Consider the following 72,089-nt stretch of genomic DNA (forward strand, 5'->3'; position numbering starts at 1 on the left):
ATAATTCCTAACTAACTAATCTGGGGAAGGGGAAAGGGGAAAGGGGAAAGGGGAGCTCCCGCGTCAGCAAAGTAAGGATAGTATTTAAATCAAATAACACACAGACTGGTGCAATAGAGGATATATACTATAGTGACAACATAAACAGACAGACAAGTTCCTCCTTGAATGCACTCAGAAAGGTAAATCAGAGCGATATGGTTGATAACATTAAAAACCTTTTAATCACCAAATAGTAAAAACATCTTGTATAGAGGGAAATGGTAGAAATAGTACACGGCCAGTCCCTTAAAACAAACCAAGAAAAAATCTTCCCATGTGTGTATATGGAAGATAATAAATGATAATACACCACCTAGATGTGGGCTACAAAAAACTGCAAAGTCTCGCCAAAATGTAACGACAGACTTGAAAACCAGTCCTGTTGACAGGAATTCTATTGTCAAAAACCAACACACCTATAAAAAAGTATGCTGATACTGAATCTGAAGAGGCGGTTTATATACAGTTCGTGGGTCATGGAACCCCTACACACGTATAACTAGACCACAAAGAGTTGGGGTGTATGTCAACTCCAGAACAAAAATGAAGTCAACAAAAGCTGTGATAAATAATACATATAACATAAAATAAAACCACATACATAGCTACTGTATTAACTACGTGGCTAGTGAGTAGTGACCTCTGCGTAGGGCAAGCACAAAGCGTGCTCTGCTAGTGCCCTGAGGCACGGTTCAGTGACCGTATCCAGTTATAGCCTCAGAATAGTATAACACAATTAATGCAGAGGTCACTGAGTGGAGTCTCTGCTGGGTGGAAACACAGAGGCTCACTGAGTGGAGTCTCCCAGATAGCAGGCAACAAAAACACTGTAATTGATCAGAGTACTCATACCAGTATTAAGTCAGTGCATAAGATGTTATCCACAGTAAGTGTTGCACAGAGTAATGTTGCCCTAAGTGTGTATGGGTTACCCCTAATAAGGCCGACGGTATGGGCCCCCCAGATAATGCAGTGTTTAGGGAGTATGCCTGTCAGAGAAGCGGCTATAGTGTATGCCGCTATCAGGTGCAGTGACCTCAAGAAATAACTTCTGACTGGCCATCCATAGTATAACTTAGCTTATGGGGACTGGGGGTGTCCGTTGCAACATCTCACGATCCTACAGTGTAGGCAGAGGGGGCGGGGTGCCGAGATGGAGGGTTGTAGCCTGCTAAGTCAGCAGCTGCAGCCGCAACAGTTTCATCCCACTGCTAGGAGGCGTCCGCTCAGTATGATGACGTCATCACGTTCTGGTCACCTCTGGTCACCCCAACTCTTTGTGGTCTAGTTATACGTGTGTAGGGGTTCCATGACCCACGAACTGTATATAAACCGCCTCTTCAGATTCAGTATCAGCATACTTTTTTATAGGTGTGTTGGTTTTTGACAATAGAATTCCTGTCAACAGGACTGGTTTTCAAGTTTGTAGTTACATTTTGGCGAGACTTTGCAGTTTTTTGTAGCCCACATCTAGGTGGTGTATTATCATTTATTATCTTCCATATACACACATGGGAAGATTTTTTCTTGGTTTGTTTTAAGGGACTGGCCGTGGACTATTTCTACCATTTCCCTCTATACAAGATGTTTTTACTATTTGGTGATTAAAAGGTTTTTAATGTTATCAACCATATCACTCTGATTTACCTTTCTGAGTGCATTCAAGGAGGAACTTGTCTGTCTGTTTATGTTGTCACTATAATTCCTAACTAGTCATGGAATTGAAATAATTGCATTTGTAAGAGTTTTTCCAGAAAAGTCATTCTTGCTGAGCTCCACTTCTCTTATGTTGCAGCTACACCCAAAGGGCTGAGCGTTTACTCCCTAAGGCTGAGTCCCCGCTGGCGCTGAGCTCGCTGCGGTTACATGCATATATATATATATATATATATATGCATGTTCCCGCTCACGCGATGCGCGGGCACACACGCTCGGCTCTTTAGTAAACACATTTTTTTAAACTTTCCCGCTCGCTCAGCGCCAGCGGGGACTCAGCCTAAGTCAGGAGGTTAAGAGGCCCACATTACGGTGAAATATATAGGATAAAGTATAGCATGCGAAGCATATTTATGCATGAATAAGGATTTTTATATAAGTCATCATATTGTTATTTATCTCTAAGCCAGCCCCCTTAAGGGGCGTATTACTCATTTTGAAATGTATAAAAATGTGATCCAAGCAATATGTTTTGAGAGAAATTAGTTCATTTTTGAATTCTTTCTCTCACTTGTACCTGGGTGCAGATAAACTCACGTTGATACTTTGAACCCTTGACTCATTGATATTATTTCTACGCTGTCACACCCCCCATCCCTAATTCTCACCTTCCTTATCGCAGTTTTAACACCCTTCCAGTGCCTGTCTGTTCTTTATTCTTCCTTTGTTTTTCCCCAATCCCTGTCTAAGTCACAGAAACCTGTGTATATCAGTATCGCTGACCTGTGTATATCAGTATCGCTGACCTGTGTATATCAGTATCGCTGACCTGTGTATATCAGTATTGCCGACCTGAGGAAGAGAGGAAAACTCGCGAAAGCTTGTCCTATGACATAAATTGTTAGTCCAAATAAAAAAGGTTTCACCTAATACTGAGGAACTCATTTATTCGATACTGATATATATGATGTGGTAATGTTTGGGTTTTCTCAGAGCTTGTTGGGTATCTGTGTCTTCGGTAGTTTCGCCATATTACAGTTACATTTTCTTACATCTTTGCACAGATCTGCATATTAAATTGTTTTTGCATCTTGGGATTGTTTAAATTCTTGTATGACGCGGTGGAATCAAAACAATGTCCGCTTCTCCCACAGGTGCAGTGTGTGTGTGTGTGTGTGTGTGTGTGTGTGTGTGTGTGTGTGTGTGTGTGTGTGTGTGTGTGTGTGTGTGTGTGTGTGTGTGTGTGTGTGTGTGTGTGTACACTTTTTATACTGTACCTTTTATACATTCTTTAAAATATCCCGTTTTTGTGTTACTGTCTCGGTTTTGATCATCAGAGCAGGGGGGGGGTGCAGAGAAAGCAGGGAGGAGAGAGGGGGGGGGCGCAGAGAGCAGAAAATGCAGGTGGGGGCAGCAGAGAGCAGAGAATGCAGGGCGGAGAGGGGCAGCAGAGAATGCAGGGAGGGGAGAGGGGGCAGCAGAGAGCAGAAAATGCAGGGAGGGGAGAGGGGGCAGCAGAGAGCAGAAAATGCAGGGGGACAGCAGAGAATGAAGGTAGGAGAGCAGGGGGGCAGCAGAGAGCAGAGAATGCAGGGGGCAGCAGAGCAGAGAATGCAGGGAGGAGAGCAGGGGGGCAGCAGTGAGCAGAGAATGCAGGGAGGGGCAGCAGAGAATGCAGGGAGGAGAGCGGGGGGCAGCAGTGACCCTATCTGTCTTTCTAACTATCGACCTGTCTCCCACCTGCCTTTTGCCTCTAAACTCCTTGAACGTCTTGTATTCTCTCGCTTGCTCCATTTTCTCAACACCTATTCTCTCCTAGACCCTCTACAATCTGGCTTCCGCACTGCTCACTCAACTGAAACAGCCCTGACTAAAATAACTGACGACCTCCATGCTGCCAAATACAGAGGTCATTACACTCTGCTCATATTACTCGACCTCTCTGCAGCATTTGACACCGTGGACCACCCTCTTCTCCTTCATATTCTCCATACTCTTGGTATTCTGAACAAAGCTCTATCCTGGATCTCATCCTACCTCTCCCATCGTACTTTCAGTTTCTCTTCTGCTAACACCTCCTCCTCCTCTATTAATATCTCTGTGGGGGTACTCTGTCCTGGGACCTCTTCTCTTTTCTCTGTACACTCTCTAGGTGACCTAATAACATCTTTTGGGTTTAAAATGTGGTCCACATTTCTAAAACTTGTCGCTTTTTCCTCCGCAATATAACAAAGTTACGCCCTTTCCTCTGTTGTTCGACTGCTAAAACTCTGACTCAGGCCCTCATTCTCTCCCGTCTTGATTACTGTAACCTCCTGCTGTCCGGCCTTCCTGCCTCTCACCTGTCTCCCCTACAATCTATCCTAAATGCTGCTGCCAGAATCACTCTACTCTTTCCTAGATCTGTCTCAGCATCTCCCCTCATGAAATCCCTCTCCTGGCTTCCAATCAAATCCCGCATCTCACACTCCATTCTTCTCCTCACTTTTAAAGCTTTACATTCTTCTGCCCCTCCTTACATCTCAGCCCTAATTTCTCGGTATGCACCATCCAGACTCTTGCGTTCTTCTCAAGGATGTCTTCTTTCTACCCCCTTTGTATCTAAAGCCCTCTCCCGCCTTAAACCTTTCTCACTTTCTGCCCCACACCTCTGGAATGCCCTTCCCCTCAGTACCCGACTAGCACCCTCTCTAGCCACCTTTAAGACCCACCTTAAGACACACTTGCTTAAAGAAGCATATGAATAGCACTGTGGATATTCTGAACACATGATACATAAAGCTTGGCCCCCTGCAGACGCACTTACCAGAACTCCCTCCTACTGTCTCTGTACGTTCTCCCTACCTACCAATTAGACTGTAAGCTCCTCGGGGCAGGGACTCTTTCCGAAATGTTACTTTTATGTCTAAAGCGCTTATTCCCATGATCTGTTATTTATATTATCTGTTATTTATTTGTTTACCACATTTATTACTACTGTGAAGCGCTATGTACACTAATGGCGCTATATAAATAAAGACATACAAATATCACCTCTATGCTGACACATAAATGTACTTTTCAACACCTGTCCTTACACCAGCTGTACACACCAAAGTTTCTGAATGTCTCTCTGCGATATCATCCTGGATGCCCTCCGCCGCCTTAAACTCAACATGGCTACAACAGAGCTCCTCATACTTCCTCCCAAACCTGGCCCTACTACCTCCTTCCACATTACTGTTGGAACTACGATCATTCACCCAGTAGCCCAAGCACGCTGCCTAGGGGTCACACTCGACTCCTCTCTCACATTCGCCCCTCACATTCAAAACATATCTAAAACCTGTCGCTTTTTCCTCCGCAATATAACAAAGATACGCCCTTTCCTCTGTTGCTCGACTGCTAAAACTCTGACTCAGGCCCTCATTCTCTCCCGTCTTGATTACTGTAACCTCCTGCTGTCCGGCCTTCCTGCCTCTCACCTGTCTCCCCTACAATCTATCCTAAACGCTGCTGCCAGAATCACTCTACTCTTTCCTAGATCTGTCTCAGCGTCTCCCCTGCTGAAATCCCTCTCCTGGCTTCCGATCAAATCCCGCATCTCACACTCCATTCTTCTCCTCACTTTTAAAGCTTTACACTCTTCTGCCCCTCCTTACATCTCCCCCTAATATCTCACGATACCCCCCTCTGCCCCTCCTTACATCTCAGCCCTAACTTCTCGTTATGCACCATCCAGACTCTTGCGTTCTTCTCAAGGATGTCTTCTTTCTACCCCCTTTGTATCTAAAGCCCTCTCCCGCCTTAAACCTTTCTCACTGACTGCCCCACACCTCTGGAATGCCCTTCCCCTCAGTACCCGACTAGCACCCTCTCTATGCACCATTAAGACCCACCTTAAGACACACGTGCTTAAAGAAGCATATGAATAGCACTGTGGATATTCTGAACACATGATACATAAAGCTTGTCCCCCTGCAGACGCACTTACCAGAACTCCCTCCTACTGTCTCTGTATAAATAAAAAATACCCTCCTACTGTCTCTGTACGTTCTACCTACCTACCAATTAGACTGTAAGCTCCTCGGGGCAGGGACTCCTCTTCCGAAATGTTACTTTTATGTCTGAAGCACTTATTCCCATGATCTCTTATTTATATTATCTGTTATTTATTTGATTACCACGTGTATTACTACTGTGAAGCGCTATGTACATTAATGGCGCTATATCAATAAAGACATACAATACAATACAGCAATGAGCAGAGAATGCAGGTAGGAGAGCATGGGGGGCAGCAAAGAATGCAGGGAGGAGAGCAGGGGGGCAGCAGAGAGCAGAGAATGCAGGGAGGAGAGCGGGGGGGCAGCAGTGAGCAGAGAATGCAGGGAGGAGAGCAGGGGGGGCAGCAGAGAGCAGAGAATGCAGGGAGGAGAGCAGGGGGGGCAGTAGAGAGAAGAGAATGCAGGGAGGAGAGAGGGGGGCAGCAAAGAGCAGAGAATGCAGGGGGGGCAGCAGAGAATGCAGGGAGGAGAGAAGGGGGCAGCAGAGAATGCAGGGAGGAGAGCAGGGGGGCAGCAGAGAGCAGAGAATGCAGGGAGGAGAGCAGGGGGGCAGCAGAGAGCAGAGAATGCAGGGGGGAGAGGGGGGCAGTAGTGAGCAGAGAATGCAGGGAGGAGAGGGGGGCAGCAGTGAGCAGAGAATGCAGGGAGGAGAGGGGGGCAGCAGAGAGCAGAGAATACAGGGAGGAGAGGGGGGCAGCAGTGAGCAGAGAATGCAGGGAGGAGAGCGGGGGGCAGCAGTGAGCAGAGAATGCAGGGAGGAGAGCAGGGGGGGCAGCAGAGAGCAGAGAATGCAGGGAGGAGAGCAGGGGGGGCAGTAGAGAGAAGAGAATGCAGGGAGGAGAGAGGGGGGGCAGCAAAGAGCAGAGAATGCAGAGAGGAGAGCAGGGGGGGCAGCAGAGAATGCAGGGAGGAGAGGGGGCAGCAGAGACTGCAGGGAGGAGAGCAGGGGGGCAGCAGAGAGCAGAGAATGCAGGGAGGAGAGCAGGGGGGCAGCAGTGAGCAGAGAATGCAGGGAGGAGAGGGGGGCAGCAGAGAGCAGAGAATGCAGGGGGGAGAGGGGGCAGCAGTGAGCAGAGAATGCAGGGAGGAGAGGGGGGCAGCAGAGAGCAGAGAATACAGGGAGGAGAGGGGGCAGCAGTGAGCAGAGAATGCAGGGAGGAGAGGGGGGCAGCAGAGAGCAGAGAATGCAGGGAGGAGGGGGGCAGCAGTGAGCAGAGAATGCAGGGAGGAGAGGGGGGGCAGCAGAGAGCAGAGAATGCAGGGAGGAGGGGGGCAGCAGTGAGCAGAGAATGCAGGGAGGAGGGGGGCAGCAGTGAGCAGAGAATGCAGGGAGGAGGGGGGCAGCAGTGAGCAGAGAATGCAGGGAGGAGAGGGGGGCAGCAGAGAGCAGAGAATGCAGGGAGGAGGGGGGCAGCAGTGAGCAGAGAATGCAGGGAGGAGAGGGGGGCAGCAGAGAGCAGAGAATGCCGGGAGGAGAGGGGGGCAGCAGTGAGCAGAGAATGCAGGGAGGAGAGGGGGGGCAGCAGAGAGCAGAGAATGCAGGGAGGAGAGGGGGCAGCAGTGAGGAGAGAATGCAGGGAGGAGGTGGGCAGCAGAGAATGCAGGGAGGAGAGGGGGGAAGCAGTGAGCAGAGAATGCAGGGAGGAGAGGGGGCAGCCGAGAGCAGAGAATGCAGGGAGGGGAGGGGGGGCAGCAGAGAATGCAGGGAGGAGAGGGGGGGCAGCAGAGAGCAGAGAATGCAGGGGGAGAGGGGGGCAGGAGAGAGCAGAGAATGCAGGGAGGAGAGGGGGGCAGCAGTGAGCAGAGAATGCAGGGAGAAGAGAGGGGCAGCAGTGAGCAGAGAATGCAGGGAGGAGAGGGGGGCAGCAGTGAGCAGAGAATGCAGGGAGGAGACAGGGGCAGCAGTGAGCAGAGAATGCAGGGAGGAGAGGGGCAGCAGAGAGCAGAGAATGCAGGGAGGAGAGGGGGCAGCAGTGAGCAGAGAATGCAGGGAGGAGAGTGGGGCAGCAGAGAATGCAGGGATGAGAGGGGGGCAGCAGTGAGCAGAGAATGCAGGGAGGAGAGGGGGGCAGCAGAGAGCAGAGAATGCAGGGAGGAGAGGGGGGCAGCAGTGAGCAGAGAATGCAGGGAGGAGAGGGGGGCAGCAGAGAGCAGAGAATGCAGGGAGGAGAAGGGGGCAGCAGTGAGCAGAGAATGCAGGGAGGAGAGAGGGGGGCAGCAGAGAATGCAGGGAGGAGAGGGGGGCAGCAGAGAGCAGAGAATGCAGGGAGGAGAGGGGGACAGCAGAGAACAGAGAATGCAGGGAGGAGAGGGGGGCAGCAGTGAGCAGAGAATGCAGGGAGGAGAGGGGGGCAGCAGAGAGCAGAGAATGCAGGGAGGAGAGGGGGCAGCAGTGAGCAGAGAATGCAGGGAGGAGAGGGGGGCAGCAGTGAGCAGAGAATGCAGGGAGGAGAGGGGGCAGCAGAGAGCAGAGAATGCAGGGAGGAGAGGGGGGCAGCAGAGAGCAGAGAATGCAGGGAGGAGAGGGGGGCAGCAGAGAGCAGAGAATGCAGAGAGGAGAGGGGGGCAGCAGTGAGCAGAGAATGCAGGGGGGAGAGGGGGCAGCAGAGAGCAGAGAATGCAGGGAGGAGAGGGGGGCAGCAGTGAGCAGAGAATGCAGGGAGGAGAGGGGGGCAGCAGAGAGCAGAGAATGCAGGGAGGAGAGAGGGGGGCAGCAGTGAGCAGAGAATGCAGGGAGGAGAGAGGGGGCAGCAGAGAGCAGAGAATGCAGGGAGGAGAGGGGGGCAGCAGTGAGCAGAGAATGCAGGGAGGAGAGGGGGGCAGCAGTGAGCAGAGAATGCAGGGAGGAGAGGGGGGCAGCAGAGAGCAGAGAATGCAGGGAGGAGAGGGGGGCAGCAGTGAGCAGAGAATGCAGGGAGGAGAAGGGGGCAGCAGTGAGCAGAGAATGCAGGGAGGAGAGGGGGGCAGCAGTGAGCAGAGAATGCAGGGAGGAGAAGGGGGCAGCAGAGAGCAGAGAATGCAGGTAGGAGAGAGGGGCAGCAGTGAGCAGAGAATGCAGGGAGGAGAAGGGGGCAGCAGAGAGCAGAGAATGCAGGTAGGAGAGAGGGGGGCAGCAGTGAGCAGAGAATGCATGGAGGAGAGAGGGGGGCAGCAGTGAGCAGAGAATGCAGGGAGGAGAGGGGGGCAGCAGTGAGCAGAGAATGCAGGGAGGAGAGCACGGAGCCCCAGGCGTGAGACCTGGAAGTGAGTCAGTGTCTGCTGCCAGGGCTCAAGATGGCTTCCCCCACTCATGTTCCTCCACTCGCCCGCATCCTGTCCCACTCGCCCGCATCCTGTTCCACTCGCCCACAGCCTGTCCTGCTCGCCCGCAGCCTGTCTCACTCGCCTGCAGCCTGTCTCACTCGCCTGCAGCCTGTCACGCTCGCCCACAGTCTGTTCAACTCACCCGCAGCAGGGAAAGCAAAGTGACAGCAGCCTGACCCACTCGCCTGCAGCCTGTCCCGCTCGCCCGCAGCCTGTCCTGCTCGACAGCATCCTGTCCCACTTACCCCCAGCCTGTCCCACTCACCCCCAGCCTGTCCCACTTACCCCCAGCCTGTCCCACTCGGCCGCAGCCTGTCTCACTCGCCCGCAGCCTGTCCTGCTCGGCCGCAGCCTGTCTCACTCGCCCGCAGCCTGTCCCGCTCGCCCGCAGCCTGTCCTGCTCGCCCGCAACCTGTCCTGCTCGCCCGCAGCCTGTCCCGCTCGCCCGCAGCCTGTCCCGCTCGCCCGCAGCCTGTCCTGCTCGACAGCATCCTGTCCCACTTACCCCCAGCCTGTCCCACTCACCCCCAGCCTGTCCCACTTACCCCCAGCCTGTCCCACTCGGCCGCAGCCTGTCTCACTCGCCCGCAGCCTGTCCTGCTCGGCCGCAGCCTGTCTCACTCGCCCGCAGCCTGTCCCGCTCGCCCGCAGCCTGTCCTGCTCGCCCGCAACCTGTCCTGCTCGCCCGCAGCCTGTCCCGCTCGCCCGCAACCTGTCTTGCTCGCCCGCAGCACGGAAAGCAAAGTGACCGCAGCACACAGCCAAGAGACTTAAGGTGAAAACAGTAATAGAAATCAGCTTATTTGTTGGACATAACCAGAGAGGAGGCGCGGTGTGATAGGATCCGGTCCTGGGTTTGTATTCCTTATACCAGAGAGGAGGCGCGGTGTGATAGGATCCGGTCCTGGGTTTGTATTCCTTATACCAGAGAGGAGGCGCGGTGTGATAGGATCCGGTCCTGGGTTTGTATTCCTTATACCAGAGAGGAGGCGCTGTGTGATAGGATCCGGTCCTGGGTTTGTATTCCTTATACCAGAGAGGAGGCGCTGTGTGATAGGATCCGGTCCTGGGTTTGTATTCCTTATACCAGAGAGGAGGCGCTGTGTGATAGGATCCGGTCCTGGGTTTGTATTCCTTATACCAGAGAGGAGGCGCGGTGTGATAGGATCCGGTCCTGGGTTTGTATTCCTTATACCAGAGAGGAGGCGCTGTGTGATAGGCTCCGGTCCTGGGTTTGTATTCCTTATACCAGAGAGGAGGCGCTGTGTGATAGGATCCGGTCCTGGGTTTGTATTCCTTATACCAGAGAGGAGGCGCTGTGTGATAGGATCCGGTCCTGGGTTTGTATTCCTTATACCAGAGAGGAGGCGCTGTGTGATAGGATCCGGTCCTGGGTTTGTATTCCTTATACCAGAGAGGAGGCGCTGTGTGATAGGATCCGGTCCTGGGTTTGTATTCCTTATACCAGAGAGGAGGCGCTGTGTGATAGGATCCGGTCCTGGGTTTGTATTCCTTATACCAGAGAGGAGGCGCGGTATGATAGGATCCGGTCCTGGGTTTGTATTCCTTATACCAGAGAGGAGGCGCTGTGTGATAGGATCCAGTCCTGGGTTTGTATTCCTTATACCAGAGAGGAGGCGCGGTGTGATAGGATCCGGTCCTGGGTTTGTATTCCTTATACCAGAGAGGAGGCGCTGTGTGATAGGATCCGGTCCTGGGTTTGTATTCCTTATACCAGAGAGGAGGCGCGGTGTGATAGGATCCGGTCCTGGGTTTGTATTCCTTATACCAGAGAGGAGGCGCGGTGTGATAGGATCCGGTCCTGGGTTTGTATTCCTTATACCAGAGAGGAGGCGCTGTGTGATAGGATCCGGTCCTGGGTTTGTATTCCTTATACCAGAGAGGAGGCGCTGTGTGATAGGATCCGGTCCTGGGTTTGTATTCCTTATACCAGAGAGGAGGCGCGGTGTGATAGGATCCGGTCCTGGGTTTGTATTCCTTATACCAGAGAGGAGGCGCGGTGTGATAGGATCCGGTCCTGGGTTTGTATTCCTTATACCAGAGAGGAGGCGCTGTGTGATAGGATCCAGTCCTGGGTTTGTATTCCTTATACCAGAGAGGAGGCGCTGTGTGATAGGATCCGGTCCTGGGTTTGTATTCCTTATACCAGAGAGGAGGCGCTGTGTGATAGGATCCGGTCCTGGGTTTGTATTCCTTATACCAGAGAGGAGGCGCTGTGTGATAGGATCCGGTCCTGGGTTTGTATTCCTTATACCAGAGAGGAGGCGCTGTGTGATAGGATCCGGTCCTGGGTTTGTATTCCTTATACCAGAGAGGAGGCGCTGTGTGATAGGATCCGGTCCTGGGTTTGTATTCCTTATACCAGAGAGGAGGTGCGGTGTGATAGGATCCGGTCCTGGGTTTGTATTCCTTATACCAGAGAGGAGGCGCTGTGTGATAGGATCCGGTCCTGGGTTTGTATTCCTTATACCAGAGAGGAGGCGCTGTGTGATAGGCTCCGGTCCTGGGTTTGTATTCCTTATACCAGAGAGGAGGCGCTGTGTGATAGGATCCGGTCCTGGGTTTGTATTCCTTATACCAGAGAGGAGGCGCTGTGTGATAGGATCCGGTCCTGGGTTTGTATTCCTTATACCAGAGAGGAGGCGCTGTGTGATAGGATCCGGTCCTGGGTTTGTATTCCTTATACCAGAGAGGAGGCGCTGTGTGATAGGATCCGGTCCTGGGTTTGTATTCCTTATACCAGAGAGGAGGCGCTGTGTGATAGGATCCGGTCCTGGGTTTGTATTCCTTATACCAGAGAGGAGGCGCTGTGTGATAGGATCCGGTCCTGGGTTTGTATTCCTTATACCAGAGAGGAGGCGCTGTGTGATAGGATCCGGTCCTGGGTTTGTATTCCTTATACCAGAGAGGAGGCGCGGTGTGATAGGATCCGGTGCTGGGTTTGTATTCCTTATACCAGAGAGGAGGCGCTGTGTGATAGGATCCGGTCCTGGGTTTGTATTCCTTATACCAGAGAGGAGGCGCTGTGTGATAGGATCAGGTCCTGGGTTTGTATTCCTTATACCAGAGAGGAGGCGCTGTGTGATAGGATCCGGTCCTGGGTTTGTATTCCTTATACCAGAGGGGAGGCGCTGTGTGATAGGATCCAGTCCTGGGTTTGTATTCCTTATACCTGAGAGGAGGCACACAGACCCACACAAGATATACAAATAACAGGCAAAATATACACTTACTTAAGGAGTTTGGACTAGAAAGCCATCAGGATACAGGATTGACAATTTCTTCCATAACACATGTTCAGATGTATCACGAAAATACACAAATACACAGAGAATAGGCTGGGCACTGGTTTATATGCAAATCTCCAGTCTATACCTTACTATTGAGTGTAGGCCATTGGAGAACAATTACCTGCACCCAATCTCTGTCATAAATCAGTGGTGAGGTTGACAGTCTTACCCCAGAGTAAAACTCCTCCCACCCCAGGACGTTTAAAAACTGCTTTTCCTATCTAAATAACTTCATAACTTCAGTTCAGTAATACTTATTGGCACGCAAGACATATTAATACATTCTGGCACGCATGACGCTCCCAATGAGACTAATATTACCGTGTAATACTAAAATTAAGAGAGATATTAATATCTGTCTCTTAGTACCTGCTAGACATCATGTGTCTGTAATCATTATGTGTGAATCGGTCCCACGAATACACACATGTAGCTTTTAGCATGTTCAGCCGAGGACATCTCATAATATTCTTATATTTAATAAGGTCACTCATTCTGATGTCTCCTTCTGTAGCCGCACCCCTGGCCCCCATAACCCCTTGTCAAGAAATGCTTTGAAGCTGGGCCTCCTGTGTAGAGAACGTTTGTCACAGGTGCTATATTTCACACCCAATGCTCCAGACCTGGGTCCTAGCTGTCTCTACCAGCAATATACCCTTGGCCTGCAAATATGTGTTAACATACACCAAACCTCCTCTGTACTTTTCACACCCAACTTCAATCAAGCCTTTTGAAGCCCAGATATTTCTGAAAAGACACCACACATATTTGTATTTTCCTAAAACTGTAGCTCATTAACCCCTTAAGCCTCCCGCATCAATCCCAGTGTATGTGTTGGTGCAAACACTGGGATGAGACAATACATTTTTACAGGGGAATAAACAGTTGGATTCTGAAGCAAGGTAAAAACACCTTACTGAACCGCAGTCCAGTTAACCCCTTGCTTCCCACGTGAGAGCAGGGGGTGGCCAAATGGGGTGTAACTCCTTCAATACTGGGCCAAACCCCCTCTCCCATGACACACACTCACCCCTCAGCCTCACACTCGACCTGTCACACTCACCCCTCACCCTCACACACGCCCTGTCACACTCACCCCTCAACCTCACACTTGCCCTGTCACACGTCCTGTCACACCCACCCCTCACCCTCACACACGCCCTGTCACACCCACCCCTCAACCTCACACTCACCCTGTCACACTCACCCCTCAACCTCACACTTGCCCTGTCACACTAACCCCTCAGCCTCACACTTGCCCTGTCACACTCACCCCTCAGCCTCACACTCACCCCTCAACCTCACTCTCGCCCTGTCACACTCAACCTGCATGCTGTCACACTCGCCCTGTCACACTCACCCCTCAGCAACACACTCACCTTGTCACACACCCAGCAGCCTATCCCACTCACCCTGTCACAGTGACCCCTCAGTCTCACATGTGCCCTGTCACACTCACCCCTCAACCTCACACTCACCCTGTCACACTCACCCCTCAACCTCACCCTGTCACACTCACCCCTCAGTGTCACACTCACCCCTCACCCTCACACACGCCCTGTCACACTCACCCCTCAACCGCACACTTGCCCTGTCACATGCCCTGTCACACTCACCCCTCACCCTCACACACGCCCTGTCACACCCACCCCTCAACCTCACTCTCGCCCTGTCACACTCACCACTCAACCTCACACTCGCCCTGTCACACTAAGCCTCACACTTGCCCTGTCACACTCACCCCTCAGCCTCACACTCACCCTGTCACACTCAACCTGCATGCTGTCACACTCGCCCTGTCACACTCACCCCTCAGCAACACACTCACCTTGTCACACACCCAGCAGCCTATCCCACTCGCCCTGTCACACTCACCACTCAGCCTCACATTCGCCCTGTCACACTCACCCCTCAACCTCACACTCGCCCTGTCACACTCACCCCTCAACCTCACACTTGCCCTGTCACACTCACCCCTCAGCCTCACACTTGCCCTGTCACATTCACCACTCACACCTCACACTCGCCCTGTCACACTCAACCTGTGGGCTGTCACACTCGCCCTGTCACACTCACCCCTCAGCATCACACTCACCCTGTCACACACCCAGCAGCCTATCCCACTCACCCTGTCACAGTCACCCCTCAGTCTCACACACCTCTCAGCCTCACACTCGCTCTGTCACACTCACCCTTCAACCTCACACTCACCCTGTCACACTCACCCTGTCACACTCACCCTGTAACACACACCCAGCAGCCTATCACACTCACCCTGTCACACTCACCCCTCAGCCTCACACTCACCCTGTCACACTCACCCCTCAGCCTCACATTCGCCCTGTCACACACACCCCTCAACCTCACACTCGCCCTGTCACACTCACCCCACACTCACCCTGTCACACACACAGCAGCCTATTCCACTCGCCCTGTCACACACACCCCTCAACCTCACACTCACCCTGTCACACTCACCCCTCCGCTTCACACTCGCCCTGTCACACTCACCCCTCAACCTCACACTAGCCCTGTCACACTCACCCCTCAACCTGTCACACTCACCCCTCAACCTCACACTCGCCCTGTCACACTCACCCCACACTCACCCTGTCACACACACCCAGCAGCCAATCCCACTCGCCCTGTAACACTCACCCCTCAGCCTCACACTCGCCCTGTCACACTTACCCCTCAGCGTCACACTCACCCTGTCACACACACCCCACAGCCTCACACTCACCCTGTCACACTCACCCTGCAGGCTGTCACACTCGCCCTGTCACACTCACCCCTCAGGCTCACACTCGTCCTGTCACACTCGCCCCTCAGCGTCACACTCACCCTGTCACACACACCCCACAGCCTCACACTCGCACTGTCACACTCACCCCACAGCCTCACACTCACCCTGCAGGCTGTCACACTCGCCCTGTCACACTCACCACTCACCCCTCAGCCTCACACTCGTCCTGTCACACTCACCCTGCAGGCTGTCACACTCGCCCCACAACCTGTGTCCCACTCACCCCACAGCCTGCATCACACTCACCCTGCAGCCTGCATCACACTTGCCGTGTCACACACCCCGTATGTGATGTTACACCTCCCCGTGTTCCATGACTCTCCTAATTAACCACACACCTCGTTAAGTCAGGCTTTATCTTCACACCTCCACATCTTGGCTGAAATGACACCCGTGGACAAACACACCGCACCCAGCAGCCAGTGTCACACTCGCTGTGTGACTGCACGCCACAGCCTGTCACTGAACCCCATTCTGCAGTGTAACACTTATACCTGTGCCGTGTGTGCAGAGGGGGGGTCAGGGTGGGCTGCGAGCAGTGCTGGGGGGGGTTACCTTGCACAGTGCGTCTCTTCCTCTGTCTCTCTCATGCAAGGCCCCTGTCTAAAGAGCTGACGCTCTGCACGTAGCGGGGGGGGGGGGGGGGCGGGGGGTGCAGGAGTCCTTGAGGTTTGGATTACTTGGGGTTAATGTTTAATGTGCCGTTTGAGAGGAGGGGGGGGGCACAGACTCTCCTTCACCCCCCTCCATTAATCCCCCTCTGGGAACAAACAATAGCAGGAGGGGAGGGGGGATAAGACAGACCCTGACTGCTGGATTATATGGGACAGAATATAAACCAATACAGCACCTGAGTCTGTCCCCCCCCCCCACCCAATGAATGAGACTGCTCCCCACCAATGAATGAGACTGCTCCCCACCAATGAATGAGACTGCTCCCCAACAATGAATGAGACTGCTCCCCAACAATGAATGAGACTGCCCTTTTAATGAACGAGACTGCTCCCAAATGTATGAGCTTTCCCTCCAAATCAATGAGACTGCCCCCCTAATGTGTTAGACTGTCCTCCAATTTGCGAGTGCTACTTCACATGGGACAGTTGTAGGTGTCTGACCTGAGACTGCGTGCCCTGTTGCCCTCTGCTCCCTTTGTTATGTGAGAGTCTGTTATTGGGACACAAGGCAGCAATGGGGGATACAGGTGCAAGGTGTCTGTCGGTACATGTATCTGTGTGTCTGTACACGTATGTAACCCTCCCTGCCCGTCTCCTAGGGAGATTACTCAGCTTCGTTTACCTCACTTCAGGGTGCTGGGCGATGGCAGGGTGCTGGATTCAGGGTGCTGGGTGATGACAGAGTGCTGGATTCAGGGTGCTGGGCGATGGCAGGGTGCTGGATTCAGGGTGCTGGGCGATGGCAGGGTGCTGGATTCAGGGTGCTGGGTGATGACAGAGTGCTGGATTCAGGGTGCTGGATTCAGGGTGCTGGGCGATGGCAGGGTGCTGGATTCAGGGTGCTGGGTGATGACAGAGTGCTGGATTCAGGGTGCTGGGCGATGGCAGGGTGCTGGATTCAGGGTGCTGGGCGATGGCAGGGTGCTGGATTCAGGGTGCTGGGTGATGGCAGGGTGCTGGATTCAGGGTGCTGGGCGATGGCAGGGTGCTGGATTCAGGGTGCTGGGTGATGACAGAGTGCTGGATTCAGGGTGCTGGATTCAGGGTGCTGGGCGATGGCAGGGTGCTGGATTCAGGGTGCTGGGCGATGGCAGGGTGCTGGGCGATGACAGAGTGCAGGATTCAGGGTGCTGGGCGATGGCAGGGTGCTGGATTCAGGGTGCTGGGCGATGGCAGGGTGCAGGATTCAGGGTGTTGGCGATGACAGAGTGCAGGATTCAGGGTGCTGGATTCAGGGTGCTGGGTGATGACAGAGTGCAGGATTCAGGGTGCTGGGCGATGACAGAGTGCTGGATTCAGGGTGCTGGGCGATGGCAGGGTGCAGGATTCAGGGTGCTGGGTGATGACAGAGTGCAGGATTCAGGGTGCTGGGCGATGGCAGGGTGCAGGATTCAGGGTACTGGGCGATGGCAGGGTGCAGGATTCAGGGTGCTGGGTGATGACAGAGTGCAGGATTCAGGGTGCTGGGCGATGACAGAGTGCAGGATTCAGGGTGCTGGGCGATGACAGAGTGCAGGATTCAGGGTGCTGGGCGATGACAGAGTGCTGGATTCAGGGTGCTGGGCGATGACAGAGTGCAGGATTCAGGGTGCTGGGCGATGACAGAGTGCAGGATTCAGGGTGCTGGATTCAGGGTGCTGGGCGATGGCAGGGTGCAGGATTCAGGGTGCTGGGTGATGACAGAGTGCAGGATTCAGGGTGCTGGGCGATGACAGAGTGCTGGATTCAGGGTGCTGGGCGATGGCAGGGTGCAGGATTCAGGGTGCTGGGCGATGACAGAGTGCAGGATTCAGGGTGCTGGGCGATGACAGAGTGCAGGATTCAGGGTGCTGGGCGATGACAGAGTGCAGGATTCAGGGTGCTGGGCAATGACAGAGTGCAGGATTCAGGGTGCTGGGCGATGACAGAGTGCAGGATTCAGGGTGCTGGGCGATGACAGGGTGAAAATGATGGACGCCAGGAACTTTTGTAGTACAACTCGGTCTTTATTCAGGTCCCCATTCATGGGGACACATCACACACACACAGACTAGACAACATTGCACCGTATTTATATACGTGTAGTTATTCACCAACACGGTGATTCCCTAGGTGCCCTCTCTTAACACTCAAAGGGAAGTGTATTTACTTTGTTGTATTTTGGACCGGGATCCTCTCTTCATCTTCAGAGTAACATCAGTTGTACCCTGTTTACTGTAGGCCCTTACTGGGATCCTGGCCAGTAGAGCTGATCCGCTGACACCTGGGGACCCTCTACATTCGGGCTGTTGTGAAGTGTCTGTTTCTCCCTATGTGGTACCTGCTTGCTTCCACTGGCCATATCATTAGGATCCTCATTATAAGGGCACTGTCCCTATCTGTAACATAACAATCTCTTCTATTACTTCATGAACATCATCCCTATCTACATTCCATGAGGCTCCTCTCCTCTTGTCCTCCAGGAACCTGTCGTGCAGAACCTTCTTCCCATGCCATATACTCCCCTGTGATGTCAGTATCCCTGTGGCAGTACAGGGTGAGGCCTAGCATATGATATTCTGCTATTAACCCCTTGCAGCAAACCGGTAACCCGATTTACCAATTAGATTATAAGCTCTGCAGGGCAGGGATGCCTTTTCCTAAATGTTACTTTTATGTCTGAAGCGCTTATTCCCATTATGTGTTATTTGTATTATTTGTTATTTATATAATTATGTCATGTGTAATACTGCTGTGAAGCACTATGTACACTAATGGTGCTATATAAATAAAGATATACATACATAGCGGGGATTACATGTGTATCTGTGTGCATGTGTCTGTACGTGTGTGTGTATCTGTGTTTGTATGTGTCTGTACATGTGTGTCAACATGTGTATCTGTGCGTGTCTGTACATGTTTGTGTGTGTGTCTGTACACGTATCTGTACATTTGTATGTGTGTATTTGTACTGTACTTGTGTGTCTATACATGTTTGTGTGTGTATGTATCTGTGTGTGTCTGTACTTGTGTGTCTATACATGTTTGTGTGTATGTATCTGTGTGTGTCTGTACATGTGTGTACGTGTATGTATTTCTATGTGTTTGTACATTTGTGTGTTTCTATACATGAGTTTGTATATGTGTGTGTCTATACCTGTGTGTGTGGGGGGTGAAGTTTGCTGTTGTGTATGCCTCATGCTGATAGGCACAGGTGACACACACAAGTCACGCCCGTATTATCCTACAGAACTGTGTACACATAGGGGGACATGCAGTTATCTGACCCAACAAGCGGCTTAATTAACAGCCAAGGGTATAAAGGTCCCCGGCAGGAACGCAGCGTCATAAGAACAAGAGGCAGCAACCCATATCCATGCCACTGTGATCCCTATCCCTGCCTGCTGCCCGCCTGTCCCTGTGACAGCCCGGTGCCTGCCTGTGACTGTATAGTGCCCGTCTGTTCCTGCCAGTCTGTCCCTGTGACTGCCCTGCTGCCAGCCTGTCCTTGTACTTGCCTGTCCCTGTGACTGCCCGGTGCCCGCCTGTTCTTGTACCTGCCTGTGACTGCCCTGTGCCAGCCTGTCCTTATACCCGTCTGGCCCTGTGACTGCCCGATGCCCGCCTGTCTGTGTACCTGCATGTGACTGCCCTGTACCTGCCTGTGACTGCCCTGTACCTGCCTGTCCTTATACCCGTCTGGCCCTGTGACTGCCCGATGCCCGCCTGTCTGTGTACCTGCCTGTGACTGCCCTGTGCCAGCCTGTCCTTATACCCGTCTGGCCCTGTGACTGCCCGATGCCCGCCTGTCTGTGTACCTGCATGTGACTGCCCTGTACCTGCCTGTGACTGCCCTGTACCTGCCTGTGACTGCCCTGTACCTGCCTGTCCTTATACTCATCTGTCCCTGTGACTGCCCGGTGCCCACCTGTTCTTGTACCCACATGTGGGTGCCCGCCTGTTCTTGTACCTGCATGTGGTTGCCCGGTACCAAGCTGTCCTTGTAACTGCCTGTGACTGCCCGGTGCCAGCCTGTCCTTATACCCGCCTGTCTGTGTACCTGCCTGTGACTGCCTGGTGCCCACCTGTCCGTGTACCTGCCTGCCCAGTGCCCATCTGTCTCCAGCCCTTCTCTTCCCAGCTACAGGTGAGGTCAGTGAGGTTCTGCCCCTCGGGAGGTTCTCAGGGGGGTCGGGATTGTAATACTGACGCAGCATGGAACATATATACAGCATTGTCACACTGAGTCTGTTAGGCCAACCAGTGTCACGGGCGCCTGGCGTTAATGCCAACTCTGTTCCCTGAGACCTGCTCCGGGAACCTACGCCAAGCCACCCCGGCACAGCACATAGCAAGTAGCACGAGGAGCAGCGGAATGGGGGGCATCATGAGTCAGGGAAAGATTGGAGGGCGACACTGAGGAAGGTTGCCCCAGCAGGAGGAGGGGACACAGTGAGGGGGGAATGATTTCTTCCTGCCAGCGAACAAGGCACAATGTGACTCTCCAGTGGGCGGAAGCCGAGTGAATGGTGGCATGTTACCGAGAGCGAGAAAGGACTCATTGTGTCAGAGAGGGAGAGTGTGTATCAGAGAAGGGGGGGGGGGAGAAAGAGAGGGAAGAGAGAGATAGAGAAGAGAGAAGAGAGAGAAGAGAGTATCAGAGAGGGTGGGGGAGAGCGAGTGTGTGTCAGAGAGAGAGGGAGAGAGGAATGTGTATGACACAGAGAGCGAGAGAGACAGAGTGTGTCAGAGAGAGGGTAAAAGAGCAAGATAGTGACAGAGAAAGTGGGACTGAGAAGGAGAGAAGGAGTGTGTGAGAGCGTGTGATAGAGAAAAAGAGAGTGATACCGAGAGTGGGAGTTTGACCCGACAGACACAGGGAGAGTGTGTCAGAGAGAAAGAAGGAGGGAGTGTGACAGAGACGGAGAGTGTGTGTGACAGAAAGAGAGTGAAAGTGACCGGGAGAATGTGACAGAGGGAGAGAGTTTGGGACAGAGACAGTGTGACAGAGAGAGAGAAAGGGGGACACAAAGAGACGCCCAGGCTCGACGAGGGAGAGACAAGGTAAAAAAAAGAGAGCAACACGAGGAGATATAGAGAGGGATTATATGGCGTATCCCAGAGAGGGATTATATGGAGTATCCCAGAGAGGGATTATTTGGAGTATGCCAGAGAGGGATTATATGGAGTATGCCAGAGAGGGATTATATGGAGTATGCCAGAGAGGGATTATATGGAGTATGCCAGAGAGGGATTATATGGCGTATCCCAGAGAGGGATTATATGGAGTATGCCAGAGAGGGATTATATGGAGTAATAGGAGAGGGATTATATGGAGTATGCCAGAGAGGGATTATATGGAGTATGCCAGAGAGGGATTATATGGAGTAATAGGAGAGGGATTATATGGAGTAATAGGAGAGGGATTATATGGAGTATGCCAGAGAGGGATTATATAGAGTAATAGGAGAGGGATTATATGGAGTAATAGGAGAGGGATTATATGGAGTAATAGGAGAGGGATTATATGGAGTAATAGGAGAGGGATTATATGGAGTAATAGGAGAGGGATTATATGGCGTATCCCAGAGAGGGATTATATGGAGTATGCCAGAGAGGGATTATATGGAGTAATAGGAGAGGGATTATATGGAGTAATAGGAGAGGGATTATATGGAGTAATAGGAGAGGGATTATATGGAGTAATAGGAGAGGGATTATATGGAGTAATAGGAGAGGGATTATATGGAGTAATAGGAGAGGGGTTATATGGAGTAATAGGAGAGGGATTATATGGAGTAATAGGAGAGGGATTATATGGAGTAATAGGAGAGGGATTATATGGAGTAATAGGAGAGGGATTATATGGAGTAATAGGAGAGGGATTATATGGAGTAATAGGAGAAGTTATAGGGAGAAATATTATAGAGCGGACGACTTCATTCATTATTTATTGTATTTTAGTTTTTAAATGATTGTTCTTTGCTTAGGGTCAGGGTTAGGGTCAGGGTCAGGGTTAGGGTCAGGGTTATGGTCAGGGTTAGGGTTCTGGCACCTTTGTTCCCTGTATCCACAAGAATTAATAAAAACATGAGGTTCTTCATTGCAGGGGGGAGAGCGGATAGGGGGCAGGGGAGCAGTAACAAGTGAGGTGTATTTATTGGGTCAAATAGAAGCCATCTGCCCCAATGCATTTAACTGCTCCCCTTCATATCTGGGGTTAGGGTAGGAGAGCGTGCGCATTAGATATAAGGTGTGTGGGTTAGGGTTAGGGTAGGAGAGCGTGCGCATTAGATATAAGGTGTATGGGTTAGGGTTAGGGTAGGCGAGCGTGCGCATTAGATATAAGGTGTATGGGTTAGGGTTAGGGTAGGAGAGCGTGCGCATTAGATATAAGGTGTATGGGTTAGGGTAGGAGAGCGTGCGCATTAGATATAAGGTGTGTGGGTTAGGGTTAGGGTAGGAGAGCGTGCGCATTAGATATAAGGTGTATGGGTTAGGGTTAGGGTAGGAGAGCGTGCGTATTAGATATAAGGTGTATGGGTTAGGGTTAGGGTAGGAGAGCGTGCGCATTAGATATAAGGTGTATGGGTTAGGGTAGGAGAGCGTGCGCATTAGATATAAGGTGTGTGGGTTAGGGTTAGGGTAGGAGAGCGTGCGCATTAGATATAAGGTGTATGGGTTAGGGTTAGGGTAGGAGAGCGTGCGCATTAGATATAAGGTGTATGGGTTAGGGTAGGAGAGCGTGCGCATTAGATATAAGGTGTATGGGTTAGGGTTAGGGTAGGAGAGCGTGCGCATTAGATATAAGGTGTATGGGTTAGGGTTAGGGTAGGAGAGCGTGCGCATTAGATATAAGGTGTATGGGTTAGGGTTAGGGTAGGAGAGCGTGCGCATTAGATATAAGGTGTATGGGTTAGGGTAGGAGAGCGTGCGCATTAGATATAAGGTGTATGGGTTAGGGTTAGGGTAGGAGAGCGTGCGCATTAGATATAAGGTGTATGGGTTAGGGTTAGGGTAGGAGAGCGTGCGTATTAGATATAAGGTGTATGGGTTAGGGTTAGGGTAGGAGAGCGTGCGCATTAGATATAAGTTGTATGGGTTAGGGTAGGAGAGCGTGCGCATTAGATATAAGGTGTATGGGTTAGGGTTAGGGTAGGAGAGCGTGCGCATTAGATATAAGGTGTATGGGTTAGGGTTAGGGTAGGAGAGCGTGCGCATTAGATATAAGGTGTATGGGTTAGGGTTAGGGTAGGAGAGCGTGCGCATTAGATATAAGGTGTATGGGTTAGGGTAGGAGAGCGTGCGCATTAGATATAAGGTGTATGGGTTAGGGTTAGGGTAAGAGAGCGTGCGCATTAGATATAAGGTGTATTGGTTAGGGTTAGGGTAGGAGAGCGTGCGCATTAGATATAAGGTGTATGGGTTAGGGTAGGAGAGCGTGCGTATTAGATATAAGGTGTGTGGGTTAGGGTTAGGGTAGGAGAGCGTGCGTATTAGATATAAGGTGTATGGGTTAGGGTAGGAGAGCGTGCGCATTAGATATAAGGTGTGTGGGTTAGGGTTAGGGTAGGAGAGCGTGCGCATTAGATATAAGGTGTGTGGGTTAGGGTTAGGGTAGGAGAGCGTGCGCATTAGATATAAGGTGTATGGGTTAGGGTAGGAGAGCGTGCGCATTAGATATAAGGTGTGTGGGTTAGGGTTAGGGTAGGAGAGCGTGCGCATTAGATATAAGGTGTATGGGTTAGGGTTAGGGTAGGCGAGCGTGCGCATTAGATATAAGGTGTATGGGTTAGGGTTAGGGTAGGAGAGCGTGCGCATTAGATATAAGGTGTATGGGTTAGGGTTAGGGTAGGAGAGCGTGCGCATTAGATATAAGTTGTATGGGTTAGGGTAGGAGAGCGTGCGCATTAGATATAAGGTGTATGGGTTAGGGTTAGGGTAGGAGAGCGTGCGCATTAGATATAAGGTGTATGGGTTAGGGTAGGAGAGCGTGCGCATTAGATATAAGGTGTATGGGTTAGGGTTAGGGTAGGAGAGCGTGCGCATTAGATATAAGGTGTATGGGTTAGGGTTAGGGTAGGAGAGCGTGCGTATTAGATATAAGGTGTATGGGTTAGGGTTAGGGTAGGAGAGCGTGCGCATTAGATATAAGGTGTATGGGTTAGGGTAGGAGAGCGTGCGCATTAGATATAAGGTGTGTGGGTTAGGGTTAGGGTAGGAGAGCGTGCGCATTAGATATAAGGTGTATGGGTTAGGGCTAGGGTAGGAGAGCGTGCGCATTAGATATAAGGTGTATGGGTTAGGGTTAGGGTAGGAGAGCGTGCGCATTAGATATAAGGTGTATGGGTTAGGGTAGGAGAGCGTGCGCATTAGATATAAGGTGTATGGGTTAGGGTTAGGGTAGGAGAGCGTGCGCATTAGATATAAGGTGTATGGGTTAGGGTTAGGGTAGGAGAGCGTGCGCATTAGATATAAGGTGTATGGGTTATGGTTAGGGTAGGAGAGCGTGCGCATTAGATATAAGGTGTATGGGTTAGGGTAGGAGAGCGTGCGCATTAGATATAAGGTGTATGGGTTAGGGTTAGGGTAGGAGAGCGTGCGCATTAGATATAAGGTGTATGGGTTAGGGTTAGGGTAGGAGAGCGTGCGTATTAGATATAAGGTGTATGGGTTAGGGTTAGGGTAGGAGAGCGTGCGCATTAGATATAAGGTGTATGGGTTAGGGTAGGAGAGCGTGCGCATTAGATATAAGGTGTGTGGGTTAGGGTTAGGGTAGGAGAGCGTGCGCATTAGATATAAGGTGTATGGGTTAGGGTAGGAGAGCGTGCGCATTAGATATAAGGTGTATGGGTTAGGGTAGGAGAGCGTGCGCATTAGATATAAGGTGTATGGGTTAGGGTAGGAGAGCGTGCGCATTAGATATAAGGTGTATGGGTTAGGGTTAGGGTAGGAGAGCGTGCCCATTAGATATAAGGTGTATGGGTTAGGGTTAGGGTAGGAGAGCGTGCGCATTAGATATAAGGTGTATGGGTTATGGTTAGGGTAAGAGAGCGTGCGTATTAGATATAAGGTGTATGGGTTAGGGTTAGGGTAGGAGAGCGTGCGCATTAGATATAAGGTGTATGGGTTAGGGTTAGGGTAGGAGAGCGTGCGTATTAGATATAAGGTGTATGGGTTAGGGTAGGAGAGCGTGCGCATTAGATATAAGGTGTATGGGTTAGGGTTAGGGTAGGAGAGCGTGCGCATTAGATATAAGGTGTATGGGTTAGGGTTAGGGTAGGAGAGCGTGCGCATTAGATATAAGGTGTATGGGTTAAGGTTAGGGTAGGAGAGCGTGCGCATTAGATATAAGGTGTATGGGTTAGGGTTAGGGTAGGAGAGCGTGCGCATTAGATATAAGGTGTATGGGTTAGGGTTAGGGTAGGAGAGCGTGCGCATTAGATATAAGGTGTATGGGTTATGGTTAGGGTAAGAGAGCGTGCGTATTAGATATAAGGTGTATGGGTTAGGGTTAGGGTAGGAGAGCTTGCGCATTAGATATAAGGTGTATGGGTTAGGGTTAGGGTAAGAGAGCGTGCGCATTAGATATAAGGTGTATGGGTTAGGGTAGGAGAGCGTGCGCATTAGATATAAGGTGTATGGGTTAGGGTAGGAGAGCGTGCGCATTAGATATAAGGTGTATGGGTTAGGGTTAGGGTAGGAGAGCGTGCGCATTAGATATAAGGTGTATGGGTTAGGGTAGGAGAGCGTGCGCATTAGATATAAGGTGTATGGGTTAGGGTTAGGGTAGGAGAGCGTGCGCATTAGATATAAGGTGTATGGGTTATGGTTAGGGTAAGAGAGCGTGCGTATTAGATATAAGGTGTATGGGTTAGGGTTAGGGTAGGAGAGCGTGCGCATTAGATATAAGGTGTATGGGTTAGGGTTAGGGTAGGAGAGCGTGCGCATTAGATATCAGGTGTATAGGTAAAGGGTTAGGGTAGGAGAGCGTGCGCATTAGATATAAGGTGTATGGGTTATGGTTAGGGTAGGAGAGCGTGCGCATTAGATATAAGGTGTATGGGTTAGGGTAGGAGAGCGTGCGCATTAGATATAAGGTGTATGGGTTAGGGTTAGGGTAGGAGAGCGTGCGCATTAGATATAAGGTGTATGGATTAGGGTAGGAGAGCGTGCGCATTAGATATAAGGTGTATGGGTTAGGGTTAGGGTAGGAGAGCGTGCGCATTAGATATAAGGTGTATGGGTTAGGGTTAGGGTAGGAGAGCGTGCGCATTAGATATAAGGTGTATGGGTTAGGGTTAGGGTAGGAGAGCGTGCGCATTAGATATAAGGTGTATGGGTTAGGGTTAGGGTAGGAGAGCGTGCGCATTAGATATAAGGTGTATGGATTAGGGTAGGAGAGCGTGCGCATTAGATATAAGGTGTATGGGTTAGGGTTAGGGTAGGAGAGCGTGCGTATTAGATATTAGGGTTAGGGTAGGAGAGCGTGCGCATTAGATATAAGGTGTGTGGGTTAGGGTTAGGGTAGGAGAGCGTGCGTATTAGATATAAGGTGTATGGGTTAGGGTTAGGGTAGGAGAGCGTGCGCATTAGATATAAGGTGTATGGGTTAGGGTTAGGGTAGAAGAGCGTACGCATTAGATATAAGGTGTATGGGTTAGGGTTAGGGTAGGAGAGTGTGCGCATTAGATATAAGGTGTATGGGTTAGGGTTAGGGTAGGAGAGCGTGCGCATTAGATTTAAGGTGTATGGGTTAGGGTTAGGGTAAGAGAGCGTGCACATTAGATATAAGGTGTATGGGTTAGGGTTAGGGTAGGAGAGCGTGCGCATTAGATATAAGGTGTATGGGTTAGGGTAGGAGAGCGTGCGCATTAGATATAAGGTGTATGGGTTAGGGTTAGGGTAGGAGAGCGTGCGCATCAATATAAGGTGTATGGGTTAGGGTTAGGGTAGGAGAGCTTGCGCATTAGATATAAGGTGTATGGGTTAGGGTTAGGGTAGGAGAGCGTGCGCATTAGATATAAGGTGTGTGGGTTAGGGTTAGGGTAGGAGAGCGTGCGCATTAGATATAAGGTGTATGGGTTAGGGTTAGGGTAGGAGAGCGTGCGCATTAGATATAAGGTGTATGGGTTAGGGTTAGGGTAGGAGAGCGTGCGCATTAGATATAAGGTGTGTGGGTTAGGGTTAGGGTAGGAGAGCGTGCGCATTAGGTATAAGGTGTGTGGGTTAGGGTTAGGGTAGGAGAGCGTGCGCATTAGATATAAGGTGTATGGGTTAGGGTTAGGGTAGGAGAGCGTGCGCATTAGATATAAGGTGTATGGTTTAGGGTTAGGTTAGGAGAGCGTGCGCATTAGATATAAGGTGTATGGGTTAGGGTTAGGTTAGGAGAGCGTGCGCATTAGATATAAGGTGTATGGGTTAGGTTAGGAGAGCGTGCGCATTAGATATAAGGTCTATGGGTTAGGGTTAGGTTAGGAGAGCATGTGCATTATATATAAGGTGTATGGGTTAGGGTTAGGGTAGGAGAGCGTGCGCATTAGATATAAGGGGTATGGGTTAGGGTTACGGTAGGAGAGCATGCGCATTAGATATAAGGTGTATGGGTTAGGGTAGGAGAGTGTGTGCATTAGATATAAGGTGTATGGGTTAGGGTTAGGGTAGGAGAGCGTGCGCATTAGATTAAGTCTATAGATATAGGGTTAGGGTAGGAGAGCGTGCGCATTAGATATCAGGTGTATAGGTAAAGGGTTAGGGTAGGAGAGCGTGCGCATTAGATATCAGGTGTATAGGTAAAGGGTTAGGGTAGGAGAGCGTGCGCATTAGATATAAGGTGTATAGGTAAAGGGTTAGGGTAGGAGAGCGTGCGCATTAGATATAAGGTGTATGGGTTATGGTTAGGGTAGGAGAGTGTGCGCATTAGATATAAGGTGTATGGGTTAGGGTTAGGGTAGGAGAGTGTGCGCATTAGATATAAGGTGTATGGGTTAGGGTTAGGTTAGGAGAGCGTGAGCATTAGATATAAGGTGTATGGGTTAGGGTTAGGGTAGGAGAGCGTGCGCATTAGATATAAGGTGTATGGGTTAGGGTTAGGGTAGGAGAGCGTGCGCATTAGATATAAGGTGTATGGGATAGGGTTAGGGTAGGAGAGCGAGCGCATTAGATATAAGGTGTATGGGTTAGGGTTAGGGTAGGAGAGCGTGCGCATTAGATATAAGTTGTATGGGTTAGGGTAGGAGAGCGTGCGCATTAGATATACTGTAAGGTGTATAGGTAAAGGTTAGGGTAGGAGAGCGTGCGCATTAGATATAAGGTGTATGGGTTAGGGTTAGGGTAGGAGAGCGTGCGCATTAGATATAAGGTGTATGGGTTAGGGTTAGGGTAGGAGAGCGTGCGCATTAGATATAAGGTGTATGGGTTAGGGTTAGGGTAGGAGAGCGTGCGCATTAGATATAAGGTGTATGGGTTAGGATTAGGGTAGGAGAGCGTGCGCATTAGATATAAGGTGTGTGGGTTAGGGTAGGAGAGCGTGCGTATTAGATATAAGGTGTGTGGGTTAGGGTTAGGGTAGGAGAGCGTGCGCATTAGATATAAGGTGTGTGGGTTAGGGTTAGGGTAGGAGAGCGTGCGCATTAGATATAAGGTGTGTGGGTTAGGGTTAGGGTAGGAGAGCGTGCGCATTAGATATAAGGTGTGTGGGTTAGGGTTAGGGTAGGAGAGCGCGCGCATTAGATATAAGGTGTATGGGTTAGTTAGGGTTAGGGTAGGAGAGCGTGCGCATTAGATATAAGGTGTATGGGTTAGGATTAGGGTAGGAGAGCGTGCGCATTAGATATAAGGTGTGTGGGTTAGGGTTAGGGTAGGAGAGCGTGCGCATTAGATATAAGGTGTGTGGGTTAGGGTTAGGGTAGGAGAGCGTGCGCATTAGATATAAGGTGTATGGGATATATATGTATGAAGCAGACATAAATGGTAGGTTAATGGTATGTACAGGATACGAGTGTGGTGTATGGTTGTGTGTTTGGGATGTGTTTGTGTCTGGTGTGTATATGATGGGTCCTGCACATCTGGAGGTGGTGAGCATGGGCGGGAGAGAGGTGGTGAGCATGGGGGGGGAGAGGTGGTGAGCATGGGGGGGGGAGGTGGTGAGCATTGGGTGGGGGAGAGGTGATGAGCATGGGGTGGGGGAGAGGTGGTGAGCATGGGGTGGGGGAGAGGTGGTGAGCATGGGGTGGGGGAGAGGTGGTGAGCATGGGGGGAAAGGTGGTGGGCATGGGGGGAGAGTTGGTGAGCATGGGGAGGAGAGGTGGTGAGCATGGGGGGAGAGGTGGTGAGCATGGGGGGAGAGATGGTGGGCATGGGGGGGAGAGGTGGTGAGCATGGAGGTAGAGGTGGTGAGCATGGTGGGGGGAGAGGTGGTGAGCATGGGGGGAGAGGTGGTGAGCATAGGGGGAGAGGTGGTGAGCATGGGGGGAGAGGTGTTGAGAATGGGGGGAGAGATGGTGGGCATGGGGGGAGAGATGGTGAGCATGGGGGGGAGAGGTGGTGAGCATGGAGGTAGAGGTGGTGAGCATGGTGGGGGGAGAGGTGGTGAGCATGGGGGGAGAGGTGGTGAGCATGGGGGGGAGAGGTTACATAGTTACAAAGTTACATAGTAGATGAGGTTGAAAAAAGACGTACGTCCATCAAGTTCAACCTATGCTAAATTTAGACAAGAGATACTTTATCCTATATCTATACTTATTGATCCAGAGGAAGCAAACACAAACCCCAGTGTCATATCATCCAATGATCTCATAAGGGGAAAATAATTATTTCCTGACTCCAAGAATTGGCAATCGGATTAATCCCTGGATCAATATCCTTCCCATGCACACTTATTTGGTATATCCCTGTATACCTTTCCTTTCTAAAAAGATGTCCAACCTATTTCCCTCTTTTTCTGTTCGTGACTCTGTTGCATAGGGTTGGTAATCCTTCTGTGGGGCAGCAATTAAGAGCATACTATATTTCATCGTCTGGATTCTGCATCACAGCAATCAGCATTATACTGTGACATTGGATACAGCAGAACATCTTCATTCACGTTCACCATTTCTTACATATTATTTCTCATTACTGAGTCTCACTTGGCCACTATTATAAAGAAACAGCAGATAAAAAACAGATAGAGCTCCAAGTGCAACTCTTCAATATATTTAGTATCACATGGTTCATATCATACTGTTAGGCTCATAGAAGTCTGGGCGTTATATAAGAGTTTGTATTCATTATTGGTTATTAGTACCATTTAAACTGTTACACAGTCTTACACACCTGTCACTAACATTTACATCCATGAAGTGAGAATAGTCCATTTTTGCATCTAGTTCAAGGTTTTATAGCGCACATTATTTTCCAGTTTTCGTTGCAACCTTTTTTTGAACAAATGTATTGTATATTACTCCATGGGTAATGAATTCCACACTGTAACTGCCCTTACTGTAAAGAACCCTTTCCTTACACACATCTCCTGTATCTGCCATCACAGTCTCCATGGGTAATGAATGCCACACTGTAACTGCCCTTACTGTAAAGAACCCTTTCCTTTGTTGCTGGTGAAATCTCCTTTCCTCCAACCTTAAGGGATGGCCCCGAGTCCTTAGCACTGCCCGTGGGATGAATAGTTCTTTTGAAAGCTTCTTGCACTGTCCCTGGATATAATTAATAATAATAATTGTATTTTTGTATATAGTTGGGAGGAGTGGCTCAGCGAGTAAAGACACTGAGTGGCACTGAGTGTGAGGCAGGGGAACCTGGTTCAATTCCCGGTGTCGGCTCCTTGTGACCTTGGGCAAGTCCCTTTATCTCCCTGTGCCTCAGGCACCAAAAACATAGATTGTAAGCTCCACGGGGTCTGCAAAATGTCTCTGTAAAGCGCTGCGTAAAATTAGCAGCACTATACAAGAACATGCTATTATTATTATCATATCCCCTCTTAGACGCCTCTATTAATGTAAATAAATCTAATTTAGCTAGCCTCTCCTCATAAGTTAGATTGTCCATCCCCTTTATTAATTTGGTGGCTCTTCTCTGCACTCTCTCTAGTTCCATAATGTCTTTTTTTTTTTCAACTTTATGTTTTATTCAGTTTTCAGACATAGAGCAGTTATAAAACATAGTATAACATGGGTCAACTTATTTGCTGTATGTACTGCCACTTCAATTCACAAATAAACACACTACACAAAGACTCAGGGGGGGAAGACACATTAGGGGAGAGAGGGGGAAGGGATAGGGAGGGGGGGACCCCCGCTGCCACAGCTACTGGATCTGCCGTGAGCCGCCACTTTTCCAGACCTCTCGAACTCCTCGAGCGTCCTAGCTAACCACTTGATCCGAGGCCGCAGTTATCCCTATCTGTCATGTCCGTCCTGTGTTGCGATTACTGCCATGCGTTGAAGGAGAACTCACCTTGCGCTATCACAGCCAAATGGTGGCATTGCTCACCCCCGTGATGTCGGTTTGCGCCAGCCACGGAAACCAGACTTTTTGAAAATTTGAGCCAGTGTCATTGACCAAACTTGTCAATTTCTCCATCTGGCAGACGAACCAAATTCTGTTCCGAATCTTATCTATCGATGGAGTCGTGTTTTGTTTCCACGATGCCGCGGTCTCGCACCTCATAGCTGTCGCAAAATGGGCGACTAGTTTATTTCCTGCTCTCGACAGACCCTCCAGTGGTTTATTTAGTAGAAATAACCAGGGATCCAGAGGAATTTCGAGGCCCAAAACCTCTTTAGCCAATCCTGTATTTGTTCCCAGATCGGGCGCATCGAGGGCAAGACCACAGCATGTGCAACAAGTCCCCAGGCTCTCCACATTGTCTAGGGCACAAGGGGGAGTAACCTGGTACAAATTTAGATAGCCTAACTGGGGTGAGGTACCACCTCATTAGAACTTTATATGCGTTCTCCTTCAATGTCGTGCAGATCGATGTTCTTGCTGCCGCTTCAAAGATTTCTAACCAGTACTCGTCCTCTAATGTATCCCCCACATCCCTCTCCCATTGTGTCATGTAGTCAAGTCTCTGTCTGCTGCCCTCTCCAGGATCGATCACTTCCTTATACAATCTAGAGATAAGTCCCAGTGGTGCGTGCCCACGTGCACAGAGCGTTTCAAAATTAGTCACTTTAGGACGGTTCGTGTGTTTGGTATAAAATGCCCGGATCTGGAGGTATCTGAAGAATTCTGTGTTAGGAATGCCTTTATCTGACTGAATCTGTGTAAATGTCTGAATAGTGATTCTGCCCTCCAGATCCTTCATCCTCCCGTACCCACTCTGTTTCCAGAGTAAAAAGTGTCCCTCGTCCATCCCTGGAGCAAAGTCCGGGTTTCCAAATAATAGGGTCATCAGTGAGCTCCTTGTGGTCAGGGCGCATTTAAATTTGGTGGCTTCCCAGACTGCAAATGAGTTGATCATTGAGGACAGATTCCTCGAGATTCTGAATCTCTAGTGGGGCACAGATATCTCTCTCCAGCTCCACCCACCTACGTAGTTTCGGGTCTGTGTGCCAGTGAATAATTTGGTCAATAGTATAAGAACAAGCAAGGTACCGCCAGTCCGCCTGCGGTTTTGGGCCTCACTAATGTTTTTGCTGATATCCTAGCTTTTTTGTTTTTCCAGATAAACTTAAAGATCTGGGCCTGCATGTCCTTGAAGTCTGCCCTCTCTAAAAGGTATGGGGAGTGTCTGAAAAAGATATAATAGTCTGGGGATGAAGGTTCATCTTTACGCTATAAATTCTTCCAATCCAGGAGATACCATACGTCGCCCACTCCTTCAACTCCTTTCTCAAAGATTGCAAGAGTTTAGGGTAGTTTGCCTTATATAACAACTTAACCTCCTTTGCGAGATTAACTCCTAGGTATTTGATCGTTTTGGGTTGCCAATTCAGATTGAAGTTAATTTCTATTAGTTTTTCTGTGTCTTTTGGGAGGTTTAGGTTTAGCTCTTCCGATTTTGTTTGGTTGATTTTAAACCCTGAGATCGTATTAAACTTTTCCAGGAGGTCAAAGAGGTTGTGGTAGAGAGACCAGGGGCCTAGAGAGTGTCAATATAACATCATCCGCATATAATGCGGTCTTGTACTCCTGAGAGCGAATTTGAATTCCTGTGATATCTTTATTACTCCGGATGTGAGCTACAAGTGGTTCCATGCATACATAATGTCTTTTCTAAGGAGTGCTGCCCAAAATTGTACTCAAGGTGTGGTCTTACTAATGCTTTATAAAGGGGCATAATTATGTTTACTTCCCTTTCATCCATTGCCCGTTTAATGCAAGATAAGATCTTGTTTGCCTTTGCAGCTACTGCATGACTTTGGGCACTATTGCTAAGCCTGCTGTCTACAAGCACTCCTAAATCCTTCTCCATCAAAGATTCCCCTAATGTATCCCCATTTAATTTGTATGTCGCCTGTTAACAGCATTATTGCTTCCCAAATGCATAACCTTACATTTATCTGTATTAAACCTCATCTACCTTTACCTGTCCAAGGTAAGGTCTAATTGACTGCATACATATCTCCCATGGACGCTGACAAAATAATGTGTTATCCAAAGCAAGTGCTGCCCTGTGGCAGTACTGACACCTCTTTAATTGGGTGTAACAAATAGATAGTGCTGTTTAAGAGAGCTGTGCTCTATATGAGCTGCTGGAGGTAGCTAGTAGAGTTAGTTACTAGTCGGCAAAAGACCTGACATGCCGCATGTTTCGTCACGAAACATACATTATTTTGTCAGCGTCCATGGGAGATATGTATGCAGTCAATTAGACCTTACCTTGAACGATACACTATACTCTGAATAAACGCAGCATTTTGGAAATCTTGCCTAAACAATGTAAGACTCCGAATTAAACAGAGCAAATGTTCCAATAACACTAATATCTAAATCGCTATCTGATCTGAAAGGATAAACATAGGACTACAGGTAACAGCAGCCCATCGCGCAACGCATGCGCGGCTAACACCCAAGAATAAAAAATAGCTTGGGACATACCTTCGTTCAAAATATGTACAGTGAGAATTCTAAACATAACAAACGTAGCCAAGCAGCATTCAGTTACATTTGCTGAACCACGGGTGATAAGAACCAGATAGTAGAACACCAATACATAAACACCACCCATTATTCTGGTCCGAAAACATCATTAACACACAAAGCTCAATGGGGCAGTACAGCCCTCTATGGACATATGTGTGAAACCTATAGCAAGACCATATAATCCCATAACCTGTTTAACTCACAAAGGAGGTGTTATACAATAAACCCCCGCAAAGCCACTATATTCTTTACTATAGCCAACAAGGGCTCTGTTTTTTCCCTACATCAAACAGAGAGCAAGACACAGAACAGGGACACAGGGAACGGACTCCTACAGTGGAGCAATGGTCTTATGCACCAAAAGCCTAACCCACTCAGAAGAGGGATCAGGTGTGACTATCTGAACATAGAACTAATATACACACAGGATCGAATAGATTAGTACATAGGAGCGACAGGAGTTGCATGGTAGAGACCGAATAGACCTTAGATGTCTATTTTTATTTGAGTATATAGAATTACACTGTATACTGTTTTAATTACACGATGACATATTAAAAACGAAATAAAATTAACATTATTTACTACATTCACCCCTGACCGTATATAATATAAAGGTCTTCGGTGCGCCTGTAAAAGGGACTCTTTAGTGTATTTTCTCTGATACACATCTCTAGTTACTCCAATATATCCCTAGGCAGCACGCTTTCTCCAACTAGGGGTTTCAAGAGCGAGGTTTCTCTCTATAGTATAGCTTGGCATGATCTATCCTTCATAAATCCATGCTGACATGGAGGTGGGTGAGCATGGGGGGAGGTGGTGAACGCGGGGGGGAGGTGGTGAGCATGAGGAAGGGGGGAGGTGGTGAGCAAAGGGGGGGGGGGTGAGCACGGGGGGAGAGGTGGTGAGCACGAGGCAGTTGGTGAGCATGGGGAGAGGGATGAGCATGGGGATAGGGATGAGCTTGGGGAGAGGAATGAGCATGGGGAGAGGGATGAGCATGGGGAGGGGGTGGTGAGCATGGGGGGAGGGGTGGTGAGTATGGAGGGAGGGGTGGTGAACATTGGGGGGAGAGGGTGGTGAGCATGGGGGGGAGGGGGGAGTGTGGTAGGAGGAGGTGGTGAGCATGGGGAGGAGGGGTGTGAGCATGGGGGAAGGGGTGGTGAGCATGGGTGGGAGGTGGTGAGCATGAGGGGGAAAGGGTGAGCATGAGGGGGAGGTTGTGGGCATGGTGGAGGAGGTGGTGAGCATGGAGGGGAGGAGGTGGTGAGCATGAGGGGGAGGAGGTGGTGAGCATGGGGGGGAGGAGGTGGTGAGCATGGGGGGGAAGAGGTGGTGAGCATGGGGGGAGGAGGTGGTGAGCATGGGGGGAGGAGGTGGTGAGCATGGGGGGAGGAGGTGGTGAGCATGGGGGGAGGAGGTGGTGAGCATGGGGGGAGGAGGTGGTGAGCATAGAGGGAGGTGATGGTGAGCATAGAGGGAGGGGTGAGCATATAGGAGGGGTGAGCGTGGGGGGGGTGAGCATGGGCGGAGGGGGTGAGCATGGGGAGAGGGGGTGAGCATTGGGAGGTCGGGAGGGGGGAGCATTGGGAGGTCGGGAGGGTGGTGAGGGACTTGGGCGTGCCCTTTTCCGGTTTGCATCTCCACCATCCCCATATTACTCTGAAGACTTTCCTCCGGTTGCACTGAAATTTCCCAGATTTGCATGAATCCCTCTTAACACAAGCGACCTGTGCAGTATGGCCACCTTTAGTCACTGTTCCTTCACCATGGGACTCCTTTGTATCTGTCCCTCCTTACTGTATTTGTCAAGCCATCTGCTTGGTGGCTGATCCATGTATCTACTGAACGGACTCTTTGTCCCCCCCCCCCCCTCCCCATATTCCTCCTGTTGGGGATAAATATTTGTTTCTGTGAGCCATGTTGTACAGGGCATTTTCATTGGTTGCTGTCAGTGAATGCTTCATGATGTCACTGTATCACCATAGTATTCACACCTGTGTCCCCGTCTGTCCTCAGGGCCGACGCATCATGAACTGGGCGGGTTTCTATGCCATCCTGAGTGGTGTGAACCGCCACTCCACAGGCATCGGACGCATCTGGCTCTCCGTGGTCTTCATCTTCCGCATCATGGTGCTCGTAGTGGCTGCGGAGAGTGTGTGGGGGGACGAGAAATCTGCCTTCACTTGTAACACGCAACAACCGGGATGCAACAGCGTGTGCTATGATCACTTCTTCCCCATCTCGCACATCCGCTTGTGGGCCCTGCAGCTCATCATCGTGTCCACACCTGCCCTCCTCGTGGCCATGCATGTTGCTCACCAGCAGCACCACGAAAAGAAGATTCTGCGCATGTCCGGCCATGGAGACTCCAAGGAGCTGGCGGAGGTGAAGAAGCAGAAGATCCATATCTCGGGGACACTCTGGTGGACATACACGCTGAGCGTGGTCTTCAGGATTGTCTTTGAGGCAGCCTTCATGTACATCTTCTACCTCATCTACCCCGGCTATGCCATGATCCGGCTCGTCAAGTGCGAGGCCTACCCCTGCCCCAACACTGTGGATTGCTTCGTGTCCCGTCCCACCGAGAAGACCATCTTCACCGTCTTCATGCTGTCCGCCTCTGGGGTCTGCATCATTCTCAACGTGGCTGAAATGGTCTTCCTCATCGCCAAAGCCTGCTCCCGCAGGGGTCGGCCCCACGAGGATTCATACGGGGGCCATGAGCACCGACAGAATGAGATGAACCAGCTGCTGACAGGGGAGGGACTTATCAAACGGGCCCCGGGGAGCCAGGAGAAAGGAGAGCACTGCGCTACCTCCTAGGGAAGCGAGATACAGCCCTCTGTCACTGGGGCAAGATGGACAAGAGCAGGTGTGAGGCAGCACTGAGATTATAGAGCTGGCTGAAGAGGGGGTGATCAGACAGACATGGGGAGGTTACAAGGCCACACCAGGTGTGTGAGTACAAGAGGGCAAAATGGGGAAAGGGGGCAAGAAAGGGCAGGGAGGGGTAAGTTAATGACCCATTCATGACTGCGATATTTGCACAAGCTGCAGTGAATCTGTCCTAACAGCTCCATGTTACTGTAAGCGAGTTTGAATGTGCCAGTGAGTGTGAGTGTGTCTTGGCAGCTTGGCACCCAGTAGGTGACAATGCTCCATTCTGCTCAGTTGCCTCTAGCCGTATTGTGAAACATGAACAATATGGGTGGGTAGGGGAATATTGGGGAGGAAGAATATTGGGGAGGGGGGTTGGGTGTTTGTACCGAGATTGTTTTATATACACAAATCAGTATAAGGAATAAAATCTTAAATTAAATCTTTAAAACTGTCAGTGTTGAGAGAGTGAGCGTGAGTGAGTGTGAGAGAGAGAGAGAGTGTCTGGAGAGAGCTGTGTGGAGTGAGAAAGAGAAAGAAAGAGGTGTGTGGAGAGAAAGAGAGAGAGGTGTGTGGAGAGAGAGACAGAGGGGTATAGAGGGAGAGAGATGGAGGAGGGGGTGTGGAGAAAGGGAGGTGTGTGAAGAGAGAGAGAGATGTGTGTGGAGAGAGGTGTGACGAGAGAGGAGTTTGGAGAAAGAGAGCTATGTGGAGAGAGAGATGTGTGTGTGGAGAGAGGTGTGTGGAGAGAGCGAGAGAGAGGTGTGCGGAGAAAGAGAGCTATGTGGAGAGAGAGACGTGTGTGTGGAGAGAGGTGTGTGGAGAGCGAGAGAGAGGTGTGCGGAGAAAGAGCGAGCAAGAGAGGTGTGTGGAGAGAGAAAGGTGTGTGGAAAGACAGAGAGAAAGAGGGTGTGGAGTGAGAAAGAGAAAGAAAGAGGTGTGTGGAGAGAAAGAGAGGCGTGTGGAGAGAAAGAGGTGTGGAGAGAGACAGAGGGGTATGGAGAGAGAGAGAGAGAGAGAGAGAGGAGGGGTGTGGAGAAAGGGAGGTGTGTGAAGAGAGAGAGGTGTGTGGAGAGAGAGAGGTGTGTATGGAGAGAGGTGTGTGGAGAGAGCGAGAGAGAGGTGTGCGGAGAGAGAGAGAGCAAAAGAGGTGTGTGGTGAGAGAGAGGATTGGAGAGAGAGACGTGTGTGGAGAGAGAAAGGTGTGTGGAAAGAGCGAGAAAGAGAGAGAGAAAGGTGTGTGGAGAGAGAAAGGTGTGTGGAGAGAGAAAGGTGTGTGGAGAGAGAAAGGTGTGTGGAGAGAGAAAGGTGTGTGGAGAGAGCGAGAAAGAGAGAGAGAAAGGTGTGTGGAGAGAGAAAGGTGTGTGGAGAGAGCGAGAAAGAGAGAGAGAAAGAGAGGGAGAGATGTGTGGAGAGAGCAAGAGAGGTGTGTAGTGAGAGAGCAGTGGAGAGATAGAGATAGAGAGAGATGTGGGGAGAGACAGATAGGTGCGGAGAGAGAGAGAGGAACAAGCACCCAGCATCACACCAACAACCTCCAGAAACAGACTAACTGGCAGCAATTAATTAAATGAAATCCGGGCGCTGCTCCCTACCAGACATGTCAGTGTGCATAATCCTACCAAATCACTACCACAAACAAGCACACACCCCTACCATCTGCACCAGACATGTCAGTGTGCATAATCCTACCAAATCACTACCACAAACATGCACACACCCCTACCATCTGCACCAGACATGTCAGTGTGCATAATCCTACCAACGTCACTACCACAAACATGCACACACCCCTACCATCTGCACCAGACATGTCAGTGTGCATAATCCTACCCACGTCACTACCACAAACAAGCACACACCCCTACCATCTGCACCAGACATGTCAGTGTGCATAATCCTACCAAATCACTACCACAAACATGCACACACCCCTACCATCTGCACCAGACATGTCAGTATGCATAATCCTACCAAATCACTACCACAAACATGCACACACCCCTACCCTCTGCACCAGACATGTCAGTGTGCATAATCCTACCAAATCACTACCACAAACATGCACACACCCCTAGCATCTGCACCAGACATGTCATTGTGCATAATCCTACCAAATCACTACCACAAACAAGCACACACCCCTACCATCTGCACCAGACATGTCAGTATGCATAATCCTACCAAATCACTACCACAAACATGCACACACCCCTACCATCTGCACCAGACATGTCAGTATGCATAATCCTACCAAATCACTACCACAAACATGCACACACCCCTACCATCTGCACCAGACATGTCAGTGTGCATAATCCTACCCACGTCACTACCACAAACAAGCACACACCCCTACCATCTGCACCAGACATGTCAGTGTGCATAATCCTACCAAATCACTACCACAAACAAGCACACACCCCTACCATCTGCACCAGACATGTCAGTGTGCATAATCCTACCCACGTCACTACCACAAACATGCACACACCCCTACCATCTGCACCAGACATGTCAGTGTGCATAATCCTACCCAATCACTACCACAAACAAGCACACACCCCTACCGTCTGCACCAGACATGTCATTGTGCATAATCCTACCAAATCACTACCACAAACAAGCACACACCCCTACCATCTGCACCAGACATGTCAGTGTGCATAATCCTACCCAATCACTACCACAAACAAGCACACACCCCTACCATCTGCACCAGACATGTCAGTGTGCATAATCCTACCCACGTCACTACCACAAACATGCACACACCCCTACCATCTGCACCAGACATGTCAGTGTGCATAATCCTACCCAATCACTACCACAAACATGCACACACCCCTACCATCTGCACCAGACATGTCAGTGTGCATAATCCTACCCACGTCACTACCACAAACATGCACACACCCCTACCATCTGCACCAGACATGTCAGTGTGCATAATCCTACCCAATCACTACCACAAACATGCACACACCCCTACCATCTGCACCAGACATGTCAGTGTGCATAATCCTACCCACGTCACTACCACAAACATGCACACACCCCTACCATCTGCACCAGACATGTCAGTGTGCATAATCCTACCCAATCACTACCACAAACATGCACACACCCCTACCATCTGCACCAGACATGTCAGTGTGCATAATCCTACCCAGTCACTACCACAAACAAGCACACACCCCTACCATCTGCACCAGACATGTCAGTGTGCATAATCCTACCCAATCACTACCACAAACAAGCACACACCCCTACCATCTGCACCAGACATGTCAGTGTGCATAATCCTACCAAATCACTACAACAAACAAGCACACACCCCTACCATCTGCACCAGACATGTCAGTGTGCATAATCCTACCCAATCACTACCACAAACAAGCACACACCCCTACCATCTGCACCAGACATGTCAGTGTGCATAATCCTACCCACGTCACTACCACAAACATGCACACACCCCTACCATCTGCACCAGACATGTCAGTGTGCATAATCCTACCCAATCACTACCACAAACATGCACACACCCCTACCATCTGCACCAGACATGTCAGTGTGCATAATCCTACCAAATCACTACCACAAACAAGCACACACCCCTACCATCTGCACCAGACATGTCAGTGTGCATAATCCTACCCAATCAGTACCACAAACAAGCACACACCCCTACCATCTGCACCAGACATGTCAGTGTGCATAATCCTACCCAATCACTACCACAAACAAGCACACACCCCTACCCTCTGCACCAGACATGTCAGTATGCATAATCCTACCCAAATCACTACCACAAACAAGCACACACCCCTACCATCTGCACCAGACATGTCAGTATGCATAATCCTACCAAATCACTACCACAAACATGCACACACCCCTACCATCTGCACCAGACATGTCAGTATGCATAATCCTACCAAATCACTACCACAAACATGCACACACCCCTACCATCTGCACCAGACATGTCAGTGTGCATAATCCTACCAAATCACTACCACAAACAAGCACACACCCCTACCATCTGCACCAGACATGTCAGTGTGCATAATCCTACCCACGTCACTACCACAAACAAGCACACACCCCTACCATCTGCACCAGACATGTCAGTGTGCATAATCCTACCCACGTCACTACCACAAACATGCACACACCCCTACCATCTGCACCAGACATGTCAGTGTGCATAATCCTACCAAATCACTACCACAAACAAGCACACACCCCTACCATCTGCACCAGACATGTCAGTGTGCATAATCCTACCCACGTCACTACCACAAACAAGCACACACCCCTACCATCTGCACCAGACATGTCAGTGTGCATAATCCTACCCAATCACTACCACAAACATGCACACAGCCCTACCATCTGCACCAGACATGTCAGTGTGCATAATCCTACCCAATCACTACCACAAACAAGCACACACCCCTACCATCTGCACCAGACATGTCAGTGTGCATAATCCTACCCAATCACTACCACAAACATGCACACAGCCCTACCATCTGCACCAGACATGTCAGTGTGCATAATCCTACCCAATCACTACCACAAACAAGCACACACCCCTACCATCTGCACCAGACATGTCAGTGTGCATAATCCTACCCAATCACTACCACAAACATGCACACACCCCTACCATCTGCACCAGACATGTCAGTGTGCATAATCCTACCCAATCACTACCACAAACAAGCACACACCCCTACCATCTGCACCAGACATGTCAGTGTGCATAATCCTACCCACGTCACTACCACAAACAAGCACACACCCCTACCATCTGCACCAGACATGTCAGTGTGCATAATCCTACCCAATCACTACCACAAACATGCACACAGCCCTACCATCTGCACCAGACATGTCAGTGTGCATAATCCTACCCAATCACTACCACAAACAAGCACACACCCCTACCGTCTGCACCAGACATGTCATTGTGCATAATCCTACCAAATCACTACCACAAACAAGCACACACCCCTACCATCTGCACCAGACATGTCAGTGTGCATAATCCTACCCACGTCACTACCACAAACAAGCACACACCCCTACCATCTGCACCAGACATGTCAGTGTGCATAATCCTACCCAATCACTACCACAAACAAGCACACACCCCTACCATCTGCACCAGACATGTCAGTGTGCATAATCCTACCCAGTCACTACCACAAACAAGCACACACCCCTACCATCTGCACCAGACATGTCAGTGTGCATAATCCTACCCAATCACTACCACAAACAAGCACACACCCCTACCATCTGCACCAGACATGTCAGTGTGCATAATCCTACCCAATCACTACCACAAACAAGCACACACCCCTACCCTCTGCACCAGACATGTCAGTGTGCATAATCCTACCCAATCACTACCACAAACAAGCACACACCCCTACCATCTGCACCAGACATGTCAGTGTGCATAATCCTACCCAGTCACTACCACAAACAAGCACACACCCCTACCATCTGCACCAGACATGTCAGTGTGCATAATCCTACCCAATCACTACCACAAACAAGCACACACCCCTACCATCTGCACCAGACATGTCAGTGTGCATAATCCTACCCAATCACTACCACAAACAAGCACACACCCCTACCATCTGCACCAGACATGTCAGTGTGCATAATCCTACCCAGTCACTACCACAAACAAGCACACACCCCTACCATCTGCACCAGACATGTCAGTGTGCATAATCCTACCCACGTCACTACCACAAACATGCACACACCCCTACCATCTGCACCAGACATGTCAGTGTGCATAATCCTACCCAATCACTACCACAAACATGCACACACCCCTACCATCTGCACCAGACATGTCAGTGTGCATAATCCTACCAAATCACTACCACAAACAAGCACACACCCCTACCATCTGCACCAGACATGTCAGTGTGCATAATCCTACCCAATCAGTACCACAAACAAGCACACACCCCTACCATCTGCACCAGACATGTCAGTGTGCATAATCCTACCCAATCAGTACCACAAACAAGCACACACCCCTACCATCTGCACCAGACATGTCAGTGTGCATAATCCTACCCAATCACTACCACAAACAAGCACACACCCCTACCATCTGCACCAGACATGTCAGTGTGCATAATCCTACCCAATCACTACCACAAACATGCACACACCCCTACCCTCTGCACCAGACATGTCAGTGTGCATAATCCTACCCAATCACTACCACAAACAAGCACACACCCCTACCATCTGCACCAGACATGTCAGTGTGCATAATCCTACCCAATCACTACCACAAACATGCACACACCCCTACCATCTGCACCAGACATGTCAGTGTGCATAATCCTACCCAATCACTACCACAAACATGCACACACCCCTACCATCTGCACCAGACATGTCAGTGTGCATAATCCTACCAAATCACTACCACAAACATGCACACACCCCTACCATCTGCACCAGACATGTCAGTGTGCATAATCCTACCCACGTCACTACCACAAACATGCACACACCCCTACCATCTGCACCAGACATGTCAGTGTGCATAATCCTACCCAATCACTACCACAAACATGCACACACCCCTACCATCTGCACCAGACATGTCAGTGTGCATAATCCTACCCAATCACTACCACAAACATGCACACACCCCTACCATCTGCACCAGACATGTCAGTGTGCATAATCCTACCCAATCACTACCACAAACATGCACACACCCCTACCATCTGCACCAGACATGTGAGTATGCATAATCCTACCCAATCACTACCACAAACATGCACACACCCCTACCATCTGCACCAGACATGTCAGTGTGCATAATCCTACCCAATCACTACCACAAACAAGCACACACCCCTACCATCTGCACCAGACATATCAGTGTGCATAATCCTACCCAATCACTACCACAAACAAGCACACACCCCTACCATCTGCACCAGACATATCAGTGTGCATAATCCTACCCAATCACTACCACAAACAAGCACACACCCCTACCATCTGCACCAGACATGTCAGTGTGCATAATCCTACCAAATCACTACCACAAACAAGCACACACCCCTACCATCTGCACCAGACATGTCAGTGTGCATAATCCTACCAAATCACTACCACAAACAAGCACACACCCCTACCATCTGCACCAGACATGTCAGTGTGCATAATCCTACCCAATCACTACCACAAACAAGCACACACCCCTACCATCTGCACCAGACATGTCAGTGTGCATAATCCTACCCAATCACTACCACAAACATGCACACACCCCTACCCTCTGCACCAGACATGTCAGTGTGCATAATCCTACCCACGTCACTACCACAAACAAGCACACACCCCTACCATCTGCACCAGACATGTCAGTGTGCATAATCCTACCCACGTCACTACCACAAACATGCACACACCCCTACCATCTGCACCAGACATGTCAGTGTGCATAATCCTACCAAATCACTACCACAAACATGCACACACCCCTACCCTCTGCACCAGACATGTCAGTGTGCATAATCCTACCCACGTCACTACCACAAACATGCACACACCCCTACCATCTGCACCAGACATGTCAGTGTGCATAATCCTACCCAATCACTACCACAAACATGCACACACCCCTACCATCTGCACCAGACATGTCAGTGTGCATAATCCTACCAAATCACTACCACAAACATGCACACACCCCTACCATCTGCACCAGACATGTCAGTGTGCATAATCCTACCCAATCACTACCACAAACATGCACACACCCCTACCATCTGCACCAGACATGTCAGTATGCATAATCCTACCCAATCACTACCACAAACAAGCACACACCCCTACCATCTGCACCAGACATATCAGTGTGCATAATCCTACCCAATCACTACCACAAACAAGCACACACCCCTACCATCTGCACCAGACATATCAGTGTGCATAATCCTACCCAATCACTACCACAAACAAGCACACACCCCTACCATCTGCACCAGACATGTCAGTGTGCATAATCCTACCAAATCACTACCACAAACAAGCACACACCCCTACCATCTGCACCAGACATGTCAGTGTGCATAATCCTACCAAATCACTACCACAAACAAGCACACACCCCTACCATCTGCACCAGACATGTCAGTGTGCATAATCCTACCAAATCACTACCACAAACATGCACACACCCCTACCCTCTGCACCAGACATGTCAGTGTGCATAATCCTACCCAATCACTACCACAAACAAGCACACACCCCTACCATCTGCACCAGACATGTCAGTGTGCATAATCCTACCCAATCACTACCACAAACATGCACACACCCCTACCATCTGCACCAGACATGTCAGTGTGCATAATCCTACCCAATCACTACCACAAACAAGCACACACCCCTACCATCTGCACCAGACATGTCAGTGTGCATAATCCTACCCAATCACTACCACAAACATGCACACACCCCTACCCTCTGCACCAGACATGTCAGTGTGCATAATCCTACCCACGTCACTACCACAAACAAGCACACACCCCTACCATCTGCACCAGACATGTCAGTGTGCATAATCCTACCCACGTCACTACCACAAACATGCACACACCCCTACCATCTGCACCAGACATGTCAGTGTGCATAATCCTACCAAATCACTACCACAAACATGCACACACCCCTACCCTCTGCACCAGACATGTCAGTGTGCATAATCCTACCAAATCACTACCACAAACATGCACACACCCCTACCCTCTGCACCAGACATGTCAGTGTGCATAATCCTACCCACGTCACTACCACAAACAAGCACACACCCCTACCATCTGCACCAGACATGTCAGTGTGCATAATCAGCACACATGGGGAGACAGACATGGGGAGGTTACAAGGCCACACCAGGTGTGTGAGTACAAGAGGGCAAAATGGGGAAAGGGGGCAAGAAAGGGCAGGGAGGGGTAAGTTAATGACCCATTCATGACTGCGATATTTGCACAAGCTGCAGTGAATCTGTCCTAACAGCTCCATGTTACTGTAAGCGAGTTTGAATGTGCCAGTGAGTGTGAGTGTGTCTTGGCAGCTTGGCACCCAGTAGGTGACAATGCTCCATTCTGCTCAGTTGCCTCTAGCCGTATTGTGAAACATGAACAATATGGGTGGGTAGGGGAATATTGGGGAGGAAGAATATTGGGGAGGGGGGTTGGGTGTTTGTACCGAGATTGTTTTATATACACAAATCAGTATAAGGAATAAAATCTTAAATTAAATCTTTAAAACTGTCAGTGTTGAGAGAGTGAGCGTGAGTGAGTGTGAGAGAGAGAGAGAGAGTGTCTGGAGAGAGCTGTGTGGAGTGAGAAAGAGAAAGAAAGAGGTGTGTGGAGAGAAAGAGAGAGAGGTGTGTGGAGAGAGAGACAGAGGGGTATAGAGGGAGAGAGATGGAGGAGGGGGTGTGGAGAAAGGGAGGTGTGTGAAGAGAGAGAGAGATGTGTGTGGAGAGAGGTGTGACGAGAGAGGAGTTTGGAGAAAGAGAGCTATGTGGAGAGAGAGATGTGTGTGTGGAGAGAGGTGTGTGGAGAGAGCGAGAGAGAGGTGTGCGGAGAAAGAGAGCTATGTGGAGAGAGAGAGACGTGTGTGTGGAGAGAGGTGTGTGGAGAGAGCGAGAGAGAGGTGTGCGGAGAAAGAGAGCTATGTGGAGAGAGAGTGACGTGTGTGTGGAGAGAGGTGTGTGGAGAGCGAGAGAGAGGTGTGCGGAGAAAGAGCGAGCAAGAGAGGTGTGTGGTGAGAGAGAGGAATGGAGAGAGAGACGTGTGTGGAGAGAGAGAAAGGTGTGTGGAGAGAGAAAGGTGTGTGGAAAGACAGAGAGAAAGAGGGTGTGGAGTGAGAAAGAGAAAGAAAGAGGTGTGTGGAGAGAAAGAGAGGCGTGTGGAGAGAAAGAGGTGTGGAGAGAGACAGAGGGGTATGGAGAGAGAGAGAGAGAGAGAGAGAGAGGAGGGGTGTGGAGAAAGGGAGGTGTGTGGAGAGAGGTGTGTGGAGAGAGGTGTGACGAGAGAGGAGTTTGGAGAGAGAGAACTATGTGGAGAGAGAGACGTGTGTGTGGAGAGAGGTGTGTGGAGAGAGGTGTGTGGAGAGAGCGAGAGAGAGGTGTGCGGAGAGAGAGCGGGCAAGAGAGGTGTGTGGTGAGAGAGAGGATTGGAGAGAGAGACGTGTGTGGAGAGAGAGAAAGGTGTGTGGAGAGAGCGAGAAAGAGAGAGAAAGGTGTGTGGAGAGAGCGAGAAAGAGAGAGAGAAAGGTGTGTGGAGAGAGCGAGAAAGAGAGAGAGAGAGGTGTGTGGTGAGAGAGAGGATTGGAGAGAGAGACGTGTGTGGAGAGAGAGAAAGGTGTGTGGAGAGAGCGAGAGAGAGGTGTGTGGTGAGAGAGAGGATTGGAGAGAGAGACGTGTGTGGAGAGAGAGAAAGGTGTGTGGAGAGAGCGAGAAAGAGAGAGAGAAAGAGAGGGAGAGATGTGTGGAGAGAGCAAGAGAGGTGTGTAGTGAGAGAGCAGTGGAGAGATAGAGCAAGAGATAGAGAGAGATGTGTGGAGAGAGAGAGAGAGGTATGTGGGGAGAGACAGATAGGTGCGGAGAGAGAGAGAGGTGTTGAGAGAAGGAGAGAGAGAGAGGAACAAGCACCCAGCATCACACCAACAACCTCCAGAAACAGACTAACTGGCAGCAATTAATTAAATGAAATCCGGGCGCTGCTCCCTACCAGACATGTCAGTGTGCATAATCCTACCCAATCACTACCACAAACAAGCACACACCCCTACCATCTGCACCAGACATGTCAGTGTGCATAATCCTACCCAATCACTACCACAAACAAGCACACACCCCTACCCTCTGCACCAGACATGTCAGTATGCATAATCCTACCCACGTCACTACCACAAACAAGCACACACCCCTACCATCTGCACCAGACATGTCAGTGTGCATAATCCTACCAAATCACTACCACAAACATGCACACACCCCTACCATCTGCACCAGACATGTCAGTGTGCATAATCCTACCAAATCACTACCACAAACAAGCACACACCCCTACCATCTGCACCAGACATGTCAGTGTGCATAATCCTACCAAATCACTACCACAAACAAGCACACACCCCTACCATCTGCACCAGACATGTCAGTGTGCATAATCCTACCCAAATCACTACCACAAACATGCACACACCCCTATCATCTGCACCAGACATGTCAGTGTGCATAATCCTACCAAATCACTACCACAAACATGCACACACCCCTACCATCTGCACCAGACATGTCAGTGTGCATAATCCTACCAAATCACTACCACAAACAAGCACACACCCCTACCATCTGCACCAGACATGTCAGTATGCATAATCCTACCCAATCACTACCACAAACAAGCACACACCCCTACCATCTGCACCAGACATGTCAGTGTGCATAATCCTACCAAATCACTACCACAAACAAGCACACACCCCTACCATCTGCACCAGACATGTCAGTGTGCATAATCCTACCAAATCACTACCACAAACAAGCACACACCCCTACCATCTGCACCAGACATGTCAGTGTGCATAATCCTACCAAATCACTACCACAGACAAGCACACACCCCTACCATCTGCACCAGACATGTCAGTGTGCATAATCCTACCAAATCACTACCACAGACAAGCACACACCCCTACCATCTGCACCAGACATGTCAGTGTGCATAATCCTACCAAATCACTACCACAAACATGCACACACCCCTACCATCTGCACCAGACATGTCAGTGTGCATAATCCTACCCAATCACTACCACAAACAAGCACACACCCCTACCATCTGCACCAGACATGTCAGTGTGCATAATCCTACCCAATCAGTACCACAAACAAGCACAAACCCCTACCATCTGCACCAGACATGTCAGTGTGCATAATCCTACCCAATCACTACCACAAACAAGCACACACCCCTACCCTCTGCACCAGACATGTCAGTGTGCATAATCCTACCCAATCACTACCACAAACAAGCACACACCCCTACCCTCTGCACCAGACATGTCAGTATGCATAATCCTACCCACGTCACTACCACAAACAAGCACACACCCCTACCCTCTGCACCAGACATGTCAGTATGCATAATCCTACCCACGTCACTACCACAAACAAGCACACACCCCTACCCTCTGCACCAGACATGTCAGTATGCATAATCCTACCCACGTCACTACCACAAACAAGCACACACCCCTACCATCTGCACCAGACATGTCAGTGTGCATAATCCTACCAAATCACTACCACAAACAAGCACACACCCCTACCATCTGCACCAGACATGTCAGTGTGCATAATCCTACCAAATCACTACCACAAACAAGCACACACCCCTACCATCTGCACCAGACATGTCAGTGTGCATAATCCTACCCTAATCACTACCACAAACATGCACACACCCCTATCATCTGCACCAGACATGTCAGTGTGCATAATCCTACCCAATCACTACCACAAACATGCACACACCCCTACCCTCTGCACCAGACATGTCAGTGTGCATAATCCTACCCAATCACTACCACAAACAAGCACACACCCCTACCCTCTGCACCAGACATGTCAGTGTGCATAATCCTACCCACGTCACTACCACAAACATGCACACACCCCTACCATCTGCACCAGACATGTCAGTGTGCATAATCCTACCAAATCACTACCACAAACATGCACACACCCCTACCATCTGCACCAGACATGTCAGTGTGCATAATCCTACCCACGTCACTACCACAAACATGCACACACCCCTACCATCTGCACCAGACATGTCAGTGTGCATAATCCTACCAAATCACTACCACAAACAAGCACACACCCCTACCATCTGCACCAGACATGTCAGTGTGCATAATCCTACCCACGTCACTACCACAAACATGCACACACCCCTACCATCTGCACCAGACATGTCAGTGTGCATAATCCTACCAAATCACTACCACAAACATGCACACACCCCTACCATCTGCACCAGACATGTCAGTGTGCATAATCCTACCAAATCACTACCACAAACAAGCACACACCCCTACCATCTGCACCAGACATGTCAGTGTGCATAATCCTACCAAATCACTACCACAAACATGCACACACCCCTACCATCTGCACCAGACATGTCAGTATGCATAATCCTACCAAATCACTACCACAAACAAGCACACACCCCTACCATCTGCACCAGACATGTCAGTGTGCATAATCCTACCAAATCACTACCACAAACAAGCACACACCCCTACCATCTGCACCAGACATGTCAGTGTGCATAATCCTACCAAATCACTACCACAGACAAGCACACACCCCTACCATCTGCACCAGACATGTCAGTGTGCATAATCCTACCAAATCACTACCACAGACAAGCACACACCCCTACCATCTGCACCAGACATGTCAGTGTGCATAATCCTACCAAATCACTACCACAAACAAGCACACACCCCTACCATCTGCACCAGCCATGTCAGTGTGCATAATCCTACCAAATCACTACCACAAACATGCACACACCCCTACCATCTGCACCAGACATGTCAGTGTGCATAATCCTACCCAATCAGTACCACAAACAAGCACAAACCCCTACCATCTGCACCAGACATGTCAGTGTGCATAATCCCACCCAAATCACTACCACAAACAAGCACACACCCCTACCATCTGCACCAGACATATCAGTATGCATAATCCTACCAAATCAGTACCACAAACAAGCACACACCCCTACCATCTGCACCAGACATGTCAGTGTGCATAATCCTACCAAATCAGTACCACAAACAAGCACACACCCCTACCATCTGCACCAGACATGTCAGTGTGCATAATCCTACCAAATCACTACCACAAACAAGCAAACACCCCTACCATCTGCACCAGACATGTCAGTATGCATAATCCTACCAAATCAGTACCACAAACAAGCACACACCCCTACCATCTGCACCAGACATGTAAGTATGCATAATCCTACCCAAATCACTACCACAAACAAGCACACACCCCTACCATCTGCACCAGACATGTCAGTGTGCATAATCCTACCAAATCACTACCACAAACAAGCACACACCCCTACCATCTGCACCAGACATGTCAGTATGCATAATCCTACCAAATCAGTACCACAAACATGCACACACCCCTACCATCTGCACCAGACATGTCAGTATGCATAATCCTACCAAATCAGTACCACAAACAAGCACACACCCCTACCATCTGCACCAGCCATGTCAGTGTGCATAATCCTACCAAATCAGTACCACAAACAAGCACACACCCCTACATGCAGAGAAAGAAAAGTACATCAATGCTAAGAATTAATGTACCCACATTTATCAACAAAAACTAGCAACAAAAAAAAACTTGCAAATCAGCTCACTGGGAGGCATAAGATATATAATATATACTGAATCCAAGATGGGATCTCTTACAATTAGCATCTGGAACATTCAGGGCCTGAATGCATCAGCTTTTGGTTCTAAACCACAAGATCCAGACTTCATAAACAAGTTGACGAGCGTAGACATATTTATTCTCCACGAAACATGGATCCAATTGGAGGAGATGTCTCTCATATCTATGGGCTATAGGCACCTCCTAGTCCCAGCCCAAAAACACAAAGGTGTGAAACGAGGCCGCCATTCAGGAGGAATCATAATATGGTACAAAGAGGAGCTTAACAGCCAAATAAACCCAATGAAGAGAGGAGATACCCACATGTGGCTACAAATAAAAGGCTCCAAATTCCCCCATCAATATTACACATATCTTTTTGCAGCATACACCACTCCTCCCCCCCCCCCCCCCTTACTACAAACCAGACATCTTCGAGACCCTGCAGACAGAGGCAATCCACTTTCAGACCCTGGGTAAAGTGCTGATATGTGGAGACCTGAACGCCAGAACAGGCAGAGAACAGGACTACATATCTGCAGAGGGAAATAACTACAGCTTTGGAAATGACACTTGTCATAGCTCTGTGACACGTCAAAGAACCAGCTACGACAGCGCAACAAACAAAAATGGTAAAGAGCTGCTGAACCTGTGTCGTGGTCTGGGACTGTACATTATCAATGAACGGACAAGGGGAGTCTCTTTGGGTAGATACACATATAGCTCTGTGCTGGGCAGCAGCGTAGTGGATTACGTAATCACTGATATAGACCCACAAGCCATCAGTGCTTTCATAGTTACACCAGCATCACCCCTATCAGACCACAATCAAACCCTGCTTTTTATTAAGAGACCAGTCCAACCAAGCACAACACAAAAACCCCTCTCCAACCTTCATAGCCTGAAAGCCACCTACACATGGACATAACAGAGCCTTGCGACATACACAGAAACAATCAGCAGCCAAGAAGTCGGAAACCTACTCTGAATAAAATCAGCCCTTATAGACCAACAACAAACGCAAAAATCAAAGAAAAATAGTTTGATAAGGAATGCAACACCCTTATAAAAAGCCTACGAACAATATCAAACCAAAAACACAGAGACCCAAACAATACAGAACTACGAATGAGGTACCACCAACACCTGAAGCACTACAGACACATCCTAAGGAAGAAAAAACACAACCACATTGTCAAAAAATTATAAAGAATTGAAGAAGCATTGGATGAAAATATCTTCTGGCAAACCTGGAAACATCTGGATTCAAAACAGAATAACAGACACCTGGCCATTCAGAATGGCAACATCTGGAAAAACTACTTCGAGGACCTTTACCAAGAAATCCCAGAAGAAAACCTGACAAGAACAAAAACAAATCCTCACCAAACAAACATCACTGGAGAACACTATAAAAGATAACCAAAACCCCCCGGACATACCAATCACAATCCAGGAAATAAAAGAAAAAATAAAACTAATAAAAACCAAGAAAGCCAGCGGACCAGATGGCATTCTACAAGAGATGCTGAAGTATAGCAATCCATCTATACAAGAAGCAACACTGAAAATGTTCAACCTGGTCCTCACTACTGGCTACTTCCCTGAACGGTGGAACAAAGGAATGATAACCCCTATGCACAAGAACAGAGACAGGCTGGACCCCTCCAATTACAGAGGCATCTGTGTCAGCAGCACAGATCACATCTACACCTTACACAGCCTGATCAATAAACACGTCCACAACACCAACAAGGGCAAAATCTTTGCTTGCTTTGTGGACTTCAATAAAGCCTTCAACGCCATCTGGCATCCAGGCCTACTGCTGAAAATACGAGAGAGCGGAATAGGGGGGAGAACATACGACACGATCAAAAGTATGTACTCTGAAAACAAATGCTGCGTACAAGTTAATAACAAAAGGACAGACTTCTTCCATCAAGGCCGTGGAGTTAGACAGGGCTGCAGTCTGAGCCCCACACTGTTTAACATATATATTATGAGCTTGCTGCAGACCTGGTCACGGGAGACCAGGACTTTTAATACCTTTTAACCAGGATCATTCAATAGGCAAAACAGATAGTGGAATAAAATGAAGTTTATTCGGGTAAACCCGCGTACACACAATGAAATACAAAATACAGAAGAAATACACACTTAATGGGTGTCTGGGGGTAAAAACTAGGCTCATATAGGTGCAGGGTGCCTGCTTCGTTAGGCTTACCCTGACCGGGCAATCCCTCCCGGCTTCCTGGTTCTCTTTTCGGCTAGAAACCCTAGCCGAAACCGCTACATTCTAAAATGAGAACTTGGACCTGGCGTCTGACTTAGTCTCTGCGGGCGGCTTTCCTAGCTTCAGAAATGAAGCCAGCTGCCCTGCTATTCATAACAGAGTAACTTTGAAAAGCCGCCCGTGCGTCACCGACTCAAGCCCCAAGATGGTCTGGTTCTCTGCCTCGGTTGTCTCCTTACATACCCTTCGCTGTTCTAACTTTGACATGGAAGTAGGAGGAGCGGCCAATCAGAGCGTGGGAATTCCCTCCCACCAACCAATAGAAACAGAGGCTCGTATCTTGTCTGATGTCAGAGGAGGGGGCTCGAAAAGCCGGGTGGGCAGGAAATATGGATTAGCCAATTGACATGGCTGATATGCTCTTGCATGGATTTGGAAAAAATCATTATGTCGTCCAAGTAGAGAATAAGGAACTGGTTGAGAAGGTCCCGGAACATTTCGTTGACTAAGTCTTGGAAGACGGCAGGAGCATTGCAGAGGCCAAAGGGCATGACAAGATATTCATAATGACCATCTTGTGTGTTGAAGGCTGTTTTCCATGGGGATAAATTGGGGGAATCCTTGATGGAGAAGGATTTAGGAGTGCTTGTAGACAGCAGGCTTAGCAATAGTGCCCAATGTCATGCAGTAGCTGCAAAGGCAAACAAGAGCTTATCTTGCATGAAACGGGCAATGGATGGAAGGGAAGTAAACATAATTATGCCCCTTTACAAAGCATTAGTAAGACCACACCTTGAATATGGAGTACAATTTTGGGCACCAATCCTAAGAAAAGACATTATGGAACTAGAGAGAGTGCAGAGAAGGGCCACCAAATTAATAAAGGGGATGGACATTCTAACTTATGAGGAGAGACTAGCTAAATTAGATTTATTTACATTAGAAAAGAGGCGTCTAAGAGGGGGATATGATAACTATATACAAATATATTCAGGGACAATACAAGGAGCTTTCAAAAGAACTATTCATCCCACGTGCAGTACAAGGACTCGGGCCATCCCTTAAGGTTAGAGGAAAGGAGATTTCACCAGCAACAAAGGAAAGGGTTCTTTACAGTAAGGGCAGTTAAAATGTGGAATTCATTACCCATGGAGACTGTGATGGCAGATACAATAGATTTGTTCAAAAAAAGGTTGGACATCTTTTTAGATGGGAAAGGTATACAGGGATATACCAAATAAGTATACATGGGAAGGATGTTGATCCAGGGATTAATCCGATTGCCAATTCTTGGAGTCAGGAAGGAATTTATTTTCCCCTTATGAGATATCATTGGATGATATGACACTGGGGTTTGTGTTTGCCTTCCTCTGGATCAATAAGTAAGTATATAGGATACAGTATCTGTTGTCTAAATTTATCATAGGTTGAACTTGATGGACCTATGTCTTTTTTCAACCTCATCTACTATGTAACTATGTTTTTCACCTCATTTCATACCTCACTGATGTTTTTTTTACCTCACTGATGTTTTTCACTGCATCCAGAATGTTGAAAAGTTTCCAAAATTATTTTATGGTTGGACCTCCTTCTTGATGGCCAGGGCAAATGTTTACCTTTGACAGTAGGCTTGAAGGAAGCAATAACCCCCTAGTCCATATGCTGGATCAATGAGGTGGTGTTGGGGGGCATGAAAACTTCCATAATGCTAGGCTGCAAGTCATCTAGGAACACGGGATGGCCAGGAGCAGTGTTGGAATCAATCCACAAAAAGGCTCCGTTACCCATGCCACGCACTTGGACTTGTGTGGTCTTTGCATAATCCTTAAATGCCCCATGCGTTTTCTGCTTGGTAAACAAGCAAAGGTTTTAACTGGAGAGCCCAGACTAGTGTCCCGCGCCACCGACGGGGGAGAGCCCAGACTAGTGTCCCGCGTCACCGACGGGGGAGAGCCCAGACTAGTGTCCCGCGCCACCGACGGGGGAGAGCCCAGACTTGTGGTGAAATGGGGGTAATCAGCGCATTAATAAAGGCAGTGTGCTCGGCTGGTTACCCCTATTTCTTATTGGGGATGAAGGGGTTCATTTTTCATGCACTGTACATGTCTTATTTTTCCCTCTGTCCATTGTTGTCCCCATTTTGCAGGATTGCATGTGCTTGCAGTAGAGTACATCCCAAGCACACACATATGAAAAATATAATTGTGAGATAAGGGGAACATGTATTTTCAATAAAGTGTATTTTTGCTGCAGGTTTTAAAAAGGAACAAGCAGGATGAAGTTTTTTTCTCTCCTGTCATTAAAATGCACACAAGAACCTAATGTTTTGACACCTATGAACTGGGTCACTTTCCTATGCAAGCTTCAAAGATCACATGCTGGGCCAATGCCTGTGAGTCTCGGGAAGTGTTGCATATGAAAGCCCCAGAGTCAGAATGTGTGAATTGGCCAGGATGGATGCTAAAAAGGAAATCCTGTTGACTATATGGGCTAGCTCACACCCGCCACATCTGATGACATCACAGGAGTGTACGCAGTGTACGCATGAAACGTACGTCGGGTTACGTAAGACGTCACCCCTGTAACGTCATCAGAAGTGGCGACACCCTCCAAGCTCAGGCGAACTAACAGGCTTGTATCGGTGGCTGCCGTGGCTCCTCATTTTGATCTGCTGCGATCAGACCTCTACTACATATCAGATACACTGTGCTAGTGAAGAGAAAGTGCGCAACTATTAAATTCTAACACACACGTGATGTGATTAATTAGTGATAAAAAATAAGTAAAATACGTGACCTATTTTCATCAATTCTAAATGGAGCGTCTGCAGCTGTGGTACCAGGGATGGCTCAGAGCACCCCCTAGAACGTTAGACAAATAGACAAAAAAACACAGCGCACAACGCTCATTTTGCATTAAATATATTAATTCAAAAATTCAATAAGGTAAGTAATGTGCGTACATCAAGTTAAATACAAGTGAGCATGTTAGGGATATGTTACCCATACACCAACAGATGTCATCAGTGGAAACCGGTTTGGATTTCACCAGCAGGAACCCTCTGTGGTGCCAGGTTCTGTAGCATCAATTGGGGGGAGTCTTTATGAGATGACTAGTGTCCCGTGTTTTCAGTTCTCAAAGAAGCAGCCCTGTCTCTGGGACATGCACGGCAGCTTCAATCCTCCTCCAAACCTCCGTTGCGGCAGGCACTTCCGGGTTGTGACGTCATCCGTCTATAGCAGCGCTGCTCGCGTGACTGTCCTCCGGTAGCCAGATAGAGTGCCAACGGGGTGGGTAACGGGTCTCGGGATACTTTCTTATTCCAACGCGTTTCGAAACCGAAGAGGTTTCTTCATCAGGGCCTGATGAAGAAACCTCTTCGGTTTCGAAACGCGTTGGAATAAGAAAGTATCCCGAGACCCGTTACCCACCCCGTTGGCACTCTATCTGGCTACCGGAGGACAGTCACGCGAGCAGCGCTGCTATAGACGGATGACGTCACAACCCGGAAGTGCCTGCCGCAACGGAGGTTTGGAGGAGGATTGAAGCTGCCGTGCATGTCCCAGAGACAGGGCTGCTTCTTTGAGAACTGAAAACACGGGACACTAGTCATCTCATAAAGACTCCCCCCAATTGATGCTACAGAACCTGGCACCACAGAGGGTTCCTGCTGGTGAAATCCAAACCGGTTTCCACTGATGACATCTGTTGGTGTATGGGTAACATATCCCTAACATGCTCACTTGTATTTAACTTGATGTACGCACATTACTTACCTTATTGAATTTTTGAATTAATATATTTAATGCACTATGAGCGTTGTGCGCTGTGTTTTTTTGTCTATTTGTCACACTGTGCTAGTGATTGCAATTTGGCTTTCTTAGGTTTAGAGGTTTAACATACCTACTCCGATACTGACATTACATCTCTACCATTTATATGGTAACACCCTAATACACCAATGGGTTGCTAATTACAGTTTAAGAGTGTCAAATACAAATCATATAATATAATATGTTTGTTCACCTCACTGTGTATTAGACTTGAAATGGTTACTGCGGATATGTCTTATATGGTGTGCAGATTATAATTACTTTGAGGTATTGTCATGCAGCGGATATTGTGATTTGGATGGTATATTGTGACATGGATACATCTTGGTGATACACCACCCACAACTGTAGAATTACCTTTATTACTTATCCATGCCACATAGGGCACTGTTAGCCCTGAGCATCAATCATTATTCAGGTGTTTGTTGTCAGATGGTTTAGGCTACATATTATTCTATGGCTATTAAGTGTGGATACAGCCTACTATAAACCACTTCATAATGGGGATTTTATTGTGTTATATTTATATGTTTTTATCATTGTGATTTAGAAATAAAACTTTATTATTTTATCTACTGATTCTCCTGGTTCTCATAAGGTTAATAGACCTACCTTCAGTAATTATCTGTGAGACTGAACACTGTCTCTCTACTACTATCCAGCATTGAGTGCTTGAGGTAGGGGAATTCTTTCTGATCTTCTTTAGATCAACACTGTAATATATATTATACTGTTCCCCTGAGCACCTGCTTTATCTTTACATACACTAATATACATATGGTGGAAGTGGTCTTAACTTTCTCTAATATAAGGAAATAAATGACAATTTATTTTGCTCAGCTTGTATGCTCAATCTAAACCCAAAATATAAATGTGTTGATAATAGTTGTGTCCATCGTGACACTGGGTCCATGGCCATGCCCGTGTCGGAGATGATGTAGCTTAGAAAGGACGTCATGGTCTGATGAAACTGACACTTCTCCAATTTAGCAAAAAGGTGATTCTCCCGTAGATGTTGGAGTACCTTTTTGACATGGCTAGGATGTTCACGTATGTCACGGGAGACCAGGTTTATCAACACATTTATACCGGGATCATATGATTGAGCAAAACAAGGAGGTAAAATAAATTGTAAATTTATTTCAGGAAAAGACAGACAAACACACAATGTAACACAATTTACACTAAAATACAGTTACTTTGGAAATCTGGGGTAACACAAACTACCTTTCCTAGTTGTAGGGGCTTATGACCAAGCTTACCCTAGTAACCATTGCAAAACAAACAGCAAAATAATCCAGGCAGCTTTTCCTTCAAGTAGCCTCTCCCTGCTGGAGATGGGTAACTGGACACTTGGCCTCTGAGAATCTTAGATGACTTACTCAGAGCTTGGAATTCTTGGAACACACATTGAATCACACACCTCTGGGATGGTGACTAGCTGTCTTATACACTTTGGGACAGGCAGTCCCACAGCTTGTCCTCCAACCCCCAACATGGGAATTTCATCGCTGACCAATTACACAGTTTGCCAGGTTTGTGAAAGCTAGACCTATGGCTTCAGAAAAGTAAGAGGGCATGTGTGCAGATCGCCATCTTGCTCACTTACTATTCTAAGCCTCCCGGAAGGCTCAATGCCGGAAAGACTGGGGCAGATGACAACTGGCCAGGATGGCTTGCCCATCTGGCTGCTCACACCTATGGCACAAGTACTACTTTGATCTATGGGACTTCCAGGAGACAACCTGGCACCAAAACCTGGGGTAGCCAGGAGTTCTCCTTTGATTCCAAGATGAAAAGACCCTGCCTTATGTTACATGTATAAAGTAAAAACATATTTCTTAAAACACTGCTGCTTAATAAAATATACTTCTATACACGCTTCTGTTAAAATATGTTACAGCCTTTTGGTGTATTGAGATAGAGTGTAAGGCAAATAACCTGCTTCCTTTACACTTGCCTGTATCCCTTACACACTGCAAGGCATCACATGCGCAATACACGGGTCCAAGAGCCAATAATAAGACCTCAAAACACAGTTCAGGGGCAACCAAGTGGGCTTAACCTTTATTAGTGAGCCTGGTTACCCCCTTACCGTCACAGCGTACGGTTCTGGGGAAGATCAGTATGTCATCTATGTGACGATGGGGAGGGTTTGGCCCAGGATTAAAGGGGTTACACCCCAATTGGCCACCTCCTGACCTCACCAGGATGACAAGGGGTTAACTGGGCTGAGGCCCAGAACTGTGATTTAACCCTTGTTATAACCTGAAAATGTGTATTCCCCTGTTCCCCTGTTTTATTGTTATATCAGTGTCTGCATCACACACACACACACCAGGATTCATCCGGGAGTACAAGGGTTAATAGTTCTTTAATGATTATAGCCCTTTGTGTAATGTTCCCGCCTTTTCAGGCACCATTTTGCAGGGTCCCATAGGCTGCCATTGGGGCTCCATGTGTTTCAATGGCGAATCTTGCTGTTTGGGTCCTGTTTCCTGTGAAGACCAGCAGATGGCGTCCGAGAGGAGGAGCGGCGGTTTCCCATTGTAAGTCAATGGGCCCATTGACTTCAATGGAGAATCCTCGAAGGAGCTTTCCAGGAACGAGTTGGCTGCCGTCCAAACCGCAAAACCGCAAAGCGGATACAATGAGAGAGAGAGACGGGGGAGTGAGAGAGAGAGAGAGAGACGGGGGGAGTGTGAGAGAGAGACGGGGGGAGTGAGAGAGACGGGTGAGTGAGAGAGACGGGGGGAGTGAGAGAGAGAGACGGGGGGAGTGAGAGAGAGAGACGGGGGAGTGAGAGAGAGAGAGACGGGGGAGTGAGAGAGACGGGGGAGTGAGAGAGACGGGGGAGTGAGAGAGAGAGATGGGGGGAGTGAGAGAGAGAGACGGGGGAGTGAGGGAGAGACGGGGGAGTCAGAGAGAGAGAGACGGGGGGAGTGTGAGAGAGAGACGGGGAGTGTGAGAGAGAGACAGGGGGAGTGAGAGAGAGATGGGGGAGTGAGAGAGAGATGGGGGAGTGAGAGATGGGGGAGTGAGAGAGAGACGGGGGAGTGAGAGAGAGACGGGGGAGTGAGAGAGAGAGACGGGGGAGTGAGAGAAAGAGAGACGGGGGAGTGAGAGAGAGAGAGACAGGGGAGTGAGAGAGAGAGACGGGGGAGTGAGAGAGAGAGAGACGGGGGAGTGAGAGAGAGACGGGGGAGTGAGAGAGAGAGACAGGGGAGTGAGAGAGAGAGAGACAGGGGAGTGAGAGAGAGAGAGACAGGGGAGTGAGAGAGAGAGAGACTGGGGAGTGAGAGAGAGAGACCAGGGAGTGAGAGAGAGAGAGAGACCGGGGAGTGAGAGAGAGATGGGGGGAGTGAGGGAGAGACGGGGAAAGTGAGAGAGAGACGGGGGAGAGAGAGAGAGAGAGAGACGGGGGAGAGAGAGAGAGACGGGGGAGTGAGAGAGAGAGAGAGACGGGGAAAGTGAGAGAGAGACGGGGGAGTGAGAGAGAGACAGGGGGACTGAGAGAGAGAGATGGGGGGGGTAAGAGAGAGAGACGGGGGGGTAAGAGAGAGAGACGGGGGGTAAGAGAGAGAGACGGAAGAGTGAGAGAGAGAGACAGGGGAGTGAGAGAGAGACGTGGGGAGTGAGAGAGAGAGCGAAAGATGGGAGAGACGGGGAGAGAGATGGGAGAGAGATTGGGAGAGAGAGACTAGGGGGGGGGGTGAGAGACCAGGGAGGGGTGGGGAGAGAGACCAGGGAGTGGGGGGAGAGAGAGACCAGGGAGGGGGGGAGAGAGAGACCAGGGAGGGGGGGAGAGAGAGACCAGGGAGGGGGGGAGAGAGAGATCAGGGAGGGGAGAAAGACCAGGCGGGGGGGGGGGGTTAGAGAGGCCAGAGGGGGGGGGGAGAGAGACCAGGGAGGGGGGGGGGGGTTACCAGGAGGTAAGAGACCAGGGAGGGGAGGGGCGGGGCACAAGCAGGCAAACAACACAGGACACAGGCAGGCAAACAACAGAGTGCACAAGCAGGCAAACAACAGAGGACACAAGCAGGCAAGCAACAGAGGGCACAAGCAGGCAAACAACACAGGACACAACCAGGCAAGCAACAGAGGGCACAAGCAGCCAAACAACAGAGGACACAAGCAGGCAAGCAACAGAGGGCACAAGCAGGCAAGCAACACAGGACACAGGCAGGCAAGCAACACAGGACACAGGCAGGCAAGCAACACAGGACACAGGCAGGCAAATAACACAGGACACAGGCAGGCAAACAACAGAGGGCACAAGCAGGCAAACAACACAAGACACAAGCAGGCAAGCAACAGAGGGCACAAGCAGGCAAACAACACAAGACACAAGCAGGCAAGCAACAGAGGGCACAAGCAGGCAAACAACACAGGACACAGGCAGGCAAGCAACAAAGGGCACAAGCAGGCAAACAACACAGGACACAGGCAGGCAAACAACACAGGACACAGGCAGGCAAACAACACAGGACACAAGCAGGCAAACAACAGAGTGCACAAGCAGGCAAACAACACAGGACACAAGCAGGCAAACAACAGAGGGCAAGAGCAGGCAAACAACACAGGACACAAGCAGGCAAGCAACAGAGGGCACAAGCAGGCAAACAACACAAGACACAAGCAGGCAAGCAACAGAGGGCACAAGCAGGCAAACAACACAGGACACAAGCAGGCAAACAACAGAGGGCACAAGCAGGCAAAAAACACAGGACACAGGCAGGCAAACAACAGAGGACACAGAAGGGCACACAACACAGGACACAGGCAGGCAAACAACACAAGACACAGGCAGGCAAACAGCAGAGGACACAGGCAAGCAAAAAACACAGGACACAGGCAGGCAAGCAACAGAGGACACAGGCAGGCAAACAACACAGGACACAGGCAGGCAAACAACACAGGACACAGGCAAGCAAAAAACACAGGACACAGGCAAGCAAACAACACAGGACACAGGCAGGCAAACCACACAGGACACAGGCAGGCAAACAACACAGGACACAGGCAGGCAGGCAAACAACACAGGACACAGGCAGGCAAACAACACAGGACACAAGCAGGCAAACAACACAGGACACAGGCAGGCAAACAACACAGGACACAGGCAGGCAAGCAACAGAGGACACATGTGTGACGATAGGCTGTGTCGGCCTTCCTTAATAAAGGGGGAACCCGGCTGGCTGCCCCTGAAACCATATGGTATGGGCTGAGAGTGTCAGCTCTTGTGTCCAAATGTTGGTTCTCTGTGTTTTAAAACTGCAATGTATTATGTTTGTCCTGTGATTTAAACCCAGGTTGGTGACAAAAGGCAGTGTGAATTAGCATGTGAATTACATGTGAATTAGCATTTCAATGCCCCAGCTCAGAAAGGGTTTCCAAGCCCAAATCTCCCCAATTTATTTCCCTTATAAGTATAAGGTTCCCCAGATTATATTCTGTAAGGAAGTGTACTTTATATTGTGTTTTAATGTTTACTATAAGGTTCTATACAGAAAGCACAGGCATATGGTTAATATGCTGGCTAGTTTGCATAGATTCCATAGTTCAAAGAGGAGAGGAATGGCAGAGGGGGGAAACCATTTGGTGAGCAGGATGTTGATTAAGATGTCTTTGTTCTAAGTAGACACAGCGGAGCCAGGTATAAAACGGCTCTGGGTGTCAGAACTGATAAGCAAGGTTTCTATTGGCAAGTTTTGAATTTATCCCTCCTATCAGTGAATGCGTAATTTCAATCCCTGCTTTAATTGGCTATTACACCCCTCAATGATTTAGATAGGATTTCAGCCTATATAAGAGCGTGCTGTAAAAGCAGCTCTCTCTCTCTTTTTCCTGTTGGAGATCTGAAGACAAGCAGCCGCTGGCGGGCCTCTCTCCATTTGCTTCTGTGAAAGAGCTATTCACACCTGGAAGCATGGGGAGGCCTAGCCAGCAGGCTGGATTTCGGTCCAGGAGCCCAAGGTCCTATCAAGGTAAGCCTTTGCTGAACAGGCGCCTTGCAACTAGGAAAGGGTAGATCTCTTCCCCAGACCCCCGTAAGTGTGTATATTCTCTGTTTCTTGTATTTCTGTGTATTTCCGAGGTCTTGTCCGAATAAACCGCAATTGATTTTACTGCCTGTTTTGCCTTGTGACTGATCCCTTAAATATAAATGTGTATTGGGCCTGGTCTCCTGTGACAACAGGCAGACAAACAACACAGGACACAGGCAGGCAAACAACAGAGGACACAAGCAGGCAAGCAACACAGGACACAGGCAGGCAAGCAACACAGGACACAGGCAGGCAAGCAACACAGGACACAGGCAGGCAAGAAACACAGGACACAGGCAGGCAGGCAAACAACACAGGACACAGGCAGGCAAACAACACAGGACACAGGCAGGCAAACAACACAGGACACAAGCAGGCAAACAACACAGGACACAGGAAGGCAAACAACACAGGACACAGGCAGGCAAACAACACAGGACACAGGCAGGCAAACAACACAGTACAAAAGCAGGCAAACAACACAGGACACAGGCAGGCAAACAACACAGGACACAAGCAGGCAAGCAACACAGGACACAGGCAGGCAAACAACACAGGACACAAGCAGGCAAACAACAGAGGACACAAGCAGGCAAACAACACAGGACACAGGCAGACAAACAACACAGGACACAGGCAGGCAAACAACACAGGACACAAGCAGGCAAACAACACAGGACACAGTCAGACAAACAACACAGGACACAGGCAGGCAAACAACACAGGACACAAGCAGGCAAACAACACAGGACACAGGCAGGCAAACAACACAGGACACAGGCAGTCAAACAACACAGGACACAGGCAGGCAAACAACACAGGACACAAGCAGGCAAACAACACAGGACACAGGCAGGCAAGCAACACAGGCAGGCAGGCAAACAACACAGGACACAGGCAGGCAAACAACACAGGACACAAGCAGGCAAACAACACAGGACACAGGCAGGCAAACAACACAGGACACAGGCAGACAAACAACACAGGACAAAGGCAGGCAAACAACAGAGGACACAAGCAGGCAAACAACACAGGACACAGGCAGACAAACAACACAGGACACAGGCAGGCAAACAACACAGGACACAAGCAGGCAAGCAACAGAGGACACAGGCAGGCAAACCAAACAGGACACAAGCAGGCAAACAACACAGGACACAGGCAGGCAAACAACACAGGACACAGGCAGGCAAGCAACAGAGGACACAGGCAGGCAAACAAAACAGGACACAGGCAGGCAAACAACAGAGGACACAGGCAGGCAAACAACACAGGACACAAGCAGGTAAACAACAGAGGACACAAGCAGACAAGCAACACAGGACACAGGCAGGCAAACAACACAGGACACAAGCAGGCAAGCAACACAGGACAGAGGCAGGCAAGCAACACAGGACACCAGCAGGCAAACAACACAGGACACAGGCAGGCAAGCAACACAGGACACAGGCAGGCAAGCAACACAGGACACCAGCAGGCAAACAACACAGGACACAGGCAGGCAAGCAACACAGGACACAGGCAGGCAAGCAACACAGGACACCAGCAGGCAAACAACACAGGACACAAGCAGGCAAGCAACAGAGGGCACAAGCAGGCAAACAACACAGGACACAGGCAGGCAAACAACAGAGTGCACAAGCAGGCAAACAACAGAGGACACAAGCAGGCAAGCAACAGAGGGCACAAGCAGGCAAACAACACAGGACACAACCAGGCAAGCAACAGAGGGCACAAGCAGGCAAGCAACACAGGACACAGGCAGGCAAGCAACACAGGACACAGGCAGGCAAATAACACAGGACACAGGCAGGCAAACAACACAGGACACAAGCAGGCAAGCAACACAGGACACAGGCAGGCAAGCAACACAGGACACAGGCAGGCAAACAGCATAGGGCACAGGCAGGCAAACAACAGAGGACACAAGCAGGCAAACAACACAGGACACAGGCATGCAAATAACACAGGACACAGGCAGGCAAACAACAGAGGACACAGGCAGGCAAATAACACAGGACACAGGCAGGCAAATAACACAGGACACAGGCAGGCAAACAACACAGGACACAAGCAGGCAAGCAACACAGGACACAGGCAGGCAAACAACACAGGACACAGGCAGGCAGGCACACAACACAGGACACAGGCAGGCAAACAACACAGGACACAAGCAGGCAAACAACACAGGACACAGGCAGGCAAACAACACAGGACACAGGCAGGCAAACCACACAGGACACAAGCAGGCAAACCACACAGGACACAAGCAGGCAAACTACACAGGACACAGGCAGGCAAACAACACAGGACACAAGCAGGCAAACAACACAGGACACAGGCAGGCAAACAACACAGGACACAGGCAGGCAAACAACACAGGACACAGGCGGGCAAACAATACAGGACACAGGCAGGCAAACAACACAGGACATAAGCAGGCAAACAACACAGGACATAAGCAGGCAAACAGCACAGGACACAAGCAGGCAAACAACACAGGGCACAGGCGGGCAAACAGCACAGGGCACAAGCAGGCAAACAGCACAGGGCACAAGCAGGCAAACAGCACAGGACACAGGCAGGCAAACAACACAGGACACAAGCAGGCAAACAACACAGGACACAGGCGGGCAAACAATACAGGACACAGGCAGGCAAACAACACAGGACACAAGCAGGCAAACAACACAGGACATAAGCAGGCAAACAGCACAGGACACAAGCAGGCAAACAACAGAGGACACAGGCGGGCAAACAATACAGGACACAAGCAGGCAAACAACACAGGACATAAGCAGGCAAACAACACAGGACACAGGCGGGCAAACAGCACAGGACACAAGCAGGCAAACAACACAGGACATAAGCAGGCAAACAGCACACGGCACAAGCAGGCAAACAGCACACGGCACAAGCAGGCAAACAACACAGGACACAAATATCAAAAAAATTGGGTCCTGCTAATGCTGGAGAATGAGGCTGGTCGTTGATAATAAGAATAACTTTATTTGGCATAATGGCCAAAAATTAAAACAGCACAAAATATCCCCTGACGCGTTTCTCGCCTCTCAGGGCGCTTTCTCAAAGGGTAATGAAGTCTGGACGCAAGATGCCTTATATAGTGCATCACCTCAGAAAGGTGTCTCTAATCGGTGATTGCTGGATCAGATGTTAATTAAAGCGCAGCCAACCACCACCTCACGCTAAGACAATACCTATCTGAAGGTGAAAAAACTACACAATAAACAAAAATGCATACACATAAATCTAACAACAATATAACAATAATCATAAAAAACTAAAAAATAATTAATAGAATCTACATCACTCTTATTGAAACCCCAAGTGTGATAATACATATATAAATACAAGGTAATATATAAAATGTTACCTTGTGAATGAATATGTGAATAAAGAAATTAAAATGTGATTTGATGTGTGAAAAAAATGTCTACAAAATATGTAAATGTGTAAATATATTAGTACCAAACTGATATGTGCACTAAATGTATGTTAAAGTGAGAAATATTAGAAAACAATTACAAAATATTAAAAAAATAGAAAAAAAATAATAATGAATACATAAAAATATATATATTTATATTCTGTGATGAAGATATCTTTCAAAAGAACTATTCATCCCACGGGCAGTACAAAGGACTCGGGAAAATCCCTTAAGGTTGGAGGAAAGGAAATTTCACCAGCAACAAAGGAAAAGGTTCTTTACAGTAGGGGCAGTTACAATGGGATTCATTACCCATGGAGACTGTGATGGCAGATACAATAGACTTGTTCAAAAAAAGGTTGGATATCTTTTTAGATGGGAAAGCTATACAGGGATATACCAAATAAGTATACATGGGAAGGATGTTGATCCAGGGATTAATCCGATTGCCAATTCTTGGAGTCAGGAAGGAATTAATTTTTCCCCTTAATGGGGTTTTTTGTTTGCCTTCCTCTGGATCAATAAGTAAGTATAGATATAGGATAAAGTATCTGTTGTCTAAATTTAGCATAGGTTGAACTTGATGGACCTACGTCTTTTTTCAACCTCATCTACTTTGTAACTATATGTTACTATGTAACTATGATATTCACAAAAACCATAAACATAATAATATTTAATGAAAAAGAACATATATACAATGAACACTATCATATATGTATCGCAATATCATGATATAGATCAACAACCCGGCCACCAAGGAAAGGTGCTATGCGGGAATACAAAATATATATCAAATATATATGCCACTAGCCAAATCAACAATATTAACTAATATATATATTATTTTTTATGTATTTATTATGTGTAATCATTATACCTACCCCCTGTTATTCATGTACTGTGTAACCATAATACCCAAACCCCTGTTATTCATGTACTGTGAAATCATTATACCCAAACCCCTGTTATTCATGTACTGTGTAATCATTATACCTACCCCCGTTATTCATGTACCGTGTAATCATTATACCCTACCCTCTGTTATACATGTACTGTGTAACCATTATACCCTACCCCCTGTCATTCATGTACTGTGTAACCATTATACCCTACCCCCTGTTATACATGTACTGTGTAATCATTATACCTACCCCCTGTTATACATGTACTGTGTAATCATTATACCCTACCCCCTGTTATTCATTTACTGTGTAATCACTATACCCTACCCCCCGTTATTCATGTACTGTGTAATCATTATACCCTACCCCCTGTTATACATGTACTGTGTAACCATTATACCCTACCCCCTGTCATTCATGTACTGTGTAACCATTATACCCTACCCCCTGTTATACATGTACTGTGTAATTATTATACCTACCCCGTTATTCATGTACTGTGTAATCATACCCTACCCCCTGTTATACATGTACTGTGTAATCCCTATACCCTACCCCCTGTTAGACATGTACTGTGTAATCATTATACCCTATCCCCTGTTATTAATGTACTGTGTAATCATTATACCCTACCCCCTGTTATACATGTACTGTGTAATCATTATACCCTACCCCCTGTTATACATGTACTGTGTAATCATAATACCCTACCCCCTGTTATACATGTACTGTGTAATCATTATACCTACCCCCTGTTATACATGTACTGTGTAATCATTATACCCTACCCCCTGTTGTTCATGTACTGTGTAACCATTATACCTCCCCCCTGTTATACATGTACTGTGTAATCATTATACCTACCCCCTGTTATTCATGTACTGTGTAATCATTATAACTACCCCCTGTTATTCATGTACTGTGTAATCATTATACCCTACCCCCTGTTATACATGTACTGTGTAATCATTATACCTACCCCCTGTTATACACGTACTGTGTAATCATTATACCCTACCCCGTTATACATGTACTGTGTAATCATTATACCCTACCCCCTGTTATACATGTACTGTGTAATCATTATACCCTACCCCCTGTTATACATGTACTGTGTAATCATTATACCCTAACCCCTGTTATTCATTTACTGTGTAATTACTATACCCTACCCCCCGTTATTCATGTACTGTGTAATCATTATACCCTACCCCCTGTTATACATGTACTGTGTAATCATTATACACTACCCACTGTTATACATGTACTGTGTAATCATTATACCTAAGCCCTGTTATTCATGTACTGTGTAATCATTATACTTACCCCCCGTTATACATGTACTGTGTAATCATTATACCCTACCCCCTGTTATACATGTACTGTGTAATCATTATACCTACCCCCTGTTATACATGTAATGTGTAATCATTATACCCTACCCCCTGTTATACATGTACTGTGTAATCATTATACCTACCCCCTGTTATTCATTTACTTTGTAATCACTATACCCTACCCCCCGTTATTCATGTACTGTGTAATCATTATACCCTACCCCCTGTGATACATGTACTGTGTAACCATTATACCCTACTCCCTGTCATTCATGTACTGTGTAACCATTATACCCTACCCCCTGTTATACATGTACTGTGTAATTATTATACCTACCCCGTTATTCATGTACTGTGTAATCATACCCTACCCCCTGTTATACATGTACTGTGTAATCCCTATACCCTACCCCCTGTTATTCATGTACTGTGTAATCATTATACCCTATCCCCTGTTATTAATGTACTCTATAATCATTATATCCTACCCCCTGTTATACATGTACTGTGTAATCATTATACCCTACCCCCTGTTATACATGTACTGTGTAATCATTATACCCTACCCCCTGTTATACATGTACTGTGTAATCATTATACCTACCCCCTGTTATACATGTACTGTGTAATCATTATACCCTACCCCCTGTTGTTCATGTACTGTGTAATCATTATACCCTACCCCCTGTTGTTCATGTACTGTGTAATCATTATACCTACCCCCTGTTATTCATGTACTGTGTAATCATTATACCCTACCCCCTGTTATACATGTACTGTGTAATCATTATACCCTACCCCCTGTTATACATGTACTGTGTAATCATTATACCCTACCCCATTATACATGTACTGTGTAATCATTATACCCTACCCCCTGTTATACATGTACTGTGTAATCATTATACCTACCCCCTGTTATACATGTACTGTGTAATCATTATACCTACCCCCTGTTATTCATGTACCGTGTAATCATTATACCTACCCCCTGTTATACATGTACCGTGTAATCATTATACCTACCCCCTGTTATTCATGTACTGTGTAATCATTATACCCTACCCCCTGTTATACATGTACTGTGTAATCATTATACCCTACCCCCTGTTATACATGTACTGTGTAATCATTATACCCTACCCCATTATACATGTACTGTGTAATCATTATACCTACCCCCTGTTATACATGTACTGTGTAATCATTATACCTACCCCCTGTTATACATGTACTGTGTAATCATTATACCTACCCCCTGTTATACATGTACCGTGTAACCATTATACCCTACCCCGTTATACATGTACTGTGTAATCATTATACCTACCCCCTGTTATACATGTACTGTGTAATCATACCCTACCCCCTGTTATACATGTACTGTGTAATCCCTATACCCTACCCCCTGTTATACATGTACTGTGTAATCATTATACCCTATCCCCTGTTATTAATGTACTGTGTAATCATTATACCCTACCCCCTGTTATACATGTACTGTGTAATCATTATACCCTACCCCCTGTTATACATGTACTGTGTAATCATTATACCCTACCCCCTGTTATACATGTACTGTGTAATCATTATACCTACCCCCTGTTATACATGTACTGTGTAATCATTATACCCTACCCCCTGTTGTTCATGTACTGTGTAATCATTATACCCTACCCCCTGTTGTTCATGTACTGTGTAATCATTATACCTACCCCGTTATTCATGTACTGTGTAATCATTATACCCTACCCCCTGTTATACATGTACTGTGTAATCATTATACCCTACCCCCTGTTAAACATGTACTGTGTAATCATTATACCTACCCCCTGTTATTCATGTACTGTGTAATCATTATACCCTACCCCATTATACATGTACTGTGTAATCATTATACCTACCCCCTGTTATACATGTACTGTGTAATCATTATACCTACCCCCTGTTATACATCTACTGTGTAATCATTATACCTACCCCCTGTTATTCATGTACTGTGTAATCATTATACCTACCCCCTGTTATACATGTACCGTGTAATCATTATACCTACCCCCTGTTATTCATGTACTGTGTAATCATTATACCCTACCCCCTGTTATAGATGTACTGTGTAATCATTATACCCTACCCCCTGTTATACATGTACTGTGTAATCATTATACCCTACCCCATTATACATGTACTGTGTAATCATTATACCTACCCCCTGTTATACATGTACTGTGTAATCATTATACCTACCCCCTGTTATACATGTACTGTGTAATCATTATACCTACCCCCTGTTATACATGTACCGTGTAACCATTATACCCTACCCCCTGTTATACATGTACTGTGTAATCATTATACCTACCCCCTGTTATACATGTACTGTGTAATCATTATACCTACCCCCTGTTATACATGTACCGTGTAACCATTATACCCTACCCCGTTATACATGTACTGTGTAATCATTATACCTACCCCCTGTTATACATGTACTGTGTAATCATACCCTACCCCCTGTTATACATGTACTGTGTAATCCCTATACCCTACCCCCTGTTATACATGTACTGTGTAATCATTATACCCTATCCCCTGTTATTAATGTACTGTGTAATCATTATACCCTACCCCCTGTTATACATGTACTGTGTAATCATTATACCCTACCCCCTGTTATACATGTACTGTGTAATCATTATACCCTACCCCCTGTTATACATGTACTGTGTAATCATTATACCTACCCCCTGTTATACATGTACTGTGTAATCATTATACCTACCCCCTGTTATTCATGTACTGTGTAATCATTATACCCTACCCCCTGTTGTTCATGTACTGTGTAATCATTATACCTACCCCGTTATTCATGTACTGTGTAATCATTATACCCTACCCCCTGTTATACATGTACTGTGTAATCATTATACCCTACCCCCTGTTAAACATGTACTGTGTAATCA

At 48.5% G+C, this 72,089-nt stretch overlaps 1 protein-coding gene across 6 annotated transcripts; it reads left to right on the top strand.

Moving 5' to 3' along the window:
* The first annotated feature begins 19,118 nt into the window (after window positions 1-19,118).
* On the top strand, window positions 19,119-37,115 carry GJB1 (gap junction protein beta 1). Of its 6 annotated transcripts, XM_075580840.1 has the most exons (4): window positions 19,719-19,736; window positions 19,767-19,825; window positions 19,879-19,945; window positions 35,900-37,115. In XM_075580840.1, the coding sequence occupies exon 4, from the start codon at window positions 35,912-35,914 to the stop codon at window positions 36,704-36,706; it is 795 nt and encodes a 264-aa protein (XP_075436955.1). In that variant the 5' UTR covers window positions 19,719-19,736; window positions 19,767-19,825; window positions 19,879-19,945; window positions 35,900-35,911; the 3' UTR covers window positions 36,707-37,115. The 6 variants fall into 6 exon arrangements, with proteins under 6 accessions (XP_075436952.1, XP_075436951.1, XP_075436950.1 ...); XM_075580837.1 differs by adding an exon at window positions 32,460-32,512 and having other exon boundaries at window positions 19,119-19,945; XM_075580836.1 differs by adding an exon at window positions 32,460-32,512 and having other exon boundaries at window positions 19,119-19,940.
* The last annotated feature ends 34,974 nt before the right edge of the window (window positions 37,116-72,089 follow it).

Source organism: Ascaphus truei (genome assembly GCF_040206685.1).
Source record: "Ascaphus truei isolate aAscTru1 chromosome 16 unlocalized genomic scaffold, aAscTru1.hap1 SUPER_16_unloc_1, whole genome shotgun sequence".
Taxonomy (NCBI): domain Eukaryota; kingdom Metazoa; phylum Chordata; class Amphibia; order Anura; family Ascaphidae; genus Ascaphus; species Ascaphus truei.

Excerpts from the sequence above, each read along its gene's own strand:
- GJB1 (XM_075580837.1), top strand. The coding sequence starts at position 35,912 with ATGAACTGGGCGGGTTTCTATGCCATCCTGAGTGGTGTGAACCGCCAC.